We start from the raw sequence: 72,089 nt of genomic DNA, 5'->3' as shown, positions 1-72,089 counted from the left end.
GAAGACAACTTTGCGGCACCAGTGATCGGTTAAGATTAAACTTTACAAAGAAAAAAGAGATTACCGATGATAGATGGAGGAAATGAATGTGCACATAATAACAAGGGGGACCCTACATCTCCAAAGACTTGAGATGAATGTGCACCTCGGCTTCGTTTCCTCTTTTTTCTTCTTCTTCTCTCTCAATTCTCTCAATATCCTTCAATGTTGAACCTTCTAACCCTTTAAAAACCCCCCTAGGATGCCTATTTATAGGCAAAAGGCCAATTTGGGGCAGTTGCAGCTCGCCCAGGCGAGTTGAACCTTAGCCCTGAAGTAAGGGGTGGTTCCTTGCTTTGCACTGTAACTAGCATTCAATGTCATAAGTCGACTAACAAGAATCAAAAGATCAACGAATGATAGTCCCCGGACGAAATTAGGGTCTGACAATGATCATTGGGGTATTAATGTAAGGCAAAGAGCGACTTTTGACCTTGATAATAAGCTTCAGTTGATTTTGGGAATCGATAATTAATTGGGGAAGAAATTTCATTAGGACTAGGATTGAGGAAAAATTGGTACTAGTGAGTCACAACTCCTGGTCACTCTTATTATAACTCAAAACCTCTCTTTATATTTATTTGTTTGTTTTCTTATAAAAACCAAAATCATAAAAATATTTAAATCCTCTTTTTAATCATCTCTACTGTTAGCTTAATAAACTTGACTAATTGGGAATATAACTTGTCCTTTAGGTTCGATATTCGGACTTTCGAGTCTACTATTACTATTGCGTAGGGTACACTTGCCCTCGTGCAAGCCTAACATATTTTATGCATCACATAGCCTTGATCTTTGATAAGCAATCCAAAACATGTTGTTTGTGGATCAAAACATTATGGAACACACCTCTAAGGTTCTTCTTGTATCACATATGAAATTAGGTTTTCAAAAAGACATATGTGACGAGAGCTAGAGGGTGCCTATTTATAAAAATTCAAATTGTAACAAGAATAATCGATTACCAACCAAGTGTAATTGCTTATTTTGTTCTTCGTATGCATTTAATCAATTAATTCGACATATAATCGTTTAAAGCAAGAGCTTGATATCGAACAAGAAAATAGAGGTTTCCATTATAATTTATTAGCACAATGTGTAATCGGTTACACTGAGCTTATGTGTAATTGATTATTTTGTGTGTAACTGATTTCCAAGTCTTTAGATCATTTCCCAAAATTCACTCAAGAACAAATTAACTAGTTAAATATCAATGTAATCGGTTACACTAGTATTAGTTCAAAAATTTTTAACACCAAGGCACTATGCACTTTTATGAGATTTAGGCTTAAACAAAAGATATAACTATCTATACACACATGCCTAGAGTCTAAAACACTCAATACAATTGTGCCTTATCATTAATTACATTTGTGGCCCTTGAAATTAAAATAAAAAATAACAATAAAAAGAGAAAAACTTCTTTTTATTGATCCATTTTTCCGCATGTGGGCCCCATGTAACATTAGTTCTTTCCAACCTTTAAAATTTGGAACCAGATGAAGGAAAAGAAGTTGTACTACACATTTTTTTGTTCCCTTCTATCATTTTGTTTATTTTCAAGGGCACCAAACAAAGACTTAAAGTATGGTATGAAAAATAAAGGAAAAAAATATACACCTATCAATTGAAAGCATTTTACATGTCTTGAAAAATATGCATTCTAAAACATTAATTACATACATAATTTGCCATAACATTCTTTTTACATGTGTGAAAATCATCTATGATGTTTCCTAGTAAAAAATATCTATGATTGATTCACAAAGATTTTTTCAAGAATTTTCTTTAAAAAAATATATTTCTAAACAAAAAACAATACAACATTATTTTAACTCATTAAAAATACCACCAAGTGCATGGATCAACTACGTGGAGTTTTCTAGCTTAACCAATGGTCTCGGGTTCGTGTCCTGAATATGCAGTTATGTTAAATACTTAGAGGAAGAGTTTTATCGCCTATAATAGTTTCTACCCAACTCAAACATGATTGTCCTCATGTAAAAGACACCTGTAGTTTAAAAAAACTCATTAAAAATAATTTTATTTAAAGAAAAATATACAAATTATTGGAACTAAATTCCATTTTGTTTTTGAAGGTGTACACATCATCCTGTTTAGATATGTGTATTCAAGGTCGGAAGAGAAATGTATCTCACAAACAATTGGCTGGCTAGAAGACAAAAATAAGAGGAAAAAAATAAAGAAAATATATAAAGAGTTATGATAAAAAAAAATAGAATATTTGTTGTTATGTTTCAAAATTATGTATATCTTATATTATTTTGTATGTGTGGATTTACATTTATGGCATTAATATATTTTAATTTGAATATTTTGATATATGTTGTATAAACTATTTTTTTACAGTAATAAATAAATATAATAAAATTTTTAAAGTGTATATTAATATCTCTTTGTATATATGTTTAGGTATATTTATATTTTGTAATAATTAATTTTTTGGTAATATATTTTTAACATATTCAAATTTATGAGACGAATGGTAATCCCCTAGTATTATTAATGAGATTTGAGTAATTTGTACGAAGGTTAAAATCTTATTGTCGCCAATATTAAAAAAAATAGATATGTAAATAAATTAAATTATAAATATATATTATTGTTTGATAAAAATTTTAAAAAATATTATTTAAAAATAATAAAATTTGTTTGTAATATATATATAATATTTTATCTCTTAATTTCTATTCATAATTATTATTTTAAATAATTTATTATGAAACATTTTAAATATAACTATAATTTATAAAATTTTAACTTTTAATCATGCTTTATTATTAGTTTAATGATATTGAATTATTTATTTAGTAGTAGTAAATATATGTGTAATTTTTGTCATCCTTCTAAGTTTTATAAAATATAGTAGTTGTTTCATAAATATTGGAATGTTAAGTGAGGGTTTAAATCTCACTTTTAATAATGTAAATTTGTTTTGCCTTTCACATCAACATGTCAAATTAATCAATTAGTGTGATTGTGAGGAAAACGTAAAATGAAATTAAGTCTTTTTCTATTTTTTCCACCAAATTAATTGTTATATCAATAGCCATGTTAGCAATACATCATGCTAACATTTTAGCCGGTGCTATACCAACAAAAATTATTAACTATTTTACACATGACTAATGAAAGAACTTTATTGTACATTAGAGGATGCCTAAGAGACCCAATATGCTACTAATGGTTTGTCTTGAGTGTTTTCAGAGAAGCATGGAGAAAATGTGTGAAGCATTGGCCTACATCAAAGGTTTTTTTAAATCTAAAGCATGTCCAACTTCAGAAGCAAGAAACTAGATGCAGAAAGGGATCATGAGTTCTGTGTCAAAGTGCAAATATTATAAATTGTATATGACTATAAGCATGATTCTGGAGGTAGTTTAAGTCAAGGGATAGATATCAAAAGCTATACATGACTTAAGGATCAAAAGATGCAGTGCAGAAGACAACAAGTACAGACAAACATGTCCACATAGTCGAGAAGCACACACCAGAAGTTGTGAAGAGCAATGCCATGCAACTGTGTATTGATGCACTGTCATGATAGGCTCTCTTGGTATAATGAATCTATTTGGAAAAGAAAAGAGTTAAGTCCTACATTAACAAGACAACCATGTAAAAGAAAATGAGTATCTTACATTTGCAATAGTCACAAAAGGATCAACACCATTTTGCAAAAGGCTCACTTCTATGAAGAGTAGCAGAACTCATGACTATGTTGGAGAAAGAAGAAGTCACGAACAACTAAAAATGACAAGCAACAACGGTACAATTTCAAAATTCAAATGGTGTGTGAGTTCTTCCAGCTAAGAAAGAAGAATGATCCAACTATATATGTGATGGAGACAACTCACTATGGATCTCCTTGGCCTCTAAGACTCTCAAGACAAGGAGCAATGGTCATCTTCGAGGGGTCTATATAAGGATATTAAAGTGCAACTAGAGTTCTTTGCTATGAAGGAAAATAGTATAGAGAATGTATAGGTCAGAAGCCATATTATAGATTTATATCATTAGCTTTTGATACTAGACTTCCTTAGCCCAGACTCTTTAGAACTTAAGAGCCAAATCTATCTAGCCCTAGAGAGTCTGTAAACATCTTATTAAGGGGAGTTTATAGATGGGTTTTCCCTATGAAATGTATTAGGTACTTGCCTATAAATGGAATTTGTTTAGGATAGGGAACCTCAGAAGAGTAATTAGGGAATTGCTACTTCTGGGGGTTATAAGTGACCATAATAGGTTTCTGTAAGAGTTAAGTAGCAAGGGCTACTAAGGGTTCAAAGTTTGAAGAGACTTTTTGAAAGAATACTTTAGTAGATAGCTTGCAAAGGCTTATAGAATTTTGAGCTAAAGTCTAAAGAGACTTTTCGAAAGAATACTTATAAGGAGCCTGTAGAGGCTTAGAGAATATTGAGGTATAAGAGCTCAAGAAGGCTTCAATAAAGAAAGAATACAATGACTTATTCTTATGTTAGTGGAAATCCTATAGGTGTAGGCATTGAACCTAACCCAAGGATAGGTGAACCTATATAATTCATGTGTGTAATGTATCCTTCCCACTACTTTTAATTTGTTTATTTTTGCATCTTTATTTTGAGAAGCTTTGTTTTTATAAGATTATATCATTCATATAAAATAATTTGAAGCTTTCTCAATTTTCTTTTCACATTCAGAAGCAACACCTACTTTTTCGTTTAAAATAGAAAAACAGACTCTACCTACCATGACTCGGATATCTTGAGTAGCTTTTGAAGCAGTATATGATAGTATTTTGGTGTGTTTATCTCAAACAAATCATTTTACAAAAAGTATTGTCAAGGGATAAAAAATGCTCTCAATGAAGCTTATGCAAGTTACAACTATGATATATCTTTGGTATTTCAAAAGTTGGGTGTTCTTTTGCAGAGAAAATCATAGACAATTAAGTGTCACTATTCAACTTCTTCTTCTAGTGACCTTTTAATCTACTTTAGTGATAGGTGGGCTTACAATAAATGTATCTTGTTGAGAAATATGATTATCACTTTTTATAAGACATCTTTCAAATGGTATACTACATCAATTATTTTTTATTTATCAAAATACCCTTATTACTTTATAATTTTTCTATTCATTAAACAATAATTTGCTATAAAATAAGATAAATTTATTATTCTCTCTTTCATGAGTATGAGAAGAAGATGATTAAGACATGCGAATTAATTAGGTGAAAAATAATTAAGTAGAAAGAGAAATGACAAGTTTCAATAATTTTAAGGATACTTTTAAAAAAATATAAAGTATTAACAAATTTAATATCATTAATTAAATTAACTAACTTTTTCAATAAATGAAGATTATTTAAAAGAGTGATATATATATATATATATATATATATATATATATGAATAAAAGTAATAATAAACATAATTAAATAATTTTTTGTTGATTATGTAAATTCTTAAACGGGTTCTTATATATTAACAAAAGTTAATAATTTTTTAACAAGTTCTAAATATGACAATGGGATAAGATAACAAGAGTCTTACCTTTTTTCCGTATGAGTATTGTTTTCCCATTTTTCTTTATACAATAAACGCATTGTCATTGATCAATTGATACATAACAATAAATGTCAAAAACCTTAAAAAAGTAGGAAGTTTAATATATAAATTTTGTTATTTATACAAATATATAAATTCAATTTTATGATTTAATGTCAGTATAAATAAATTAAATTTTATTAAGGTGAGTATTTATATCCTTAAACCCACCCTACCATTTATGTGTTTGGGAAAACCTAACGATAAATTAAGTAAAGCTAAAATTTCCAACCACCAAATATGTAGATTAATTAGTACGAGATTGTTACAGCTTAACAAGAGATTTTGAATTCAAATTTTATGTATTGAATTGTATATTAGGGTAGGGTAAGTAGTTATAGGTATATAGATATTTTTACCATACTTAAGTAGGAACCTATTTGAAATTTTCTAAAGGTGTAAAAAGTCCATTAAAAAATTAAAATAATATAACTTGTTTGGAAATGCAATAAAGTTATAAAATGTATAAAATACTTTAACTAAAAATAAACATTAAAATTATAAAGAAATTTCTATTGTTATGGAATATCCAAATTATAAATATAAGAAATTGAAAGTTATTTTCTTGTAAATATTGTCTTCTTGTTCCAAGTCTTCTTTGGCCTGTTATATACAACGAGCAAATCAATGATCTCTTGAAGTTTTGTGTAATTATACAAGTATTTTATTTTTTTTTAACCATTACATTCACCTCCCTTGTATGGCTGTTAATGTAAGATTTGTGGGGGTATTAAGAGAATGCCAGTGTAATATTTTTAACATATAATGATGTGTTAGTGTAAAAATTTCGAACTTAAAGGAGGTTAGTGTAAAAGACATAAAAAAGATGAAATTATGTGTAATTTGATAAAAGCTCAATGATGTTGCTATGATTTGGTGTACAATTTACTATAACCTAACTTATATTTTTCTTAGAGAACCTAACATATATATAACCTATATTATTCCATTCATAGTAATAAAATCAATACAAGATGGTAAATACTAAAAATTTTGGTGACTAGCATGAAACCTAGATGTTATCGTAAAAAGAACTTGGTTGGCTTGCCTCTTGATAAAATGAACCATGGTGTTTCGACATATACTAAGAAAAGTTCTACAAATTGTCACAATAGAACCACACTCAATGTAATTAGGACTGAAATGGGATAGAGCACCAACCAATTGCTTGTAATATAATTCAATAATCACATTTTGCGACTTTATAAGATCAATCCATTTTAGAGCAAGAAGAAGTGCAGTTGCCTCCACCTCATCAATGAGATCACTAACAAGCTAAGTCCCCCATCCTTCGATTGAATTTAAAGTTAAAAGAGAATTTTTATCTCAACCAAGTTTTGTTCCAAACATTTATTTTAACACTATTTTAAAGCCACCATCTGGAGCCTTCATTGATGACAACCCGTGAAGTATAGATGCTATGCCAAATTAAACTTGGATTATCGCCTAGCTGAGCCCCCAAAAAGGTCCATTGTGAAAAATATTTGGATTTGAAAACTCTAATAACTATAGCATCATGGTCGGTCAAAAGGTTCCAATCTTGCTTCTCTAACATAGCCAAATTAAAGTTATAAAAATGGCATAATTCCATGCCTCCAACCTCCTTACGCATACAAAAAGAAAAACATGAATCAATATGAAAACATGAATAAAAACCTAGGGAGATTTTTAAACCTAAACTATAACCTATTTGCTAGAAACAAATTCTTAAGTGCTGCTAGGTGCACCCAACACTAACCATAAAAAGACAGAAATACCCCTTACAGATTAAGTTGATCCGTAAGTTAATTTTTAAGACTTACGGATCAAGTTGATCCGTAAGTCTTTTACGGATCAACTTGATCCGTAAGGGGAGAAATTAGCAGGGGCGATTTTGCCATTTTCAAAGAATGTTGGGTGCACCTAGCAACACTTCAAATTCTTTTATGCATGCCACATTTTGGGCCCAGTTAACTTATCATTGGCAAATGGGAACAACTATTGACACTACTAGATTTGCTACTAGCACTACCTATGAGTGTCTTAATTTTTTTTTTCTTTTGAAAATTCCTTTTTCATGGAAACATGAATATGTTGGAAAAATACACAAGGGTATCATGTTTTCATTGTGTAAGAGGAAGTGCAAAAAAAAAATACACAACAAAAATGTCATTCATTGTGTATTTTATCAATGAAATCATGTTTTTGTTGTGTAATTATTTTGCATCCCCTTTTAACTCAACAAAAACATATTTCCATTTGTTCAATTTTTATGAAAAAAATTATATTAATTATGAAGCTAATTGTATTAACAACAACACACATTATCATTTTCAACTGTAATCAAATTAATTGTGATATAAATCATCTTTTTATTTAAATTTTAATTAATGATAACTTATGTTACCATTTTTAATTGTAATAAACTTAATCATGATAAAAATTTATCAAATTGATTTTATTACTATTAATAAAAGTAATTCTTATAATAATTAATTTGATTATGTTTATTAATGGTAATTTCTATCTAATTAATGCAATTTTAATTAAAAAGATATTGAATACTATTAAAAATGGTAAATTATATTATAATTAATTTAATTACTTTAAAAAAGATAAATTTAATTTATAATTAATTAGAAAAATTAAAAAAAAATAGACAATGGAAACATGTTCCTTGTGTAAAACGGGTGCAAAAGAATACACGATGAAAATATGATTTTGTGGCAAAATATACAATGAAATCTTGTTTCTATTGTGTGTTTCTTGCACTCCTTATTACGCAAAGAAAACATGATTACATTATGTATTTTTCCCAACAGAATCATGTTTATGTGAAAAGGGAATTTTTGAAAGATTTTGTTTAGAGCACACATGGGTAGTGCCAATAGCAAATCACTAGGGCCAATAGTAGCTCCCTTGGAAAATTTATGAAGCCCATGGGCTTGTAGCCCAAAAATAATGATGGCTAAAAGGAGTTGGGTTGGGTGATGCTAGGTGCACCCAGCATTATTGCTGGTGCACCCAGCACTTAAATGGAAAATAACTAAATACCCTTGTCAAATTTTTTAAAATATTTGTACACCCAGCACTTTCTCTTCCTTCCACGCCTCGTCTGTTTCGCTTCTTCTTCCTTCCGCGACCTCACTTCCTCAGAAGCTGCATAATGCCCCACATCATGAACGCCTCACGTGTCTGTATCGATTTCTTATCCCTCTCCACGTACACCCTTCCTCTCTTCACCACTAACCTAAAATGTGCACTCTTCTTCGCTCTCTCCACCATCTCCCTGCTTATCCCTCTCTCTTTCCATGCCCCAACATCCTCCTGGATCCACCGGAAGTACTCCAGACACACCCCTCCCTCCTCCCTTTCAAACAACCCACTTGTCGGATAACTTGAACATCTTTGCTTCCCATTATTGCTACAGTTTAATGTCGCTTCTAATTCGAACCTTTTCCTGCTACTGGATTTTTCTTCGCTTTTCCTATCCTTTGCAGAAACAACATTTGCCACTGAGGTTTTCTTGCCAATAATTGTCGGTTTAGTGTTAGTTGTAGAAAGTGTAGACTACAAGAGACGCAATTCAATTAAATTAATCTAATCAAAATTGAACGATTCAATAAGAACATGTTATTGGTACACATACATGGGAGATATAAGATGGATCAGAGGATTAAGGGAAAATGTAAGAATTCTGCTAATAAAATTTATTGATAAAAAAAATAAAAATTATACACATACATATGGCGTTAATATTAAGCAATATATATACTAATACTCCATGCATTGCACAACATATTCAAGCACTGCAATTAAGAGTAAATGGAGAAAACGAGTGTAAAGTGTAAGCAAATTACCCAGAGGGAAGAGACGAAGGCAATGGTGAGGAGGATGAGAAGGAGGAGTAGAGGAGTGTAAGCAGATACTGGAACCTTTTTCACAAGAGTGGAATCCGTTGTTAACTGTTTCTTTGACCTTTCAGTTATGAATCTCTGCATCATCGTACTATATATTCCTGTTTAGTTTATAAAAAGAGAAACTGAGTGACTGATTCTGGTTGAGAAGGATACAAAGAAGGATGATGATGTGTAGTTTCAATGTTCATCAAGTGTGTGGGGACGAGGACTTAAGGACCATTTTCAATTACTGATAATTATGCAGCAGAATATAAGTAGTGATTAGCACAAATTACCGACAACAATTATTGATTGATATTAATTAAGCATATTGCAACAGTGGCAACCACTATGCACCAACCTTTTTAAATAAGAAAATACACCAAGGGGCATTTCTGGAATTTTCAAAAAAATGTTGGGTGCACCAGTAATAATACTGGTGCACCTAACATTAGCCAGTTGGGTTTGGTTTAGTTCTTCTACTTTGCACTCGTTCTAGGACTCAGACAGACATCGTAAGAAATCTCTGGTTTTTTCGATTTAGGACAAGGATATGGTTAAGCCGAAGCAACAGAAGAAGCTACCCCAGCAGAAGCAACAACACCCACAAGTACGTTTCAGCTTCTGTAAAAAAAATTATTATTCTTTTTACTTTTCATTCTCTCTCTGCAATCAATTTCTAGTAGTGGTTCTATAATTCGTGCATAGTAATCTTGCATTTGTGATCTCAATCTATTTCCTAATGCCTCTCTTTGTTGTCAATGCTTTACTTATTTTACTGTAGGTAAAGATCAATAGAAATCGTATAATCATTTATCAGTTTCACTATTTTATTTATTTATTTACTTGAGTGAGATTAGTATGGGCTGCATTGCATCTTTCATGGTTTCTTTCAAAGGGGGGATCTGTGCTGTGCTCTACTGAAATAATGCACTGTTGCTAGTAACAATATTAACAATATTGTGAAGCTTGTACTTTGAAAATTATGGGTAAGGGACAATTTAGAGTTTAGATCGCTGAACTGGGATCATCCATTTCTATTATCCAGTATAATTAGTTCATGAGGTTGCGGTAGAACTGGCTTACCTTGCTGTTTACATTTGAGGTTAGACAAAGACAATGACAGATAGGGGTTTTAAGGTTTGCTTGGTGTTGAAAGAAGGAAGGGGAGGAGAGGTCATGGGTTTGAATCCCCAATCAAAAAACTAACAACTAACAATTAACATTGGCGGATCAAGAAAAAAATAAAGACAATGACAGAGATTAGGATGTTAATGTGGCCGCTGTGTAGTGTCAAGTATGTCTTTCTCTGCGTATGTTTATATTTTTTGTTGTTTCAGGTTCATTTAAGGGTAAGCATAGGGTTTTTGGTGATGAGCTTTTCTCTCCCAGAATGAGGGAGATTTACTTTTTCCTGAAAGGTCAACTTGGTTTTCCTGTATTTTGACTTTGTTTTTGTGAAGGTATTAAAAAACCTTCTAAAGGCAACAAGTGATGGTACAATAATGTTACGATCCATCTCACATCTTAGGTCCAGTAGAGAATTAATAGTGCTATCTATTATTAGGCCCATTGTTAGTATTAATGTTCCTTATTTGTCTTTTTAATAATAATAGATAAATATAGATAATATCTCATCTAACGGATTCTAGAAGGAGTTTGTTATATTAGATTGAGTATTTGTCCATATATACTTGTGTAATCATGATGAAATGGCATCAATGAAGAATATCAGAATTGTTACTTTACCTCTTTTAGTTGTAGAATGCTAGGAGTAGAAGTAGAGTAAATTCCTTCTCTTATCAATGGTGCTTTCATCAGCCGCGCTCTCTGTATCTACTGCCACTATCCCTCTTGGTCACTGCACCCACCGCTGACCACAATTCTCGTAACTCAGCCACTGAACATCTGGAAGATGCGGTTCTCCGCCTCACACAGGATCTATCCACTAATCAGGAGTTAGCCGTTATGCTCGACGTCATCCTGTTCGGTTATCGGCTCTCACTACCACTCCATCATCTCCCAAATCACCGTCGCTTCCCTTCCACGTCAACCAACCAGATTCGCAACCAGCTTTGCAACCTTCCACCGCGACGTCACCAATCATGGCATCTGCACCAGTCGAGCAGCGAGTCACGAGAAGACACTCGAAATAGAGCGTGCTCTAACAAAGCAGCCACCGTAAGCAATCTCAACAGTTGTCTTCTGCGAATCTGTTTGCAACTTCATTCTCGGTCTTCCTTGCTGATGCCACCCTCTAAGTAGCTATCATTTTCTGTGTCGTCAATGTCATCCTCCATGGAGTTGTCATCTTCTGCATCTCCATGGCCCTCCAAACTATCTTCGTTCCCCACACAACCATCGTCCTCCACAACATCGCCCACAGTGTCGTCATAGTTGTAATCCATGGAATCTCTATAATCCTTTGGATGGAAGCTTGCTTGTGGGGCTTCTATGGAGGCTGAATCTTTGAGCTTCAATAGGGTCTTTTAATGGTGATTTTCCACCATGGAGATGCAGCGGAAGACAAAGGAAAAGAGGTGAGAGGAGGCGCCATCCATTAAGGAATAAACCATGGAAGAAGGAGCTTCACCACCAAGATGAGCCTTGGATAAGAAGCTTGGAGAGGATGCTTCAATGGAGGAGAAGAAAGAGGGGGAGAAAGAGAGAGGGGGGAGCACGAAATTGAAGGAAGAAAAAGGGAGAGAAGTTGAACTTTGAGTTGTGTCTCACAAGACTCTCATTCATCAAAGTTACAACAAGTGTTACACATGCTTCTATTTATAGACTAGGTAGCTTCCTTGAGAAGCTTTCTTGAGAAAACTTCCTTGAGAAGCTTCTTTGAGAAAACTTCCTTGAGAAGCTAGAGCTTAACTACACACACCCCTCTAATAACTAAGCTCACCTCCTTGAGAAGCTTCCTTGAGAAGATTCCTAAAGAAGCTAGAGCTTAGCTACACACACCTCCTATAATAGCTAAGCTCACCCCCATGCCAAAATACATGAAAATATAAAAAAAAGTCCCTATTACAAAGACTACTCAAAATGCCCTGAAATACAAGGTTAAAACCCTATACTACTAGAATGGCCAAAATACAAGGCCCAAAAGAAGGAAAAACCAATTCTAACATTTACAAAGAAGAATGGATCCAACCTTGACCCACGGGCTCAAAAATCTATCCTAAGGTTCATGAGAACCCTAGGGCCTTCTTTAGTAGCTCTAGCCCAAGCCTCTTGGAGTCTTCTATCCAATACCCTTGGGGGCGGGGGGTAGGATTGCATCATCCCCTCCACCTTGGAAAGGATTTGACCTCAAATCCCGAGGTTCTTCATACTTTAGGCTCCTTCCCTCGACACCTGTAAAAAAAAACATATGTATTAGTGGTGTTGGGTATGTTAGAGTAGGGTAAGGTCTGAAAACCCCTTTCATGGACATCTTCCCATGAGGGAACATGGTTCCTCACCAACTCAATGAGTGGTGCTACAAGTATAGAAAAATATGGGACAAACCTTTTGTAAAACTTTGTTAAGTCATGGAAGCCCCCGATTTCCCTTATACTTGGTGGAGGGGGCCAATTAGGAATGACCTTTATTCTCTTAGGGTCTGTGGGAACCCCTTGATCACTATTTAAAAAATTAAGGAAAGTAATGCAATAAAGCGTACCTTTTTCTGTATTTTTATGTTGATTATTCCTACAAAAAAAATACGACAAACCTAAGGTGTCCCATATGAGCACCTAAGTTTGTATTAAAACCAAAAATAAGAACAAACGTACCTAATGAGTTCCTATGTACATCAATCATGAAGACGTTGGGTGCATGACTAATTTTACAAAAAAGGGTTGCAACACTCAACACATTCATCATATCACTTATTGTAGGGATTTGGTGCCTAATAATACCTATTTTGGGCACCAACAAAGCACAAGGATTTAAGCTCTTACGAACCAAACCCTCATCCAACAACTCCTTCACTTGAGGAATAACCTCAAGCCCAAGAGGTGTGGCAGTGCAAACAAGTGTCGTTTTACAAAAGAGAAAATGTGGAGGTTGTCTAAGAGGGAAAGTTTCTTTAATGTTTGTCTTTATTGTAAAATGAGTTTCCTTCTTAGCTAACCTCTTGGAGGAGACACTTACCTCCTTACACTTCTCTTTAACCACTAATGGTTGTCCATCTTCTTGGGGGTAGATTTCTTCACTAGATTCTTCCCCTTTTGCTTCTTCACTTTCACAAGAGGAAGGTGAAGTAGTAGCCTCATCTTGGCTACTATAAATGTCTTGGCCCCTCATAATCATGGTTTTTGTAGTGGGGCATTGAGAAGTAATGTGTCCTCTTCCAAGACATTTAAAGCACTTTATAGAGCTAGTTTTCTCTTGCATACTAGCCTTAGAGGCTTGCTTTTTTATTGTCTTCCCCTTATCATCTTTGTGCTTAGAAGGTGTCACCCCTAAGATGCCTTGACCTTGGTCTTTCTTTGGATAAGAGTGAGAGCCATAAGATTTTGAAGTAGACTTCTTTTTAAGTTGTTGCTCTATCCTTATTTCCCAATCTAAGTTAGCCTCTACATTGTCCTTCCCATGAAAGTATGAGAGGTTAATGTTTGCCTCTTGAGGCTTTCTTTCCTTTTCTCTTCTATGGGAGTGAGGTCTAAGATGTGACCTATGCTTTCCTTTGTAATAGTCACGAATTTCTTCACTTAGGCTCTTGCAAGAGTTATGACTACTATAGGAGGCATATTTTTCTCTTTTCATTTCTTTCATTATTTTTTTCTTTCTTCCTCTCTTATTTTCTTTCTTTCACCTTGACTTATTTCTTCAACTCTTTTTTTTTTCCTTTTTCTTTTCTCTCTTGTTTTTTTTCCATAACTTGAGGGAACTCAACTCATCTAAGATTCTAGATAAAGGGTCTTTATGACTAGTACCCTTGCCATTAACACTAGATGAATGATGACTCATGTTGGTTCCTAAGTTGTGGTTCTTTCTTGTTGGAGGTTTGAAAACAAAAGGTAAAAGAAAATATGGTTGAAACTAGCCAAAATAAACACTAAAAGAGGTGTGAAAGATAAGGGAAAAAACTAATTGGTAAAATGCAAGCTATCTAGGCGGTTTGACAATGGAAGGTAAAGGAAATAAGCTATGAAAGTAAGCAAGAAAAGTAAACTAGGTGAATCCTAAGAGTGTTTGGATGACCACATTCAAGGTTCCCAACAAAACACTCACTATCCTAAGGAAAAATTACCTAAAATTATTACACACAAATGGAAGTTTGGTAACCTATTGGAGGCTCCCAACACACTTACAATGAAAGGTCTTTTTGTTACAAAACTTGAAAGCAATGAAGGTAAGTAAATTGCAAATTAAAAAATTACAAAATGTCCTCAATTTTGGTGGTTGTTCTCTCTTTGGTGATTCACTCAATTTGGAGTACTTCTTAGTCCAATAGCTCTTAAAGTGGTTGGCCCCTTGCTTCTTGACTCAAATTCTTCAAGGGATGACACCAATCCTCTTTTCCAATTCCCTATATGGCAACTCACAAACAAGGAAACAAAGAGACAAGCAATAACCAAAGACCAAAAAAAAAATGAAATGAAAGCTAAACCAATGCAGTAAAAATTTCAGCTCAAAATTCGAAGTAACCAATTCTCAGTAATTTTTACTAGTTTGTATGTCCAAGCTGCCAGCACCAGCAATTTTTTTTTAAGCATGGTATATTGATTGCCTTGGGCTTACTTTCAACCTTCCTATGTATGTTGAACTCACTAGTATTGTTTACCTCAGTTTTAGGAGTTCAATATTCACTTAGGATCAACATTTCAGCCAGCAATTCAATCACCAAAACTCAAATTCACAATAGACACAATCATAAGGAAACCTAAAAGTTCAAGAAAAGGTTCACAATCAAAGACTCTCTAAGAATTTTGCATGAACATGTTAAGGACTAATTAACATGAAAGATTTGACTCAAATCAAATAATAGGCTAAAAGAATTTCATACACTCATGAACAAATGAGTTAGACAAAGAAACAAGAAAATAAAAGTCAGCACAACATAAGAAATCATATGTGACAAGTTTCATGAGTAGACATGACTTCTATGACAAAACTACAATAGGTGAACAAGTCACTCTAGATTTTTGAGGTTTTCTTCTACTTTAATATTTTTGTAAGAATTTTATGATTTAGGTTTCAGCCACAAAAAATAACAAGACAAAAATCAAAGGAACCTAAACTCAACACAATTCATGGTTCAAGAACAAGAACAAGAAATTTGAACCATAGAAAATCAAATCTAGATTCTATAGCAAGTTTAATTAGTGGAAACTCTAAAGAATCATGTTAAAAACATTTAGCACAAGACATGTGAGGAGATACATGGAGAAAAAATGAAGAAACAACAATGGAAGAGAAGGTAAAGCAAAATATTAATGGAGGTTTAAGGAGCACCTACTTGAAGCACTTGTGCTCTGATTACCACTTGATGGAAGCTTACTTGTGGGGCTTCTGATGCAATCCAATCCCGCAAGGGCATTGGGTAGAAGACTCCAAGTAGATTGAGCTAGAGATCCAAGGGAAGGCCCTAGGGTTCTCATGAGCCTTAGGGTAGATTTTGAGCCCATGGGCTAAGTATGAGCCCGCTTATCTTTGTAAATATCATAATAGGTTTTTCCTTCGTTTGGGCCTTGTATTTTGGCCATTCTAGTAGTATAGGGCTTTAGCCTGGTATTTCGGGGCATTTTGAGTAGTCTTTGTAGTAAGGACTTTTTTTTTGTATTTTCATGTTTTTTGTCATGTGGGTGAGCTTAGCTATTATAGGGGGTGTGTAGCTAAGTTCTAGCTTCTCATCTCAAGGATGTGAGCTTAGCTATTATAGGGGTGTGTGTAGCTAAGCTCTAGCTTCTTTAGGAATCTTCTCAAGGAAGCTTCTCAAGGAGGTGAGCTTAGTTATTAGAGGGGTGTGTGTAGCTAAGCTCTAGCTTCTCAAGGAAGTTTTCTCAAAGAAGCTTCTCAAGGAAGTTTTCTCAAGAAAGCTTCTCAAGGAAGCTACCTAGTCTATAAATAGAAGCATGTGTAACACTTGTTGTAACTTTGATGAATGAGAGTCTTGTGAGACACAACTCAAAGTTCAACTTCTCTCCCTTTTTCTTCCTTCAATTTCGTGCTCCCCCCTCTCTCTTTCTCTCCTTCTTTCTTTTCCTCCATTGAAGCATCCTCTCCAAGATTCTTATCCAAGGCTCATCTTAGTGGTGAAGCTCCTCCTTCCAAGGCTTATTCCCTAGTGGATGGCGCCTCCTCTCTCCTCTTCTCCTTTGTCTTCCGCTGCATCTCCATGGTGAAAAATCACCATTAAAGGACCTCATTGAAGCTCAAAGATCCAGCCTCCATAGAAGCCCCACAAGCAAGTTTCCATCAAGTGGTAATCAGAGCACAAGAGCTTCAAGTAGGTGCTCCTTAAACCTCCATTAATTTTTTGCTTTACCTTCTCTTCCATTGTTGTTTCTTCATTTTTTCTCCATGTATCTCCTCACATGTCTTGTGATAAATGTTTTTAACATGATTCTTTAGAGTTTCCACCGATTAAACTTGCTATAGAAGCTAGATTTGATTTTCTATGGTTCAAATTTCTTATTCTTGTTCTTGAACCATGAATTGTGTTGAGTTTAGGTTCCTTTGATTTTTGTCTTGTTATTTTTTGTGGCTGAAACCTAAACCATAAAATTCTTACAAAAATATTAAAGTAGAAGAAAACCTCAAAAATCTAGAGTGACTTGTTCACCTATTGTAGTTTTGTCATAGAAGTCATGTCTAGTCATGAAACTTGTCACATAAGATTTCTTATGTTGTGCTGAATTTTATTTTTCTTGTTTCTTTGTCTAACTCATTTGTTCATGAGTGTATGGAATTCTCTTAGCCTATTATTTTATTTGAGTCAAATCTTTCATGTTAATTAGTCTTTAACATATTCATGCAAAATTCTTAGAGAGTCTTTGATTGTGAACCTTTTCTTGAACTTTTAGGTTTCCTTATGATTGTGTCTATTGTGAATTTGAGTTTTGGTGATTGAATTGCTGGCTGAAATGTTGATCCTAAGTGAATATTGAACTCCTAAAACTGTGGTAAACAATCCTAGTGAGTTCAACATACATAGGAAGGTTGAAAGTAAGCCCAAGGCAATCAATATACCATGCTTAAAGAAACAAATCGCTGGTGCTGGCAACTTGGACATACAAACTTGTAAAAATTACTGAGAATTGATTACTTCGAATTTGGAGCTGAAATTTTTACTGAATTTTCTAGACATCTAGAAAAAAGTTATAAAAAAGAAACAAGTGATTTGGATAAAAGGAAAAAATACTAAAAATCACACAAGTTGGCAGGAAAATCAGTATCCAGAAAAAAAAAAGGTGAAAAGGAAGTGTGCTTGTTGTTTTGGCTCAAAATTTATTCTATAATTGGAAATTTCAATTGAAAATTAGTGTGAAGACAAGTGCCAAAGCTAGAGGTTTGTTGAGTCTTTTTTTCTGTTTTTTTTACTCTACTCTAGAGCCATTCTAAGTTTCTCTTTGAGTCATAGCTTGCTTCTATGTCCTTTTCATTGCTTTAATTGTTGAATAATCCTTGAAAAATTGTCTTGTTAAAACTCCATTGGTTTACCTTTCATTTCATTTTTTTTTGGTCTTTGGTTATTGCTTGTCTCTTTGTTTCCTTGTTTGTGGGTTGCCATATAGGGAATTGGAAGGAGGATTGGTGCCATCCCTTGAAGAATTTGAGTCCAGAAGCAAGGGGCCAACCACCTTAAGAGCTATTGGGACTAAGAAGCACTCCAAATTGAGTGAATCACCAAAGAGAGAACAACCACCAAAATTGAGGACCGTTTTGTAATTTTGTAATTTGCAATTTACTTACCTTCATTGCTTTCAAGTTTTGTAACAAAAAGGCCTTTCATTGGAAGTGTGTTGGGAGCCTCCAATAGGTTACCAAACTTCCATTTGTGTGTAATAATTTTAGGCAATTTTTCCTTAGGATAGTGAGTGTTTTGTTGGGAACCTTGAATGTGTTCATCCAAACACTCTTAGGATTCACCTAGTTTACATTTCTTGCTTACTTTCATAGCTTATTTCCTTTACCTTCCATTGTCAAACCACCTAGATAGCTTTCCTTTTACCAATTAGTTTTTTTACCTTATCTTTCACACCTCTTTTAGTGTTTATTTGGCTAGTTTCAACCCTAGTTTCCTTTACCTTTTGTTTTCAAACCTCCAACAAGAAAGAACCACAACTTAGGAACCAACATGAGTCATCATTCATCTAGTGTTAATGGCAAGGGTACTAGTCATAAAGACCCTTTATCTAGAATCTTAGATGAGTTGAGTTCCCTCAAGTCATGGAAAGAAAAACAAGAGAGAAAAGAAAAAGGAAAAAAAAGAGTGGAAGAAATAAGTCAAGATGAAAGAAATAAAATAAGAGAGGAAGAAAGAAGAAAAATAATGAAAGAAATGAAAAGAGAAAAGTATGCCTCCTATAGTAGTCATAACTCTTGCAAGAGCCTAAGTGAAGAAATTCGTGACTATTACGAAGGAAAGCATAGGTCACATCTTAGACCTCACTCCCATAGAAGAGAAAAGGAAAGAAAGCCTCAAGAGGCTAACATTAACCTTTCATACTTTCATGGGAAGGACAATGTAGAGGCTAACTTAGATTGGGAAATAAGGATAGAGCAGCAACTTAAAAAGAAGTCTACTTCAAAATCTTATGGCTCTCACTCTTATCCAAAGAAAGACCAAGGTCAAGGCATCTTAGGGGTGATACCTTCTAAGCCCAAAGATGATAAGGGGAAGACAATAGAAAAGTAAGCCCCTAAGGCTAGTATGCAAGAGAAAACTAGCTCTATAAAGTGCTTTAAATGTCTTGGAAGAGGACACATTACTTCTCAATGCCCCACCACAAAAACCATGATTATGAGGGGCCAAGACATTTATAGTAGCCAAGATGAGGCTACTACTTCACCTTCCTCTAGTGAAAGTGAAAAAGCAAAAGGGGAAGAATCTAGTGAAGAAATCTACCCCCAAGAAGAAGGACAACCATTAGTGGTTAAAGAGAAGTGTAAGGAGGTAAGTGTCTCTTCCAAGAGTTTAGCTAAGAAGAAAACTCATTTTACAATAAAGACAAACATTAAAGAAATTTTCCCTCTTAGACAACCTCCACATTTTCTCTTTTGTAAAAAGGAACTTGCTAGCATTGCCACACCTCTTGGGCTTGAGTTTATTCCTCAAGTAAAGAAGTTGTTGGATGAGGGTTTGGTTCGCAAGAGCTTAAATCCTTGTGCTTTGTTGGTGCCCAAAATAGATATTATTAGGTACCAAGTCCCTAAAATAGGTGGTATGATGAATGTTTTGAGTGGTGCAACCCTCTTTTGTAAAATCACTCGTACACCTAACATCTTCATGGTGTGTGTACATAGGAACCCATTAGGTAGGTTTGTTCTTATTTTTAGTTTCAATACAAACTTAGGTACTCATATGGGACACCTTAGGTTTGTCATACTTTTTGGTAGGAATAATCAATATGAAAATACAGAAAAAGGTATGTTTTATTGCGTTACTTTTCTTAATTTTTCAAATAGTGATCAAGGGGTTCCCATGAACCCTAAGAGAATAAAGGTCATTCCTGAGTGGCCTACTCCACCAAGTATAAGAAAAATTTGGGGCTTCCATGACTTAACAATCTTTTACAAAAGGTTTTTCCCATATTTTTCTATACTTGTAGCACCACTCATTGAGTTGGTGAGAAACCATGTTCCTTCATGGGAAGATGCCAAGGAAATGGGTTTTCAGACCTTACCTTACTTCAACATACCAAACACCACTAATACATATGTTTTTGTTCTTTTTACAGGTGTTGAGGGAAGGAGCCCAGAGTATGAAGAACCTCGGGATTTGAGGTCAAATCCTTTCCAAGGTGTAGGGAATGATGCAATCCAATCCCGCAAGGGCATTGGGTAGAAGACTCCAAGTAGATTGGGCTAGAGATCCAAGGGAAGGCCCTAGGGTTCTCATGAGCCTTAGGGTAGATTTTGAGCCCATGGGCTAAGTATGAGCCTGCTTATCTTTGTAAATATCATAATAGGTTTTTCCTTCATTTGGGCCTTGTATTTTGGCCATTCTAGTAGTATAGGGCTTTAGCCTGGTATTTCGGGGCATTTTGAGTAGTCTTTGTAGTAAGGACTTTTTTTTTGTATTTTCATGTTTTTTGTCATGGGGGTGAGCTTAGCTATTATAGGGGGTGTGTAGCTAAGTTCTAGCTTCTCATCTCAAGGATGTGAGCTTAGCTATTATAGGGGGTGTGTGTAGCTAAGCTCTAGCTTCTTTAGGAATCTTCTCAAGGAAGCTTCTCAAGGAGGTGAGCTTAGTTATTAGAGGGGTGTGTGTAGCTAAGCTCTAGCTTCTCAAGGAAGTTTTCTCAAAGAAGCTTCTCAAGGAAGTTTTCTCAAGAAAGCATCTCAAGGAAGTTATCTAATCTATAAATAGAAGCATGTGTAACACTTGTTGTAACTTTGATGAATGAGAGTCTTGTGAGACACAACTCAAAGTTTAACTTCTCTCCCTTTTTCTTCCTTCAATTTCGTGCTCCCCCCTCTCTCTTTCTCTCCCTCTTTCTTTTCCTCCATTGAAGCATCCTCTCCAAGCTTCTTATCCAAGGCTTATCTTGGTGGTGAAGCTCCTCCTTCCAAGGCTTATTCCCTAGTGGATGGCGCCTCCTCTCTCCTCTTCTCCTTTGTCTTCCGCTGCATCTCCATGGTGGAAAATCACCATTAAAGGACCTCATTGAAGCTCAAAGATCCAGCCTCCATAGAAGCCCCACGAGCAAGTTTCCATCAGCTTCTATGGAGGCTGGATCTTTGAGCTTAAATGGGGTCCTTTAATGGTGATTTTCCACCATGGAGATGCAGCGGAAGACAAAGAAAAAGAGGTGAGAGGAGGCGCCATCCATTAAGGAATAAGCCATGGAAGAAGGAGCTTCACCACCAAGATGAGCCTTGGATAAGAAGCTTGGAGAGGATGCTTCAATGGAGGAAAAGAAAGAGGGAGAGAAAGAGAGAGGGGGGAGCACGAAATTGAAGGAAGAAAAAGGGAGAGAAGTTGAACTTTGAGTTGTGTCTCACAAGACTCTCATTCATCAAAGTTACAACAAGTGTTACACATGTTTCTATTTATAGACTAGGTAGCTTCCTTGACAAGTTTTCTTGAGAAAACTTCCTTGAGAAGCTTCTTTGAGAAAACTTCCTTGAGAAGCTAGAGCTTAGCTGTAGAAGCAAGGCTTCGTGGTGAATGTGATTCAAAGGTGTTTTGATGATAACAATGATGACAACAAAAGATGATGACAAAGGTGATGAACAAAAAGCTTAAAGATCAAAGAACAACTCAAGTGAATCAAAGAAGATCTCAAGTAAATCAAGAACAAGTCAAGAGTTCAAGAATCAAGAAGAATTCAAGACTCAAGAAGAAAGCCTAGAATCAAGAATCAAGATTCAAGATTCAAGATCTCAAGAATCAAGATCAAGATTCAAGACTCAAGATTCAAGAATGAAGAAAAGACTCAATCAAGATAAGTATTAAAATGTTTTTTCAAAACTTTGAATAGCACATGGTTTTTTGACAAAACCTTTACCAAAGAGTTTTTACTCTCTGGTAGTCGATTACCATATTGTTGTAATCGTTACCTGAGTTTACAACGTTCCAATTATTTTCAAAAGGCTGTAATCGATTACAATGTTTTGGTAATCGATTTCTAGTGCCCTTGAACGTTGAAATTCAAATTTAAAAATGAAGAGTCACATCCTTTCACTCAAAAGCTTTGTGCAATCGTTTACACTTATTTGGTAATCGATTACCAGTGACTGTTTCTGAAAAAAATCAAAAGATGTAACTCTTCAAAAAGGTTTTGACTTTTTCAAATGGGTTTTAAGTTTTTCTAAAAGTTATAACTCTTCTGAATGGTCATCTTGACTAGACATGGAGAGTCTATAAAAGCAAGGCTTTGTTTTACATTTCAACAATCTTGAACACTTTTACACTTATTCAATCAATCCTTTACAAGCCTTGAATCTCTTTGAACTTCTTCTTCTTCTTTGTACCAAAAGCTTTCTAAAGTTTTATGGTTTTCTAAACCTTGAAAACTTGTGCTATTCATCCTTTTCATTCTCTTTTCCCTTTGCCAAAAAGAATTCGCCAAGGACTACTGCCTGAATTCTTTTTGTGTCTCTCTTCTCCCTTTTCCAAAAGAACAAAGGACTAACCGCCTGAATTCTTTTGTGTCTCCCTTCTCCCTTGTCAAAGAATTCAAAACGACACAGTCTGGGAATTCTTTTGATTCTTCCGTTTCCCTAATACAAAAGTGTTCGAAGGACTAACCGCCTGAGAATTCTTTTGTATCCCCATTCACAAAGTATCAAAGGTTTAACAGCCTGAGATCTTTGTCTCGACACATTGGAGGGTACATCCTTTGTGGTACAAGTAGAGGGTACACCTACTTGGGTTTGACTGAGAACAAGAGAGGGTACATCTCTTGTGGATCAGTTCTAGTGGATGGTACATCCACTAGGTTCAAAGTGAACAAGGGAGGGTACATCCCTTGTGGATCTTTGCTTGTAAAAGGATTTTTACAAGGTTGAAAGAAATCTCAAGGACCGCAGGTCGCTTGGGGACTGGATGTAGGCACGCGTTGTTGCCAAACCCGTATAAAAACTCTTATGTGTTTGTTTCCTTCTTCCCTACTCTTTTATTTTCCGCTGTGCATTTAATTTCCGCTTTTACGTTAAGTTTCTCTTCTACTCCATATTCTCTTAACAACAAAAGTAAAAGCCTTAAAAGAGTAATTTTTTAATTAGTAAAGGTTTAGGAATAATTAATTCAACCTCCCCTTCTTAATTATTCTGAGGCCACTCGATCCAACATTAGCTACACACAACCCTCTAATAACTAAGCTCACTTCCTTGAGAATCTTCCTTGAGAAGATTCCTAAAGAAGCTAGAGCTTAGCTACACACATCCCCTATAATAGCTAAGCTTACCCCCATGCCAAAATACATGAAAATATAAAAAAAAAGTCCCTATTACAAAGACTACTCAAAATGTCCTGAAATACAAGGCTAAAACCCTATACTACTAGAATGGCCAAAATACAAGGCCCAAAAGAAGGAAAAACCAATTCTAACATTTACAAAGAAGAATGAATCCAACCTTGACCCATGGGCTCAAAAATCTACCCTAAGGTTCATGAGAACCCTAGGGCCTTCTTTAGTAGCTCTAGCCCAAGCCTCTTGGAGTCTTCTATCCAATACCCTTGGGGGGTAGGATTTCATCACCTTTGCTAGCCTTTCAACTGCGTCGACTAGATTGATTTCGCACATTCCATCATCATGCGCGTAAGAGTACCCGCCATGGTTGTGGTCGCACCGTTGTTGGCCTGCAGGGTGTGCCTTTGCCCGAACCACACTCCACCATCCTTCACCAAAATCACAGCAACCCCACGTTTCTCTTTCCTCCCGTCCCAACGGTTTATTCAAATTTTTACACCAACCATTAATCTTGTTCACGCACGTGTCACTCTATCAGTTGGCCACCCCACTTTTCTTCTATTCTTTCTCTACGTCTCTTTGTTGGTCTCACTAATACAATTGTCACCCATTCAAATTTTCCTACCCTCGTTTGAAACCCGTTGGATAATTTCCCTTTTTCTACACTTACATCTTCACCACAGAAAAGAAAGTCTAAATCACCGTGGCCCAATTTTTACACTCCTCAAAACCCAAACGTGGCAACTCCACCAAGTCACCAACTCACCTCACGTGTGAATTTTTCAACCCATTCATCATTACATATCAATTACAATCCTTTCCTTCAACCATAAAAACAAATAAAGAAAGCCAATCCTTAGCAACCATTTGCCCACTTCAGTCTTCACCTAATCAAAGCCCAGATTTTCACATAGCCCACAATGCTGCCCAAACCCATTTCACTCTCACACTTTCAATTGCCTGTCATATGTCATTTGGTATGTGCACCTAATATTGCTGGTACACCCAGTAATTGTGTGTGATACCCATTTTGTCCTTGTGTAACATTGATATGGATTGGGCAATTTGTAAGTCTTATATAGATTAGCCCAATCCGTAAGTGGCCCAAACTTTTTTTTTTCAAAAATATGTTTTACGAATTAATTTAAAATTAATGGTCCAAGTAGAATTCGAATATGTGACTTTCACTAGCACAATGTTTTAACCAGTTGAGCTATATATTAAAATTTTTAATGTATATTTAATGTGCAAGTAAATTTAAATAATAAATCTTGTGAGAATTAATTTTGATATAATAATTAATATATTTACATATATAAATTATAAATAAAAATCTTATGTTTATTAACATAAATCTACTAATGTATTTTTTGACCTTATTACATTTGATTTTGATTTAATAATGTATTATTTTACATATATAATTTTTAAATAAAAATCATAGGTTTCATAAAAATTCATATATGCAAACATATTAATTATTATATCAAAATTAATTGTCACAAAATTTATTATTTAAATTTACATGCGTATTAAATATATATTAAAAAATTTAATATTATATATAGCGACATTAATTATTTTATAACATAATTGACTTATTAAATCAGTTGGTTAAACCGTTGTGCTAATAATGCGATATTATCTATTATTAGGCCTGGCTAGTGATAATGTTCCTTATTTTTTTTTTAATAATGATAGATAAATATAGATAATATCTCATCTAGACAAATCAGTGGTGTCAAATAGCAGCTATTGCGGCACTATACACTATAGTGCAACGCGATGCCATCACATTGCGGACTCCGCAAAAATTGTGATCGCTGGCCCCTTATGCGTCGCAGAATCGTGTTGGGTCATAGTTGTTGCATTGTTAGTTTCCGATGAGGATGAATCCAAAGAGAAACTGCATCAACGGCGACGACACGTTTAGGGTTCATCATGCTGGAAGAGGAAACCGGGTCAGAATGGATGTGGATTTGGGTCAGTGCGGATTGCAGTTTTTTGAGCTTGTAGAATGCATACAAGGGCCCAACAGTAGCCTTACTTGATGAATTTGTTAAAAGTTAAAACTCATTTTATTTTATACTCTATTCTTTTTACCTTTTACTTATGGACTTGGGCCCAACAGTTCTCATTTGTCACCATGTAGCCTTCTTGGTCACCACGTAGGCTTCTTCTTCTCCTTCGTCCAACCTCTTTTTTTTACAGGGAAGGTAACAACTTTTTTTTTCTTTCTTTTGTTTAATACTCCCCCTTCTTCTTCATCCCAACCTTCTTATTATTCTGATTTTTAAAAAAATCATAGTATGGCAAATGAGGGATCATCAAATCCTACTAGCACTAATCCTGGATGGAAATATTGTACTCGAGGACAAGGAAAAAGTTGTGTATGCTTTTAGCTTTTTTTGACTATATGCTTTATTGGGACTTGTTTAGCTAATTAGATTTTAGTTTATTTTGATTATGTGCCTCACTAGGACATGTTTAGCTAATTAGCTTTCAGCTATTTATAGCATTTTTTGATCATATTGGAGAAGGGGCAGAGGAGAATGAACATATTTTGTCTTGAACAATTTAAATTTTGAGATGATATTATGTTAATGTTTGTCCAGTTTTTTTTTCATATAGCATGCTTTTTTTAATACATATTTAATTGTTATATATATTCTATTTCAATCGCCATGTGTCCTCCGTTATGTGGCTGTGACACTATCTGCTATATTCTATAGTGGATTTTCAGCTTTTTGCGATTTTCTGCTATCCACTATTGACAACACTGAAGCAGATTCTAGGAGTTTGTTATATTTCTGTTAAAGGAGATTGTGGGCAAATTTCCCAAAAGGGGCTACTTTTCAAAACTATTTTTGCAAATGATGTTGTTTTGGAACTTATTCCTGCATGGGTCTATTTTTTACATAAATTGCATGGAAATCGCCAGCCCCATTGGCGAGTTTGGGCTGGCGTCGACACGTGGCACTGGTCTCGCCAGTCTCACTAGCAATTTGACCATGCATGGGACTCGCCAGTTTGACTGGCGAGTTATGCTAGGGGGAGCTTTTTTCCAGGCTAGGGTTGCAGGCGTAATAGAAGAAAAGCAGGGTGCAGTGTAGGGTGCTGCAAGCGGAAATCGCAGGTTTGACTGGCGATTTGGTTGGAGGAAATCGTAGGCTTCAGTGGCGATTTGAGGTCCATAAATCCCTTCCCCGTAAATGAGCATTCACTTAAACGCAAGAAAGAAGCAGTTGTTGTTGGTGTTGGAGTGAAGTTTTCCCAGAAGGAGAACGTGTTCTTCCACTTCCAGTTTTCTCAAAACTTGGTAAGTTTGTTTAATTTTTTTTATTTGTTTAATTGTTTGTATTCTGATAATTAAATTAGTTATTTTAGATATTATAAAATTTGTATAGAGTTTTAGATATAGTAAATTAGTAGTGTAAGTTATTAGTTTTCTATCTTACCTTAGTTTTAGTTTTAAATGGTAAATTAGGTTTAGTTTGATAATTTAAGTTTTGTACAATAGGTTTATTTTTAGTTATAGTTTTAAATGATATTAGTTTTAGTTTTAATTTTAAATGATACTAGTTTTGTATGTTAGGTTTAGTTTTAGTTAAATATATTTAAATTTTCTATGCTAGGTTAGTTATATGATACATTGTATTAATTTTGTATATATATTGTATTAATTTTTGTCCGTAAATATATATTATGTTATTTATTTAAATTTGTGTTTACTTAGTTTTAGTTTTAAATGGTAAATTAGGTTTAGTTTGATAATTTAAGTTATTTACGGTAGGTTTAGTTTTAGTTATAGTTTTAAATGATATTAGTTTTGTACGTTAGGTTTAGTTTTAGTTAAAAATATTTAAATTTTCTATGGTAGGTTAGTTATATGATACCTTGTATTAATTTTGTATATATATATATATATATATATATATATATATATATATATATATTATATATATATATATTATGTTATTTATTTAAATTTGTGTTTGCATGTAATTTAATTTATTTATGAAATATATTTAAATAATGTTTTATATATTTAAATAATTTTTTATATTTAAATTATGTTATATATTTAAATTTTGTGCTTGGTGGGTATCTAAAATATTTTAGTTTATAGGTAGTGTAAGTTATTATTTAAATATATTTAAATAATAACTATGTTATTTAAATTTTGTATGCTAGTTATATGATACCTTAGTTTGTTGTAATTTTGTATATATATTGTTTTAATTTTTGGCCGCAAATATATAAATTATGTTATTTAATTAAATTTATGTTTGCACGTAATTTAATTTATTTATAAAATATATTTAAATTTTGTTATTTGTATAATATATTTTGTTATTCAAATATATATATTCTGTTATTTATTCAAATTTTAATTATGTGGTATATATATTTAATTAATTTTTTGTAAATGTAGTTAATTTTTTTCTTTACAAGTAATGTATAAATTTTTTTGTGAATTTATTATATTATATTTTATTTTGCAATATCAATGACATCTTCATCGTCATGTACATCAAAATACAAATTAAGTCTGACCCGATTGATGGTGACGTATTATGGATGCAAGCTAAGCATGTTTCAGAACATGTTTGGAATGAGAAAGAAGATCAGAAATTACACATCAGATGAGTTGTCCCCATGTATCAAGGGGAAGAAGAAATACCAGAGGAAATTATTCCTCTACTTCGGCAATGTGGTTTTTACTGGATAATGAAGATGGGATACTTAAAAATAAATGCGGCATTAATTAGTGCCTTGATTAAAAGATGAAGGCCTGAAACACATACGTTTCACATGAGATGCGGAGAGTGTACGATTACTCTTCAAGATGTCTCGGTATTATTAGGTCTCTATGTTGATGGAGCACCATTAATTGGTCCAACAAATCTTGAATGGGATGATTTGTGTGAAGAATTATTAGGAGTCAGACCATTGGAAGGTGAACTTCAAGGCAGTGTGGTTAAATTAAATTGGTTGGCTCAACATTTTTCACAATTAAATAACCATGACGGTGACGTACAACAACTGCAAAGGTTTACCCGTGCATGGATCCTTAGATTCATAGGAGGTGTCCTATTTGTTGATAAAAGCAGTAGCAAAGTTTCCCTAAGGTACCTGTAATTTTTACGTGACTTTGGACAGTGCAGCACGTATGCACGGGGACCTACCGTGCTTGCTTTTTTATATAGAGAGATGTGCAGCGCCATCGATTACAAAATTAAATCAATCGGAGGTATGTGCATCTTAATCCAAATGTGGGAATTAGGGTTAGCGTTTAGGGTTATGGTTCTTGGGTTAGGGTTTTGTGCATAGGGCTTAGGGTTAAACTACACAAGCCATTGAGAGACTGCTACATTCCAAAATAAGTAATGTTAAAAAAATAACTAAACTACACAAACCAAAATAAGTAAAGTTTCTAACTAACGATTTCATTGAAGACCACAAAGTAAATACATTGAAGAGAATTTAAACCAATACAAGTCACTCGTGTAACATACATAAATCAATTAAATGAACAACTCCCGCGGTCAGATTGCATTGGACATCGACGCCTGTTGTGCCCTTCTGCCCCACATCTACTACATTTTTGTCGGTGCTCAGATGGTTCGAGCCAATCCATCTCATTCCTTATCCTTATTGATTATGGCCGACCTTTCGTACGAATTGTAGTTGGGTCAGGGATAAGTGTCCATGCGTCATTAGAAAGAGAAATAGCCGCTTCATTCCCAAGAGGCCACCATTGTGCTGAGTAAGCTTTTAAGATGTGCTCATTTGTGTAAACAACATCTATATATTGGTAGTAGTTCATGCTCACGTAACCACAAGCTGCAATAATGTGTGAACATGGATAGTGAAGCACAAAATACTTTCTGCATTGACAATAATGACCATTCAAGTTAACTGTCCACTTTTGTCCGCCACGTTGTGTTATAGGATTGAAGGTCTCCTCTACTTCAAACCTTGTTGGGTGGATATCATACACGCGAACGATGTGTGAACAAGCTTGTTCTTGATTTTTTCTAAGTTCTTTAACAAGCTTAGAACAATATACTTGTCCTTCATTTAACTGTCTTTGGGCTTGGCGTCCATGATCAACAAAGTACTTTCGACACCTACTATATGTTGATTTGGCCAACGCTGTTATCAGTATGTTGCGACAATCCTTCAATACCTTATTTATACATTCTGAGAGGTTCGTTGTCATGTGTTCATATCGACGTCCTTCTCTATCATAAGCCATGATCCATTTTTCCTTTGAAATGCGATCAATCCATGTTGCTATGGTGTGACTCAGTTGACGGAATTTTTCTAAATTTTGATAAAAAAAAATATGCTTGCAAGGAGTGTAGCCTGCATGAAATTAGTTAGCAACAATAATTTGAAGTATACATGAAACTTAAATTTACGTGACCATGATAAATGAAATCTTACTTAATTTCTTCAACATTTCTTTTTGTTTGGCATTATTGAATTTGCGATTGAAATTGTTTGCTATGTGTCGAACGCAGTAAACATGATAACCGTGGGGAGGTTGCCAACCAAGTGCTTCATTAGCCACAACAGACTTTATACTCGCGTGACTATCAGATGAGACAAATACCATTTTTATCTGTGACGTGTTCACGCAAGTGTGCCAAAAACCATGATCACGCTGTTAACGTCTCACCTTCGACCACGGCGAATGCTAGAGGAAGGACACCACCATTTTCATCTTGTAATGTGGCCACTAAGAGGGTCCCCTGGTATTTTCCATACAAATGTGTGCCATCAACTTGTATGATTGGCTTACAAAACTTGAAAGCCTCCTTACATTAACCAAAAGTCCAAAACACTCTTTGAAATTGACGATGTTTGCGACTAACCGTGTTCCCAACAATAAAATCGTCATGTAGTATTTGAAAATATGATCCACGAGAATGATTTTGCATGTGTGTTAGCCACAACGAAAGTTTCGCATATGACTCTTCCCAATCGCCATATTCAAGTGCAATGGCTTTTTGCTTTGCCAACCAAGCTTTTTTGTACGACACCTTGTAGGCAAATTCACTGTTAATCCTTCCTTGAATCAAAGAAACTTTTATTGATGGATCTTCTTTGATCATGCCGGTTAATAAAATAACAAAATTAAAATGACAATTAACGCAAAAGTAGCATAATATGAACATAAAATACGTACCTACTACACAAGTGGCAATTAAATTCGAATCAAGCTTCTCGTGATCTTGTGTCATGGTCATATTGAGACATGTGTGTGGTCAACCCCATTGTGTGACTTTCCATGAATTAGTTTTTTTTAGATAAAATTGCCCTCATATAGAACGGGCAAGGACACTCTGTGCTTTTATTCAAGCAACAAACAACATACTTGTTCGATTTGCTTTCAACAACTTTGAAAGTTTGATGTACCTTCATAACATATTGTTTCAGTGCATTTTTTTACCGCATCTTTAGTATCAAAATCCATGCCAACATATAATTCTTGTCCAACATTAAAACTCGATGACATCTCCAAATCACAAATGTCTTCCTCATCAAGATGACTCCAGTCGATATTGTTATAATACAAAGCATCACTCCAAAATGGATTTTCAATTCCTTGTACACCTAATAGTTCAAAAAAAATTCAAATCATACTTATTTAACATTAAATACAATTGACATCAAATGATAAATTTATTCACCTATTTTTTATTTAATAAATTATACCTTCTGTTGGGTGAACAATTCTTACTGGTTGAATTATGTCGGTGACTTCATCGTCTGTATCAGATATACCATCAACACTATCATCTTCATCTAAAGACTCTTCAACGTATGAATTAGACACAAGATAATCATCATCATCATCTTCATCACCATGTAAGTTGCTCACATTTGTTGGCGGTTGTGCCTCATTATTAGATAAATTATTTCCGCATGATGTAAGAGAATTTGCAGAATAAAACATAGAACCACCAGTCACATCCTTTTCTATGTACAATTCCAAAACTGACATTTGATTTTGTTGTTGAAAACTTTCGAGCATGGTTTCAACATCTTTGTCATCACAAATTTGCAAAGCAACATATTTTCCAGAAACTAAAAATCTACAATTGATAGCAGAAATAATTTCATTATTTACTAACTTTACCTTATCTCCAAATTTTTTTCAAAGCATTGAAACTAATTCCACGTTTAATCTGAATCGTTTTTTTACTACCTTCAAATATTACACCATCATTCTCTTCATATACCCTTCCATTGAAATACAATACTGTTATAATTGAATTCATCATGTACAGACAAAAACACTATTGTAAATAATTAATCATAATAATAATAAATTCAAAATAAATAAATCTAATCACAAAAAACCTCTTTACTGAAACTTCACATTAAAACTTTATTCTAAATAAAAATTATTAACTTCAACTAAATATGACGAAAGAGACTTAAAACAGTTGAACGATTTGAAGGTACTAATTTTAAAAGCAAAATAATCCATCAACGAAGCAAAAGGTAGTAATTAATCTTAACAATAATAACTTAAAAATAAATAAAGGTCATTAATTAAATATGATGTCACAAACTTAAAAGTAAAAAGTAAAAATTAAAAAAGGCAGAACAAAGGAACGCTTTCAAAGTAGACATTTTAATTACATTACAAAGCATCAACCAAATTATTATTATAAAGTCACACGAACAAAACATCAACAGCAAGCTAATCTAATTAAAAAATACTACACACTTCATATTGAAAATTTTGTCTGCACTCAAAATACTTACTTCAAATAAATATGATGCCAAATAAATTTTTTATTTTAAACAGGGTTGAAGTTCAAGGCTCATAAATTTTTAACACACACAATAAAACCATGAACACCCCAACCTAATCTAATTAAAAAAATACAACAACTTCATATTTAAAAAAATTTCACACTCAAAATACTTACTTCAAATAAATATGATGCCACAAAAATTTTGGATTTTAAACACACTTCAAAGAAGGCTCATAAATTTTTAAGACAGTAACACAACATCAACACCAACCTAATGTAATTATAAAATGACTACAAACTTCATATTCAAAACAATTTTCCGACTCTAGATATTTTCTTCAAATAAATATGACGAGACAATTTTTTTTAAATAGACTTTTACTTCAACCCTCACAAATTTAATTAAAAAAAATACAACTTAATTAAAAAAATTATAATAAAAACTTCACATTCAAACTTTTTTCCGTCGTAAAAAAAAATTACTTCGTAAAATTTAATTTCATGCCACACACATTTTATTACGAACTTTATACCTTGAAGGCTGACTTGAAGAACAAAAGGTTCAGCAATTATAAAAATCGGATAGCAAACAATTTTAAAAATTGGGCAATTTTTAAAACGCACAACAAATGTGGAAGAAGAGTGCCTAATTAAAGTTGATGATCTCGCCATCGCCAATGGCTATATCAGTGCGCAACTCGCCAGTGCCACTAGCTGATGCTCACTGCACCCTACTCTTCTTCTGCTACACATGCCTGCAACCCTAGCCTGGAAAAAAGCTCCCCCTAGCGCAACTCGCCAGTCAAATTGGCGAGTCCCATGCATGGTCAAATCGCCAGTGAGACTAGCGAGACCAGTGCCACATGTTGACGCCAGCCCAAACTCGCCAATGGGGCTGGCGATTTCCATGCAATTTACGTAAAAAACAGACCCATGAAGGAATAAGTTCCAAAACAGCACCATTTGCGGAAATAGTTTTGAAAAGTAGCTCCTTTTAAGAAATTTGCCGGAGATTGTGAGTATTTGTCCATATATATACTTGTGTGATCATGATGTCATGGTATCAATGAAGAATATCATAATTGTTATTTTACCTCTTTTAGTTGTAGAATGATAGGATTAGAAGTAGAGTAAATTCCTTCACTTGTCAAATAACTCTTGTTGTATTCACTATTAATTTAACTCTTTTGAAAATTTATAATAATGATACCTCCTATATATTCTCACTTGGTGGGATAAGGTTTTTGTTGTTATTGTTATTGTTGATAGTTCTTATATATCATTATATTAAGTGACAAATCCAACAGTAAGCTTGTAGTGCTTCTAGGAATAGATGTTATTTGGATACTTTAGCTGTTGTTGACCTGCCATTTATTGGCGACAGATTAAGAAGCAGGGAAATTAGGCTGATACTTCTCAATTTCGGACTCAGTTGGATGCTCCGGGCTCATGCGTTGTTGAAGTGACTGCAGATGGTAATTGTTTCTTTAGGTCAGTTTGAATGCTTTGCATCCATTTTCACTTATTATATTATTTGTATTGTATTGTGTGTGTGTGTGCCTGTGTGTGCGCGTGTGTGTGTATAATAGAGTATTAATTTGCTTCAGCTAGTACCTAGCAGTTGTGTGTGCTTCTACATACTACTACACTAGATATATTCACTTGCACACGAAATGCCAATCTTGTTATTTTTATGCTGAAACTGACATTAGGTTAACGACCCTAAAATCTATGGAAACTGATGGTACATGGGCTGGACATATGGAATTGCAGGCAGCTTCTCCTGTAACGCGTAGTAATGTATGCATTCATCGGGTGAGCAGCATCCTTGAAGATAATTAACTCCCTCCCCTAATCTCGCATATTTTTGTATGGTTCATGTCATTGATGATTAGTTAGATATTCATTTTTCATACTTTTATACAAATTAAGATTGGGATGTGCTGTAGTGTTTACATTCTATCATCTTTGTCCCATGCAATTTTATTTTGTTTTTGAATTTGCGCAAGCTTTGTTCATTAATGTGAAGACTGAAAATAGTAAAATACACATTTTTCAGATACAGATAATTGTTTCTAAAATTTCTTTGATATACTTTGCATGTTGATACATTCTAAAGTTAATTGAAATTCCTATTCTTATTGGTGTGCTTTTGCAGAACATGTCCCTCGGTGGTACATAAGAAATTTTGGGGATCGTGGAATTCGTATGATCCATTTGTAAGTACTATGGTGTCTATGGTTATTATGTGCAATTTCACTGCTTTGTCTATTTTGTCTGAAAATTATATTTGATTAATATTGTTTATATCTTCAACTTGCTGGTAGACTCTGGGTCTTCATTTTTATGATTAGGAGACATTTGCTTTCAAACCATCCATTCAATTAGTAAAACCACCACCTTAGAATCACACGCACGCACATGAATAGAGTACTAGAATTGTAGTGCATGCTGATTATTTAGACATGAGATATGGTAAATGATAATAGAATGTGATTCAGGAATCTGGTAGCAACTGATATAATTCAGTTAGATTGTTTGAAGGAACATTGTTGAAGTCAAGGAGTGAACATCCAATCATTGTCTGTGAATGAAAAATCCTGTTACTGATTTTGCCAAGGATTTCAATCCTATTATTTATTATTTCTAACAGCTCTTATTAGTATGTGATTGGAGTATTTAGTAATTAATATTTTCTAATCTTAATCACATCATTTTATCTCTTTAGGGGTGACCATGTCATGTAATATTGTCCTGTGTGCTGTTAATCTATTTATGCATAATACATGTAATTAAGATTTAAGGTATAACAATTCCCAAGGAAACCAATGCAAAATAATTGTCTTGAGCTTGCATATGAATTTGGTTGTTTTTATGTTTACTATGTTTTTCCAGGTCTTATCATGATGGGGAGCATTATAACAGTGTGCGGTTAAAGGATGATCCTTTTGATGGACCTGCAAGGCCAATTGTAATTAAGGTTCTTATTATTTCTGTTTGCTGACTCTTGGATTAATGCTAAGTGTAAAACTGATATGATCTTTTCATATATTTCAATCATTTCTTACAAAGGGAAATAGGTTATATTTATATACACAGAAAACCCTATTTCTAATTATAACTAAATCAGGATAATTATAACCAAATCAGGGTAATTAACAATTAATAACTATATTCCTATTATAGTTCCTACAATTTTGTTGACAGCTAACGCCAACACTCCCCCTCAAGTTGGTGCATAGATATCTCGAATGCCCAACTTGTCAAGTGCGTTGTAGAAGTCTCTACTACATACAGCTTTTGTGAGTATATCTGCTAATTGATCTTCAGATTTAACAAACGGAAATTGAATTATCTTGGTCTCCAAATTTTGCTTAATAAAGTGTCGATCTACTTCCACGTGTTTTGTTCGATCATGTTGAACCGGATTATGAGCAATTTCAATTGCAGACTTGTTGTCACAAAAAATATTCATCGCACTATGCGAAGCAAAGCCAATTTCAATTAACAGTCTTCGAAGCCAAAGAAGCTCACATAGACCTTTTGCCATCCCTCGAAACTCTGCTTCAGCACTTGATAATGCTACAACCTTTTGTTTCTTACTTTTCCATGTAACCAAATTTCCTCCAACAAAGGTGAAATAGCCTGAGGTGGATTTTCTGTTGGTGATATCTCCTGCCCAGTCAGCGTCTGTATAGCCTTCAACTTGTACATGATTATTCTTTGTGAACATCAAGCCTTTTCCAGGCGAGGACTTCAAGTACCACATGATTCGAATTACCGCGTCCATGTGATCTTTACTCGGGTTGTGCATAAATTGGCTTACTACACTTACCGCATACGCTATATCAGGTCGTGTATGAGATAAGTAAATAAGTTTGCCAACCAATCTCTGGTACCTTCCTTTGTTTGTTGGCACTTGGTCTGGATATTCTCCAAGTTGGTGGTTCTGGACAATTGGAGTATCTGCAGGTTTACAGTCTAGTAGCCCAACCTCAGATAAGAGATCTAAGATATATTTTCGTTGAGATAAAAAGATGCCTTTCTTCGACCTAGCAACTTCAATACCTAGAAAATATTTGAGTCCACCTAGATTTTTCATCTCAAATTCGGTTGCCAGTTGTTTTTGAAGTTTTGCTATTTCCTCAGAGTCATCTCCTGTAATAATCATATCATTTACATACACAATCAAAGCTGTGACCTTACCTTGACGGTGTTTCAAAAACAGCGTATGATCTACGTTGCTTTGTTGGAAGCCATATTTTTTCATTGCCAGGTTCAATCTCCCAAACCACGCTCTAGGAGATTGCTTCAAGCCATACAAACTGCGTTGCAATTTACACACCACCTTAGTCTCATAATTTGGCATGTATCCCGGAGGGATATCCATATATATTTCTTCTTTCAAGTGCCCATGGAGAAAGGCGTTTTTCACGTCTAACTGATGCAATGGCCAATCAAGATTTACTGCAAGAGATAAAAGAACTCTAACAGTGCTCAACTTGGCAACAGGAGAAAAGGTTTCTTGATAGTCTACGCCATATGTTTGTGTAAAGCCTTTAGCTACTAGTCTTGCTTTGTACCTTTCAATAGACCCATCAGCTTTGTACTTGATGGAGAAAACCCACTTACACCCTACTGGTTTCTTTCCTTTTGGTAAAGGGACAAGAGTCCATGTTGCATTCTTGTTTAATGCCTCCATTTCTTCATTCATAGCATGAACCCATCTAGGGTCTTCAATGGCCTCTTCAACGTTGCTAGGTACACTGTGTGAAGATAGCTCATTTGCAAATTTCTTAAGGGGTTCAGATAAGTCCTTCATGGAGACATAATTAGCAACTGGATACCTCGATCTATGATCCTCTTCTTCAGGAGAGTAACGTTTCAGTGGTTTTCCCCGATTATGCCTGTGAGGTAATTCATAGCTAACAGAGATATCACCATTATTATTATTATCAGGAGATATAGAAGAGCTTACCTCAATGATATTCTCAGGAGATGGATCGTTGAGTACTGGAGAGGGGGGGATCCCGATACTTCAACTTCAGGACTCATATGGTCTGTTTGAGTTTGACAAGAATCACCAGAAGCTTCAGTTGATGGTATATCAATATCTTTGAACCAGTCAAATGTCGACCAATTCGACTCTTCTTCTGGTGTCTCCCCCTGAAGAGAAGAATTGGGTGATGCCGAGGAGTAGAAATGGTCAAATTCCAAGAATGTAACATCCATAGTTACATACATGCGTCGAGTAGTAGGGTCATAGCAGCGATACCCTTTCTGGTGTGCACCATATCCCAAAAACAGGCAACGAACGGCACACGGATCAAGCTTTGTACGCTGGTTTTTATGTAGGTGACAAATGCAACACACCCAAAGACACGAGGTGGCAGCATTTGTATTGTAGGCAGCGGTACAAATGTGGACAAGGTCTGCAGCGGAGTTTTAAATTCAAGAACCTTTGATGGCATCCGATTGATGAGATATACTGCTGTAGTAACAGCATCAGTCCAATGGTGGTGAGGCACATGTGCTCCATGTAAAAGAGCACGAGCAGTTTCAAGGATATGGCGATTTTTCCATTCTGCAATACCATTTTGTTGTGGAGTTTGTGGACACGTGGTTTCGTGAATAAGTCCGTGTTTTTTGAAATACTCATGGAATTGGTGATTTACAAACTCCCCACCATTATCAGAGCGAAGGATCCTAATCTTCTTTGAATATTGAGTCTGAATCATTTTATGAAATTGTTGAAATATGTGTACCACTTCATTTTTTTTGTTTCAACAAGTAAATCCAAGTCATTCGAGTGCAATCATCAACAAATATCACAAACCACCGATAACCAGAGATAGAAGATTTTGGGGATGGACCCCATACATCAGAATGGATTAAAGCAAAAGGAACATTACTTTTATTCATACTTAATGGAAAAGTGACTCGATGACTCTTGGCTAAAATACAAGCTTCACATTTGAAGTTCAACAAGGATGTATCTGAAAATAAGTTTTGGAACACATGTTTCAGGTAGCCAAACGAAGGATGGCCTAATCGACGATGCCAAAGTAAAACTTGCTCCATTTTGTTGTTTCTTGGATAATGCATGTGATGCGCTCGGCCTACACTGAAATCCTCCATATAGTAAAGTCCCCCTCTCTTAGTACCACGCCCAATGATCTCCTTCGTGAGAATATCCTGAAGAAAACAGAAAGATGGATAAATTAGCACAACACAGTTCAAGTCCTTTGTAACTTGACTCACAGACAACAACTTATGAGATAGAGAGGGAACAAGTAGTGTATTTGAGAGCAAAAGGGATGGTGATAACATCACAGTTCCAGCCCCTGTTACCGCCGATAAACCACCATTTGCGTTGGCAATACTTGAGCGCCGAGGAGTTGAACGTTCAGAAAAATCAGCAGCATCAAACGTCATATGATCGGTAGCTCCGGAATCAAGTATCCATGCATTAGAGTCATCAGCATGATTAGAGCAAATTAGAACATTACCTTCAGTGGTGTGGGAACTTGATTTCGGAATGAGGGAAAGATGTGGTTCAACAGTAGCTACTGCAGCTTTGCCCGGGTTGCTCTCAGTTGTATCGCGACACTTTCGAGCCTGAAAATCTGTCCACCAGTCTGGATAGCCATGAAGCTTAAAACATGTCTCACTAGTATGTCTCCACAATGAGAGCACTTAGTGCCATTAGATGGTTCTTTATGTTTGGATTGAGAAAATATCTTACTGCTCTGTAATTTGAGACCCTTGGATGCGAGAACTGCTCCAGATAATTCATTGGAGTTGTCTGTCATCACTGCCTGACGAAGAGCTTCCCTCCTAACATGTGCATATGCTTGCTCCACTTTGGAAACGGTTTCATTTGTAAAACATCGCTTCTGATATTATCTAAGCGGTCATCAAGTCCATCCAAAAACACATACACTCGTTCTTCTTGGACAAGTGTATTGTAGTGTTGGATATCAACTTGACATGTCATCGGATTTGGACGACGAAAATCTATCTCACGCCAAAGTCCTTGGAGATTGTTATAATATTTTTCAAGAGAACCACCGGCTTGTTTAAGACGTGTCACCCGTCGCCGAAGGTCATACACCTGGGAGGTATCACTGCCATCAAAATACGTGGTCGCAATTGCATCCCACACCAGCTTGGCAGTGGAGAATCGGATAAAGTTGCTGATTAGAGAAGAGTCCATTGAGTTGATTATCCACCCCTTAACAATCGCGTTGTCAGTCCGCCAACGTCGAGACGTAGGATCTGTTTGAGGGGGTTGCAGGAGATCTCCATTGATATATCCCAGTTTGTCTTTGCCCGAGATATACATCTCGACCACCTGGGACCAAAGGGGATAGTTGCTGCCATCTAACTTGATGCCAATCGGTGCCACCGTATGGTCAGAGCCAATTTGTGACGGGGCTGAAGCACGGTTCAGAACTTCCGTCATTTTCGTCGTCAACTCAGCAAGAATAGAAGACGAGGTAGCCTCATCGGAGTTTGAATCCGAGTCGACCATGGAAGAAGGATGGAAAGTTACCGTAGGTCTGGATTAAGACCTAGCGGTTGATACCATGTAAAACTGATATGATCTTTTCATATATTTCAATCATTTCTTACAAAGGGAAATAGGTTATATTTATATACACAGAAAACCCTATTTCTAATTGTAACTAAATCAGGATAATTATAACCAAATCAGGGTAATTAACAATTAATAACTATATTCCTATTATAGTTCCTACAATTTTGTTGACAGCTAACGCCAACGCTAAGAGTAGTAGCTATTGCCTGATTAATTCTAGTTTGTGAAAGGCTGATGCTGATCTTTCAGTACCATCACATCAAACAAAAGTTGTGGACAACAAACCCCATGGGCGAGCTGGTAGGGAAGCTTTCCAACCAGGGTCCATAAGGATGGTTATGGCAGGAACTGGATGTGAAAATGCTGAAAAAGTGGAACAGGTGAAATGAGTGCATGCCTTGTTTATGTTGTTTGCTTTGTGTTGCATGACATATTTCAGTTCAGCCAGATCTCTTGCATGTTGCAGTCTTTTCTACAAAATTTAATAACTTGACATATATTCAAAGTATGCTTCCTTGTCCCAGATTCTAGAGCAGGTAAATGGAGATGTCGATGCTGCAATAGAGTTTCTAATAGCAGAACAAAGAACAGAAGAATGCTCTGCAAACTCTGATTCCCTTCCAAGTCAGGCTAATACTCACAGTAATGTATTCTTGTATAATAAATGCATTTTGTACTTTCTACTATACTGTTAGAGGGAAAACTAGCATATTTTCATGTTATTGGCAATTTTTTCTCTCTCTATCATATTATGTCTTAGTAGGATTCATACTTGTTTATGTTTATGCATTAGCATTTATTATAAACTATTATGATTAGTAGAAAAGAATTGAATTTTTTGTTCTATTGTAACTCTTATCTCAAATTTCAAGCATTTGCTGGTGTTGATGAAAATAAGAATCATAAACAGCACAAAGAAGACATGGTAGAGGACAGCACTAATGATGAATCAAATAATAGCTCCAAGAAGACCAATAATAATATCACATTGCAATCAAATGACATGGTTTTCTATTTTCTTCTATTTTTGGTTTATTGGTGTTTACTTTAATCCCCTGGGGGGACGGGGGATGATCCAAAATAAATATGCTTTTCATAGATGGTGTTCTAATATTATGATGATATGATCTCCTTTGGCATGCTTTTGTTTGTTGTTCTAACTGCCTCTTCTTTGTGGGGTTAACCACAAGATTCCTAGAAACAAGGTCTGCCCGTGTGGTTCCAAAAAGAAATACAAAGCTTGTTGTGGATCTGCTTTGGGGAAACAATCGGCTAAGTTTGTTGTGTATGTGCCTTGGACTTTTCTATTGCTCTTTTAAAAGTTTCAACTATTGAGCTAATGTATGCAGAGTGTCCAGAAATTTTTTCCCCGGGAGCTCACATGATGTTCTTTGGATTTAAGTTTGTTGGTTTGATTTAGTGTGCTACAAGAATGTAATCGGGTAGAGTTCCACAGTAAAAGATTTTAATGTGTGGGCCAATATATTTGTTGTGTCAGTAACCAAGTAGCTGACTCAAAAAGGGGGTTTCTGCAAAAGCTGAAGTACCTTGTGAATATGACTTGGTAACACCTGACATGGGTACACTTTGTATTTGAATTGATAATACATGTAAGGCTTATACCTTTAACTACTGTCTACAGAAACTTTTAATTGCTTTGCAAAAATGATTAATGAGTTTTGTTTCTTCCAACAGAAGTTAGTTTTGTGCTTCCCCAGAGGAGATAAACTGCTGAAGGTCAGTAAGTTTTGGCTGTACATTCCAGTGATTTGCAAGTTTACTGAATGGCATATAAAGAGAACTCTACCATATTTTTTAGTCATTGCTCTTGTTATGTCAACTGGTTGATATATGACATCATAATTCGCATGTTTCAATTGAAAGTTTTTAATTCTTCCCAGATCGTTCTACCTATAATTGAGCTCTTCACAACTAAAATCCTCTATTCATACTCAAGATTTCCAAATAGAAGGTACTTTATTTTCTTTCCTTCTAAATGAGGCATAGCTTTTAGTAATCTAACATGACAACTTGGCTTCCAAGATGCTAGCTAGAGTTGTAATAATTATGCTGTTATCGTGCCTTCAATATATAGCACTTTATAGTTTATATATAGGCTATACTCAAAAGTGCATCTTGTGTCCTTGTAATATCAAATATTAGGAGATAGCACTACATGGGGTATTGTTTTCCCGATATGTGGCTTCCTTTTTGTAAACAGGTTTACTTTTGACAGAAACAATATCATGAACAAGAAAAGGATGTACAAAAGGAGAAATAGTGTTATAAGAATCATTTATAATTTTTGTTGCTTTGGGAAGAACGTGGAAGTCTTGATCACTCTTTTCATGGGAAATGTCGTGTGAGAATCAGTTTGTCTAAAATATAGGTGTTAGAAATATTATTGATGATGATTTGTAGTCAAAAAGTTCAGCTGAACAAGGGTCCTTTCTTCTCTTGACATTTTTGGCTAGAGTCAATGAACCTAATCACCCAGAATAGAGAAAAAGATATTTACATCATATCAATAGTCTAAGACTAGACTAGTTCAAAAGAGGAAGAATTAACACTCCTAGTGGTTGTCAATTACTAGTTCTTAATCTGATTGACTTGGCTTGATTTTCGAGAAATTCCACCTTCAAGATATATTCTGGTATAGTAAGTTTGTTTCTGAAGTATTTTAAGGGTATGTTTGAATTCCGGTGAGAGGGTCTAAAAGTATCTTTGAGGATAAAATTAGTTTGAAGTTACTTTTGATTATCCTTCAAAGATATGTTTGAGAGGAAAATTTTGCTTGAAAACTTATAGTTTAAGAAAAGCAAGACTTGGAATGCTTTTGCAAATTAAGTTTCCTTTAATCCAAACATTCACAAAATTTGAAACTAATGAGATATATAGTAACGAAGTAAACCTATGGGGCGTGGTGGGATATGAATGATTGCTACTTAACGTAGGATTTCGGTACAATTATTGTAGTTGAAGTTAAATTTATTCATAATTTCTTTCGCACTTGCATGTGTGATCTGACATTATGCTTCCTTTAACTGGACAAAAGTATATGTAAGGTTGCCAATTACTACACGAGCTGGGTGAATCTAATTAAGAGACAAAACTCTCTTACTCATTCACTTGGCTTAAAACTTGAGATCTTAAAATTACTTGGACCAAAAAAAATTGGCATCTGTTCCCAAGTGTTTGAATAAATCTTAATACTTTTATAATTTATTACTTCAAAGAGAATAAAAGGTTTTAGTATAATCCACATCATTTTAATCGACTTTTTTCCTTAATATCTATCTCATTATGCGTGCAAGTAGATTGTAAGAGAGTAAAAGACTAGTGATCCCTTTACGTTTCTGGATTATATGAATCAAATTTGGATCATGGTCCTATGGCTAATTTTCTATATTTAATAACAATAAATATTTCCCATATGTAGAATTCATCTATAGATAGCATGTAATTTAAAGCAATTGATGCGCGCAAGAGTGCCTAAATGTGGTTTAATATATTCATTAACGAAGAGTGCTTGCGGGACGGATGCTTACTCCTTACTTGATCTTGATTTTTTATTTGGCGAATTTTTAAATTTGTATCCGACCCTTTTTTTGGGTGAACAAATTTGTATCCGAGCTAATTCTAAAGAAACCTGATTGTGTACATGTTTAATTAACGTTGGTATAAGATAGGATCAAATTAAATGAAGTGTAATTTAAATAAAGTTTCAAAGTAATTTATATTATTCTTGCTCATCTAATTAATCAACGATTACGTATTTTAAACAAACACTTCAAAATTAGCTTCGGTGTATTGCATCATGTGTTTAAAATCCATGTATTTACCTATAGCACTTTTTTTTATAACGCCTATTGCATTCTTTTTAGAAATACATGTATGGAGGTCGAGTTATTTGAAGGTTACGAAGGTTAGCTGAAATTCCTTAGTTGAAACTAGTTTTACTCATTATATATATATATATATATATATATATATATATATATATATATATATATATATATATTTTAAGTAGTAAAATTGTGATTTGATTATGAAGTAAATTTATTTGTTGAACGTTACAATTTAGAATTTGAAATAATATATAAACTTTAAGAGTATTGCAATAATAATTTATACAAATATGTTAAATTGGGCCATGTGTCAGGATTAAAGAAAGTCTGCAAAAATCATTGCAAAACCATATAAATATGTTAAATTGGCATGTACTATTGATACAATAACCCCAACTAAACCTATAGATTAGCTTGGAAATTACATTTTCATGACTATTGCCAAGTGATACCAAGACTCTGGCAAAAAGTCGATACAGCAGCTGCTGCAAAGCAGGAAATTGCTCCAATAGCACCTCACTATCCAAATCTCTGGTCTTGCTGCACCCCTGTTTGAAAAACAAATAAGCATGAAGACTTTAAAAAACAAACACAATTCAAAATAAAGAAACTTGCTTCAAAAACACAAATAATCAAAGAATAGTGAGTCAAATAAATCCGCAACTAAGTATTTAGAAGTTTTTAACAATGTTCATCAGCAATGCAAACCAATTTAAATAATAAATATAGAAAATTCCAATAATGTAAATAATGTATTGTATTGAATTTATTCCACCGTAGTCAATTAATTTCCTTGCAATACGACAAATCATACAACTCTACAGAATTCTATCACTGAACTAACTAATTGTTCCAACCTCTCCTCCTATTTAAGCTAAATACCTATCCTTCCAAGCTCCAATCTCTGTAACTAACTATTTATAATCTCTGTAAATTATTCTTGATATTGCAGGCTAAATGGGGTGGGCCTAAACGGTTTACGGGTCTCAAATTTTAGCCCGGTCCAGCTTTTTTGGAGAACGGGCCAGGCCAGCCCACCGAGCCTGGCCCGATTTGACAATCCTACTTGTACTTGATGACATATTGGAATTGTTCAAGAAACTCTACCAACCTGGCATGTCTCTTGCTTAGTTTGTTTTGACCCTTAAGATGCTTCAAGGATTCATGGTCACTATGTATAAAAAATTGTTTGGGTAGAAGGTAATGTTGCCAATTTTGTAATGCCCTTACCAACGTATACAACTCCTTGTCATATGTAGAATAATTAAGGACAACCTCATTCAATTTTTCACTAAAGTAGGCAATGGGATGTCCCTCTTGCATTAAAACAGCCCCTATCCCAACCTCAGATGCGTCACACTCAATTTCAAAGGATTTGTCAAAATTAAGTAATGCAAGAATTGGTGCATGCATCAATTTTTCCTTAAGTGCAGTGAATGCATGTTCTTGTTTTCCCCCCATTTAAATGCTACATTTTTTTTGGAAATCTCAATAAGAGGTTTTGCCATAGTACTAAAATCCTTAACAAATCTCCTATAGAAACTTGTCAAACCATGAAAGCTTCTTACCTCACCAACACTTTTGGGGGTTGGCCATTCTTGAATGGCTTTCACCTTTTCTTGATCAACCTGTACTCCCTATGAACTAACAACAAAACCAAGGAAAACAACATGGTCCATACAGAACACACATTTATCCATGTTAGCATACAAGCTTTCACGCCTAAAAGCCTCTATAACTTGTCTCAGATGCACAAGATATCCATCATGAAATTTGTTGTAAATCAAGATATCATTAAAATAAACCACAACAAATTTTCCTAGAAATTCTCTTAACACATGGTTCATTAATCTCACGAAAGTGCTAGGAGCATTGGTCAGCCCAAAGGGCATAACCAACAATTCATACAACCCATACTTAGTTTTGAAAGTTGTTTTCCATTCATCCCCCTCTCTAATCCTAATTTGATGGTACCCACTTTTCAAATCAATTTTAGAGAAAACACAAGCTCCATGCAATTCATCCAACATATTGTCTAGCCTAGGAATGGGATGTTTATACTTTACCGTGATGTTGTTGATGGCCCTGCAGTCTGTGCACATCCTCTAAGTTTCGTCTGTCTTGGGCACTAGAATAACTGCGACGGCACACAGACTCAAGCTTTCTTGCACCCACCCTTTCTGCATGAGGTCTTGCACTTGCTTCTTAATCTCCTCGATCTCTTGGGGATTGCTTTTGTAAGTTGATCTATTAGGCAATGAAGCTCCTGGAAAGAGGTCAATTTGATGTTCTATGCCTCTTGAGGGAGGCGGTCCATGAGGAATCTCCTTGGGAAAAACATCTTTAAATTCCTGCAATAAGAGTTCAACACTAGGAGAAACAGAAATAGTTAACTCATTAGAAATATATATAGAAATTTTACTGTCTTTACAATACAGTAGATAGAGTGGCTCACGAGCAAGTAACATTTTCCTCACTTCACTCGTCTTTGCTAAAAAATGAAATTTTCTCTCATGTGTATCACTCTTTCTTTCATGTGGATCACTCTTCTTTTTCCTATTCCTCTTTAGTGCTTCACTCTTTTCTTTCTCTTGTTCTCTCTTTTCTCTCATTTTGATTTGATCATCACACACTTCTATAGGGGATAGAGGTTTAAGAATAATCTTTCGGTCATGGTGTTGGAAAGAAATCTTGGTGGTGAAGCCATCATGCATTGCTTTGGTGTTATACTGTCATGGTCTTTCCAACAGTATATGACTCGCCTCCATTGGAACCACGTCACACAACACCCTATCATTGTATCTTCCAATAGTGAGACACACCTCAACCTGCTTTGCAGCTATTGGAGCAATTTCGGTTATGGTGTTGGAAAGAAATCTTGTTGGCGAAGCCATCATGCATTGCTTTGGTGTCATACTGTCATGGTCTTCCCAACAGTATATGAGTCGCCTCCATTGGAACCACGTCACACAACACCCTATCATTGTATCTTCCAATGGTGAGACACACCTCAACCTGCTGAGTCACTTTTACCTCTTCATCTTCACTAAGCCACTGAAGTCTGTATGGCCTAGGATGGAGCTTAGTATCCAAATTCAGTTTGAACACTAACCTAGAACCTGCAACATTGGTATAGCTTCCTCCATCAACAATTAAAGAGCAAAGCTTACTATTAACTGTGCACCTAGTGTGGAAAATATTTTCTCTTTGGGTGTCGTCTAGTGGCTGCATCTGACTTCCCAAGAGCCTTCTCACCATTAGCATATCACCTTGCATAGCTTCCTCCTTAAGCTCTTCTCCCACTTCTTCTTCTTCACTAATTTCAAATTCACTGGTGATTTCTCCATCTGCCTTCACGATCATGGTCCTCCTATTGGACACTCAGAAGCAATATGTCCTCTACCTAAGCATTTGAAGCATTTTGTTTCTGGTACCAATGTTGGACGATGAGGCAAAATTATGCTTGGTTTTAGCACTTGAAACTGTTGAAATTCCACGGGGACTGAAGGAGTTGCCTCCTTCCTTCTTGGATCTATTGGTCCAGTTCTGGTTGAAATTGTTGGATGAGTTCCTTCTTGTTGCAATTTTCATCTTCAACTGTTCAACATGGACTGCCTTATGCAGCAAGTCATCCAATTCCACACACTCCTGTAATTCAACAACATCTCTAATGTCAGGATTTAGGCCACTCAAAAAACGAGCCATTGTGTCCTTAGTTTCCTCTTCAATGTTGGTCCTCACTAGTGTCATCTCCATCTCTTTGTAGTACTCCTCCATGGTCAAACTTCCCTGGGACAACCTCTAGAGTTTCTGTCACATGGTTCTGTTGTAGCTAGTTGGAACATACCTCTTTCGCACAACTTCTCATCTCAGTCCATGTATCTATTTCCCGCCCTTCCTCTCTCATCATCTCTCTTTAATTTTTATTCCACCAAACAAGGGCATAGTCTGAGAACTCAGTTGCTGCTAACTTCACCTTTTGCTCTTCAGTATAATCATTGCAGGAGAATACATGCTTAATTTTCATCTCCCAGTCAAGGTAGGCATCTGGATCACTCCTGCCCTTGAAAGGAGGTACATTGAGTTTTACTCCCTCAATTTTGTTCTGCCCCTCCATTCGGTTCGATCCATCATTGCCCCTTTTGTTCCCACCATAAGGTCTCCCAACATTCTGATTCATTTGGTGCTCAAGTCCTTCTATTTGTCCATAGAGCTCTTCATTTTTACGGTTCAGCAAACGTTGCATTTGTGTAGTCATCACGTCCAGTAACAAGTGCTGAGATCCATCCAGTTGATGATATTCACCACCACCGTCACCAGCTCCTGCCATAATTAAGGAACAAAAAATTCTGCAATAATGTAAACAAAGGTTGCAAGACCTCACCACACTCTACTCACGTGTTTCTCTCTTTGATGGTAGTTCACTTGTGTTTGATGCTCTTAATATAGGCTTTTGTGTGATGTTTTTCACTCTTGCCTTTTACCACTCACTCCCTCTTAAGTTCCTGGATGAATCAAATTGGACACACAAGGTAATATAACAGGAAAGATAACTTAATTATGGAATAGCATATTGGATAATAAAATAACAGATTGGATAACAACCAATAGATTGAATAACAAACTAACCGATGGAATAGAAAACTAATAGATTGAATAACAAACTAACAGATTGAATAAAAAATAGAAGAAACAAAGAAACTACTTAATTATAGAGAAAAAGAGAACATAATTAATGAAGATGACATGTAAACTTCAAATAGTTGTAACTTTTTCTACAGTTGTCCGTTTGAGGCCCACTTTATGTCAAAATGCTCAGAATTGAGAGGAGAATCTCTAGGAAAATCCCTAGTCTGTGATTTTTGCCAAAAAAAATGTCTCTAACTGCCTCAAATTTGCATTCAAAGATCAAACACCCACCTTTTTTTTTCAAATCTGCAACCTTTTTTATATAATGCTTTCTTTTTCAAAATTCGTCTAGGATAATGGATTGTTCTTCAACCAATCTCACTGGTAAATTCAATAGGCAATTAAGCTTCGTTCAACAAGCCAATAGGCAAATAGATTCAAGAGCCTACTAAACCCTAAACCCCTAAATTCTTCCAGTAAGCCAAATTGTCCCCAAATAGAATTTGTAACAGACTTTGTAATAGAATTTGAAACAAAATTCAAAACAGAATTTTTGACACAGAATTTGAAAGAAACAAGAACAAGAACATAACAAGAACAAGAACGCAACAAGATGCAACAAGATGCAAACAAGATTGGAAAAAGGAACACAAATAACAAAACAAAACACGAACCTGAGACAAATTACAAAGAGAAAAAAAATAAAAATTAGATAGGATAGAACCTATAACAAGAGCTGAAACTCTGATACCAGATGATGTGATCCTTACTAGGAGCGGATCGCTTGATATATGTTATAGAGTTTTGGATGATGTCACTTCAAGAGAGGGAAGATAAGTCGGGGTAGATGCCACAAGGATTACCTTGATAAGTCCGAGATTGGTTCAACGAGGAACCCAGAGAGAGAAGTTCTCACAAAATTTTATCAAATGCCCAAAAGTCCTTCTATTGAAAACGAAATTCATACATATAGCGTATCTGAACGAAAAAATAAACATGGGCCTTCAAAATAGTTTGGGCCAAAATTACAACAAAAAATTATAAATATATAAAAATGAACATATTTGACATGGGCTTTCAAATTAGTCTGAGCCTTCAACAACAATTGATATTCTTAGTAGTGTTTCTTCCTTTAGGCATTCATCCTTCTCTACTTGGACCTTGTTAAGTATGTCTACTATCATTTGTTAGAGAGTATCCACTGACTGTTTGGTCCTACTCCTGATCATAAGACCATGTATTTAGACAATTTTAGGATTCTCATCACATAGATACTAATGAATATTTGTAAATTTCGTGAATATTTGCCTGGCAATATCCATGTAGACATGGGGTGGATTTTGGTACAATAGGAAGGGTGACAAGAACCTATTATATGTATCCACCCCACTCTATTGTCATCCCTAACATATACCAAAAAAATCAATTAATTTTAAACTAAATTTTGAATATAAGAAATATGAGCATATTTTAATGGTCAAAATTACAAGTACGATAATGTGAAAGTATATTTTGTCGTAAAAAAAAAATATAGTTGCAATATTTTTGCAAAAAAGCCCCTGAATGAGCTTGAGGTTTGGGCCAAGCTTGGTATTCAGTATAGGTTAAATTTGCATTATTTACCATCTGCTCTGCACAACTTAATTTGGGCTTCTGCTCTATGCAGCATTAAAAACCATAGGTAACCCTATATTTAGGCTAGTAATTCGTTCTTCAAACATGCAACAAAAAGGTCATAAAATCAAACCCCTTACACAATTTTCAGTCGTCCATAGAGGCAAGTCCTAAAGGCATACAACATGACTAAACCCTAACCATCATCATGCTGAGCATATAAAGAAGAAAATGGCAGACATCAAAGGTTGGTAAAGAGTTTGCGTTGAGCACTAGACTTGCTCCAATGTGCCCCCCAAAGTCCATCACGTTACCCAAATAAGAAAGGACCTTGTTCAACACATTCAACCACTCCAATACTTTACTTTCTTTGGAAAAGTAGGTTCTAGTTTCTCCACTAGCTTTTTGTGCGCTCACCACGATTAAGTGCAAGACAAGACAACAAACAAATCACCATTCACACCCCCACCCCCCCCCCCAAATTTTGTTGAGAACATTCAGTTAGAAAACTGAGCGAAATTCATGCATTCCCCATAGTAGAAATTCGTAAGCCTCTTGATTGGCATTGACCCAAATGGAAACATGGCAGTTTCCTATTGAAATCAAGCAACTTCGACAAACATAGCCACAAACAGTGTTGTTCCTGTTTAGGGGTCTCTGTTACATTGCCCTTTTTTAATTTCCTCACATTTTTTCTAGCTACATTCATGGTTTCCCAATTGTCAACCATCAACAAGTGATTGCGAAAATCCATTCACATTCAAAGACATTTTCGGTTTTCCATTATTCACATAGACACTAATTTTTTCTTTTTTCCATTCTAGGGAAAGAACTTGCGTAACCACTCCTCTAGTTCACATGGATTGCGATGTGAAATAATAATAATAATAATAATAATAATAATAATAATAATAATAATAATAATAATAATAATAATAATAATAATAATAACGTAATCATTTTGACCAATGGAGCCTTAACGGTTGTAAAAGGAAAAACTAAAATCGATTGAAACCAACCGAATTGACTTCCCATGGAGAAATCATAAATAAAACTTTCGATGTTAGCCAAATTTGATTGTGATCCACAATTTAAACTTGCCTTGGGTTTTATAGGAATATTAGTATACAACATAAAAGTATACGATTTCTTTAATTTTCTCTTTCTGAATAATGAATGAGTAACGCCTAACACGGCACATTCCTCTTCCAGGTGCTTACTTGTTAATCCTTAATGTTATTCAGGTAAGCAAGAGATATACAATCTTGGAAACTGGGGCTAAAAGATTTGCACTTCGTCACCAATCATATTTAGATTAATTCATAAGTATACTACTTGTTCTTTCTATTTTAGATTTTTTATACGAAACTCCTTCCATCTCAAAACATAGGCAAAATTCTTCTTATTTTGTAAATATATATATATATATATATATAATATTATGTTTGTGTAAAATATTTACCAACTTTTATGATTAATCATGACTAAGAAACTTTGATTGATTGTTTTTAGTGAAAGTTTTTTCCAGCTATATTTTTTATATTTACTTAATTCAAACGTAAAACTTAACTTCAGGACTTCAGACCAACAACTTATTATTTTATTTTATAAATATCATATGTCTAAACTCTCAAAAGCTTTATTTTTGAATAAAATTGATAAAAAAAACCTTTAATTTTTTACAAATTTTGACTAATACCGTAAAATCCCACCTTTCTCTTAAGCATTATAGAAACTTTCTTCTTTTTATATGCTTTACAATCAGATAGCCCTATAATCGTAAAAAAAAATAAATTATTAATATTTAAATGATATATAAAGAAAGTTGTTATAATTTATTTTTAATCTCTCTCTCATTGTATAAATTAGAAGAACTAGATTGAACGAAGGTGCTTTAAGTCGCCATTCTTCAATGAAAGTGTTTTTAGAAAATTTTCTTAACTTTTTATCTCTTATAATCTATTATCTTTAATGTCTTTAGTTCTAACTTGGTTTTTAATATTTTAAATTTTTTATCAATAATTAAAAATAATATTACATCGCAATAAAAATTATTTATCATAAATTTACAAGTTGAAAAATATTTATTTATTATAAATTTTAATTATAGTACAATTTATATATTTAAAAATATTTATTTAATATAAACTTTAGTTATAAAACATTTATTTTGTACAGGCTAAAATTCTAGTGTAAATATTTTTTTTTTATTTTTAATTATAAATATATTTTCAAAATTATTTATTTAATATAAATATATATTTCATAATTTTTTTTTATTTTCACTATTTTAAAAATTATATTTTAATAATTATCTATGAGTACCTCCAAATATTAATGAAATTCATAAATACCTACAACTACAAATATCATCTAATAGAGTGGTGGCTGAAAGTTATTACCTGTACATAACCCGCCTTTTATATGTTATAATTTCCTCATCTTTAATAAATGCTGTATTAAATCTCAAATACATATGATATTATTAAGATTACAATATATAATTTTATGAAACTTTGAGAGAGGGAAACCATACATAGTATCGTATCATATGCATCTTGATTATTACTTTCACATTCAGACCCCTGAATGAACCGCAAATTATTCATCTTTCATTTCAAACGTATTAAAGTGGAAAAAGATATATGAAAAATAATAACAAATGATAAATATTACAAGTGAAGTGATAAAAGAAGTTAAAGAAAAAGAAAGAGAAAATAAGTTTATATTTATAGTAGGAGTTGGTTCTTTAACTATGACCACCCTTAAGATTTGGGAGTAAATAAAGTTCTTCATTGTCTTAAAAAAAAAAAATGTATATTTATAGTTAGGAGTTGGTTCTTATACTGTGATCACCTTAAGATTTGAAGTAAATAAAGTTGTTCATTGACTTTAAAAAAAATAAGAAATGATTTATTTGGTTTTTTTAGTTTGAATTTTTATCTTTTAAAAAGTTTAATTTAGTTATTTATATTTTTGTTTTGTTAAAAATTTATATTGGTCATTTATTTTATTTTTTTGTTCTGTCATTCAATCCATTTAGGATTAACGTCATTTAAAAGTAAACTCTTTTTATTAAAAATAAAGTGGAAAAAGAGGAGGAAAATGAAGCAAAAAAAATCATTTTTAAATAATTAATAACGTTAATCTATTAGATTGAAGAATTAAATTAAAAAAAAAATATAAGGATCAAATTGAAAAAAAGAAAAAAGAAAATAAAAGACCAAATAATTTTTTTAAGAAGAGAAAGGATAAAATTGAACCAAAAAAGTAAGATAAAAGGATCAAATTAATCTTTTCAAAAGATAAATTATTAAACTAAATCAAAAATAAGATAAATAAGATAAATGATCAAATAAATAATTTATTCTTAAAAAAAAGGTCAATAATGTTTTTGGAAAAGTTAAAATTATGATTCTTTAGTAATTTGTGTGTATGAGTTATTTAGAACATATTTAGCTTTGATTGTTTATCGAGTTGCTTATATGTATATGTTAGACACAACGGTTTAATATCTTTTTTTTTTTTTTTAATCATTGAAGGCGATATATGTGTCATGTAGGATTGTTTATAAAATTAAGCTTCGGTTATTTCTATCGGTAATGATTGTTAGTAAGTAAAAAAATATTTTATTGTCATTTAAGAATTATTTAAAATTATACTATTAAAAAAATATATTTAAATTATTTAACTGTAATGAAAGATTGCGGAGACAATTAACATAACATAAAAAATTTTAAATGAATTACTTAAATACGCTCATAAAGATGTTCTTAGCGGTGTAATTAAGACTTCATAGTGATTGTAGCTAGAATTGCGTTCATCTTGGTCAGACCAATTTTGATTTAAATTTGAGATGATGATTGTCAAAATAAAATATCATTCAGCTTAAAATGACGTAGGGGATGAAGAATTTCAGATAACTTTTTCCTTGTCCAAAGGATTTATTAAAAAAAATTAAAACCATATTTATATTTTTTCTAAAATAATCATTTACTAGATATACTGTTAACTTATAATTTTTTATTTACAAAACTTATAGAAACCTAGTTATCATTTTGTATATATTGTCCCCTATTTTTATTCATCAATTTCAGTGTGTGTTCCTCAAAAACATTCAGTGTGTGGGGGTTTTTTTTAGACATCTTAAATGATGCATTAAAAGATTTGATAAATTCAGTTGAATAATTTCTTGACATCAACGTTCTTCTTTTATATATATATATATATAAATCAACGTTCTTATATGCGGCTAAATTATTTGAATAAAGGATTAATGGATTTAACATTCTTTATTTGAATTACGAAAATCATATTAAACAGAAATCCTTCCTAATTCTATCAAGTAAATTATTTATTGGTAGAAACACAATTTGCATATGTTATAATATACGCCTAGGCTATGGGCTGGCTGACTACAAAGGAAGACTTAAAAAGATTCTGAAACAACCAACTTATTCAAAGGCGATTCTGAATTCTGGCCGGAACTCATTCCTAAGTTCCACCTCAAATCACCGGCATCGGAGAACTTATCACCGCCGCATGGGAGCTCAGATTCCGTTATACTTGAGTTCATATCACTTCAACATATTTAATTTCTAAAAAAAATGTAAAATATAATTCAAATGCAATATTTTCAGCATAAAACAAAAAATATGATATATATTCTCTATTTTACTTCAAATATATTCTTATATATAAGAAATAAATAAAAACATTTTTTCCTAAATATAAGAAACTCATGATCACTTTTAAATACATTAATGACTAATTTTGTAAAAATTATTAATGAGACAAATCATAGTCATTAGTAGAAAACTATCTCTTGAAAAATAAATAGGATTATTAAATATAATCATCACTTAAATCAATTAATTTAATAAATACTTTATAATAAAATTTAAAATTATAATATTATTAATTAAAAATAATTATCTTAATTATTTTTATTAATCTGAATAAATTAATTATTTGTTTCTTATAAATAAGAATAAAAGTAGCATACGATAAAAGTGACATACAATACATTTATCTGACATCTGAGTGACTTTCATACCAATAAAATTCAGTATAGTTAATAAATGATTGAGCTAAAATCTAGTATAACGATAGTGAGTATGGATGATTTTCGACTTAGAAATATCTTACTTTCTAGAGAGAGAAAAAAATCAATGTGACTTTGATGGTTATTCAATCCACTAAGTTGCTTTGAAGGCATGGCAGATGAGGACAAGTAAGACGTGTCCTTGGAGCAGTGGTTGATTAGTAATAATGAGGTGACATTCTAAACTTGTTGAATGTTCAAGAATTAAGATACGGTAGGTCAGAAAAATGAAAGTGTGCCGACACTTTAACCTTAACCCATAGCTTTACGAATATATATTAAGTGATGCAATCCTACCCCCCAAGGATATTGGATAGAAGACTCCAAGAGGCTTGGGCTAGAGCTACTAAAGAAGGCCCTAGGGTTCTCATGAACCTTAGGGTAGATTTTTGAGCCCATGGGTCAAGGTTGGATCCACTCTTCTTTGTAAATATTAGAATAGGTTTTTCCTTCTTTTAGGCCTTGTATTTTAGTCATTCTAGTAGTATAGGATTTTAGCCTTGTATTTCAGGACATTTTGAGTAGTCTTTGTAGTAGGGACTTTTTTTTTTGTATTTTCATGTTTTTGTCAAGGAGGTGAGCTTAGTTTTTAGATGGGTGTGTGTAGCTAAGCTCTAGCTTCTCAAGAAAGTTTTTTCAAAGAAGCTTCTGAAGGAAGTTTTCTTAAGAAAGCTTCTCAAGGAAGCTACCTAGTCTATAAATAGAAGCATGTGTAACACTTGTTGTAACTTTGATGAATGAGAGTCTTGTGAGACACAACTCAAAGTTCAACTTCTCTCCCTTTTTCTTCCTTCAATTTCGTGCTCCCCCCTCTCTCTTTCTCTCCCTCTTTCTTTTCCTCCATTGAAGCATCCTCTCCAAGCTTCTTATCCAAGGCTCATCTTGGTGGTGAAGCTCCTTCTTCCATGGCTTATTTCCTAGTGGATGGCGTCTCCTCTCACCTCTTCTCCTTTGTCTTCCGCTGCATCTCCATGATGGAAAATCACCATTAAAGGACCTCATTGAAGTTCAAAGATCCAGCCTCCATAGAAGCCCCACAAGCAAGCTTCCATCATTAATTTTTTCTTTTTCAAATGGTGTAGTTGGCTTTTAAGTTGTATTTTTTATTTGACATGCGGCTTTTAGTAGTTAAGTAGTGTTGTTTTAACAAAATTCTCTAATATGTAAGTCAATATTTTAAAAATCGATTTTGATTTTATGAAATCAATATTTAGATATTTTAGTGTTAAAAAATTTGTGACATTCTTTTTTATTGTATTATCGTAATTAGAATATTTAGTTATCCAGTAGAACTATAAGATATTTTTACAAATTTTGATCCTTTGGGTTAATTATAAAATTAATATTTAATCGAGGGCTTACTTAAAACTTATTCATTCCTAAGAATATATTATATAAAAATCAAACTTAGGTCATCCATACAATCTTAACATGTATTGTTAATTAAGGTACACCTTATAGTGTCCACGGATTGGATTGGATTGAATCAATTGTAAAGAAAGCAATCATCCGATCCAATCATTTTGGTTTTCTTAATTTATCATCTAATCGTTTAGACTCAAGATTTTAATCCAATTCAATCTAATGCAATTTAAAATAATTTGTAATTTAGTCTTTCATTTTTTTCTAGAAAATCTATATCCTATATAATAAAAGAGATGTATAGGAAAATTACTATTGTGTCCCTACTTAGAAAATTGCCACGTGTCCCTTTTCTTGGGTTTATGGTCATTTTGCTTTTTTCCTCAACAACAACATGTGTTTTGCTTTACGTGTTGTTTTTTTCCCAACAACAACTGTTGTGCCATGTGTCTGATGGTTAAGCCAACTTCCACTCTTTGGTTGGACACGTGGTTTGGGTGTTTTGTAGAATCCCGTTGGTCGTTGATGTGTCATTTTGGTTTGCTTCATTTTCCAGTTCAAAACCAAAACTGTTTCTTTTCTCTTTGCTTGCTTCTGGATTTCAAGGTGTAAGCTTTTTAGTATACTGAGTATGGTTGTGTTATGTTTTTTTACTGAATGTCTTTGCCTTCGATTTGTTTTCAGTTTTCTTTTTGGGTGTTTTTCTGACTTTCGTGCTTTGTTTTCTAACTTTTATGTTGTGCTTTTCTTCGGTTGTTCGGTTTGGCTGTGAGAAGTTTGTTTTCCAGTTTGGTTATGCTCCGTTGCTCAGCTTGGCTGTGAGAAGAAAAGGTAATGTTTATGTTATGCATGCCTTCGGTTGTGTTTCAATTTGTTTTCAATTTGCATGTGTGTTACTTTCTAACTTTCATGCTTTGTTTTCTAACTTTTATGTTGTGCATGGCTGTGATTTTACAGCTTTTCTTCGGTTGAGAAGTTTGTTTTCCAATTTGGTTTTGTTCCGTTGCTCGGCTTGGCTGTGAGAAGAAAAGGTAATGTTTATGTTGTGCATGCCTGTGTTACCTTTTCCCCCTGATTTTAGAAATTTTTTCCGGTGTTTTTCTAACTTTCGTGTTTTGTTTTTTTAATGAGTTACGTTTGTTTTACAGTTTTCCTTTGCTCGGTTGTTCATTTTGGGTGCGAGAAATCAAAGTTATACTTTTGTACCCATGTTGTTGGCTATTTATGTTGTGCATGTGTGTCTTACCTTTTTTTTTTGTTATTTTACAGTTTAATAAACTAGGTTTGTTTTCCAGTTTGGCTTTGCTCCTTTGTTCGGTTTGGCTGGGAGAAGTTGAGGCTTAACTTTTGTACCGATGTTGTTGTGTGTTTATGTTGTGGATGACTATTTTTTGTATGCTTTGGTAAGTTTCATGGTTTCTTTAGACCTATAGTTAATGCATTCTTATATGTTTGCCGGCTCTTTTGTTAACTCTGTTTACTCACATGGTCAGGTGTTTATTTTTACTAATTCATATGCATGATTGCCTTTACAAAGTTTGTTGCGGTTCTATGTGTGTTTCTGAGTTTTCTTCTTTGTTTTTTTTGTCATAGATTGTTAGCTTTGGTTTCTTGTGGTTGAGGTGGTAATTTAATTTTTTTCCGTTCGGCTATATGCTTGGTTTTTAACTGATGTTCTGTTTTTTCTTTGTGTTGTTGTTCAGGGTTTGCGATTGCCTACATCATAGATTTATGAGCAACCAATTTTATATAAAGTTATGGCACATGTTCCTGATAAGATTAAGTCGATAGATGGATCAAGGGAAACTCTTAAGCTTTCTGTAAGGATCACTGATCTTTGGTTCATTGGGATCCCTGAAAAGTCTGAACAAGCCGAAATGGTTATTGTTGATTCTGATGTATGTTTTTCCCCCTTTTTTTTATTATATACTATATTATTGACCATTCAATCAGTTATTTATATACTTTGTATATTATAGGGAGATGAAATCCATGTTGTTTGCAAACAAGATCAGTTAAAGTCTTGGAAGGCTGATTTGATGGAAAATTTGACTTATGTGATGCATAATTTTAAAGTTATGAAAAATGATGGTCATTTTAGAATTTGTGATCATGAATATAAATTATCTTTTACTAGAGTTATTGTTGTTAGGCAATCTGATATGGAACACCTACCTTTTAAAAATTCAGATTTGTTGATTTTTCCATTGTCATTGCTAGTCATTTTCAAACTAGACTCTTGGTTGGTAAGATTGTTTGCAATTTGTGCATTGATTTTGATTGAGATACTTATGGCTTTTCAAATAACATGCCTTTATCTTGTGGTTGCTTTAGACGTTATTGGCGTGATTGATGAAGTGGTATTCTGATATGTCTCATAAAAAAATACAAGGGTTGTTTTCAAATTAAAGGATTTGAGGTTATGTTTTAGAATTTAAGTTTTGAGTGTGTGTAATTGTTATTTGTATCTGATGATTATTAGATACTGATATACTGATACATTTATTGTTGTTTGCTTCTGATAGTAGGCAGGTGCTATCCTGCACACTCTGGAAAAATTGCTTACAATTTTTATCTTACTTGAATGAGGTTGAAGATGAAAGGCTCATCGTTATTCTTTTGACACATGCCAGGATCAAGGAAGGCCTGGGTTAGTATACTGTCAAATTTGTCAATTGTCATGCTCACTAGATAATATATTTTTTTGGTCTGATCTACAGGATCATATCCGCCGTCAGTCAATAATTCTTTGAAGGCGTCTAAACTAATGATCAACGAGCTTGTGTTGGAAATTCAAGAATTCAAAGAGAGGTATTTTGACAATGTGTTAGTTTTGTGTTTGTAATTTCAAATAGTTAAATATGTAACTAATCTTTGCTGTGTTTTTGCATTAATTTGTTCTATTCTTATAGGCTTTTAGATTTAGGGATTGAGGTCAGATCAATTTTGATGCCTATTGGACAAGGGAGTTCACAGGTTTCAAGGTCATTTCAATTATCATCAAAAGATGTGTTTCTGTCAAAGGCTGAAGCAAAAAATATCTGTCAAATTAATGCTATTTCCGAGGTGATGTTCTTATTCCTTTCTAGCTTCTCTTTGTACAAAATCTAATGCCAGTTTTTTCAAACAGGAAATTGTTTGTGTTACTGTCGCCACGATTACAACTATAGTGATGGACAACCATTCATAGTGCTATCCGGCTTGCAGTCAATGTCAAAAAAAAAAAAAACTGACATTGAAACTATGCCATTCACATGTCCATGTGGCAAAGACAACGATCAACCTGTACTAAGGTAATTGATTCACTGCTTAATTGGTATGACCTTCATTAACTACTTTTTCTTATACTGGTATGTACATTGGCAGGTATAGCGTTGAAGTGATGGTTAATCACAAGGGCGAATACACCAAATTTTTGCTCTGGGACCGTGAATGTGTAGAGTTAATTGGTCAATCAGCGGATGAAGTCAACAGGCTTAAAATAGTAGTATGTTATTGTATTATCATGCAGTGTTTTTTAATTTACAATCAAAATTTGCTAGGTTGCTATCCATTTTCATTGTTCATATTAAGTCATTGATTTTTTTCCTCAAGGATGGCGATGTTGATTTAAATGTCTCTTCTCAAGCACTAGATAGGTTATTGGGTTGTTTCCTTGCATTCAAAGTCAAGGTACAACCAAGGTTCAGGAATATTGTTGTTCTTAAATATTCAGATGAATCAGACTTGATCAATGTTGTGCTGGATATGCTTCCCGATACTGAGGTGGTCTTTTGTCAAGTGTGTTTTAGTTATTGTGACAGTATCCATATATTCCATTTGTTTCTTTACTCTCAATTCATATATCATGCAGCCATGTTGCAAGATCGAGAGTTCAATACTTGACTCGACCGACCCTACAGAGCTTGAATTTGTAAGCTAACATTGTCCTTCTGTGTTTTTCCTGGTGTATCTTGCGATGATGGTAACACAATTTAGCTGACTGATCAGTTAATATTTTATGCAGCAATTTGTGTTTGTTACCATGGATGATGATCGTTCAATGCTTGACTCGACTGACCCTACAGAGCTTGAATCTGTAAGCTAGCATTGTCCTTGTGTGTTTTTCCTGGTGTATCTTGCGATGATGGCAACAAAATTTAGCTTTCTGATCAGTTAATATTTTATGCAGCAATTTGTGTCTGTTACCGCCGATCATGACCCTCTTCTCAGGATTCCATTAACACCAACTAAGCGCATATCCTCTGATGAATTGGACGATGAACCCAAAAAATTTGAGATTTCACCTGCGCAAGTTTCCTCAAATAAATTACGCAAGCATTGTCAGGCTGAATGAATTAAGCTATTCACAGGTTGTCTTGGATGTTTTTTTATCATGGTATGAGAAAATTGTAATATTTGACCCGTGGCACTTTTTGTGGTTTTTTCACTCTTTGGTTGGGCCACGTGGTTGGAACATTAAGTGTTGGGTGTTTTGTAGAATTTCATTCCTGTGTCATTTTGGTTAAGTTCATTTTGCAGTTCGAAATCAAAACTACTTCTTTTCTCTTTGGTTGCTTCTCTATTTCAAGCTGTGAGCATTTTATGTGCTACTCAGATTAAATGAAACAATCATTTTTTTTGTTTCCATTACTCTATTTGTTAATACTGTTATGAAATTGCAATCTGTTCTATTGTATTCTGTTCTATTATGAAATACTATTACGAAATTGCAATCTGTTCAATTGTTGTCAAAATCCTGATCAATGTAAACAACTCAAGTTAACTGATGAATTAAGTTTTTTTTTCCGAAGGAATTACACAGAAACTAAAACATAAGTTGACATTTACCAATTAAACTCAATTTTTTGCCTACTTAAACATTAATTATGAGTCATTAAAATCAGCAAAATAGATTGGTATATTAAGTAATTTTAAAAACTATTTAATCCTATCTTTATTGGTAATGTATAGCTAAACCAGTTTTCATTTAAAGTTGCCTTCAAGTTTTGCGTTGAAATTTAATATAATTAGTACTAACTAAAGCTGTCTATATTAGCTTTGATATCAAAGTTTTCTGCACTGGCAGCAACCCCTGTCTCTAAATGGAAATGCAATGATTCCTATATACCAAATTTTTCTACCCGTGGATCTTTAGTTGTAGTTTTGCCTTCTAATTTCAATTTCATCCTTAGCTTTCTTTTTTATTGCAACAACTCTAGATTTGATACTTACCATCTCTTTCTATGTGCCAAAACAAATTTGTTTATTAATTATCAAATTCATTATATAAAAAATTTTAATCACATTTAATCCACCAAACTCTGATTTGATATTTGTCATCTCTTGCTTCATGTCAATTAAAATTTGTTTATTAATTTACCCGTGAATCTTTAGCTGTAGTTTTGGTTGCTAATTTCAAGATTTGATACTTACCATATCTTGCTCTGTGCCAAAAGAAATTTGTTCATTAATTATGAAATCCATTATATAAAAACATCTAATCACACTTAATCCACCAAATGCAGATTTGATATTTTCCATCTCTTGCTTGATGTCAATTAGCATTTGTTTATTAATTTACAAAATATTCCATCTTTTGTTCCAAGCTGAGTTCCAAATTCTTCATCTTTAAACGTGCAGATCAATCACATAGCTGACTCTACATCACGAACTTACTCCTCTATATATAATATCTTTACATGTGAGTCTCATCATTGTTACATGGGTCATTTTCAAACCTACTTAAATTCAACTTTCATCTTTAACTGCACATTTGCAATTCCTTTGATGTTTAATTTTCTCTTTGTGCATTTCAAAAGTGTGTGGTGGTGAATTTATATATCAAACAACTTCATCGATATCAATTGACAACATGCAAAACCATGCACATGCAAATCCATCTACCTCAGCTAAAGCCAGGATGAATAGGAAAGCTATCCTACAAAAAAAAAAAAAAAGACTCAGCCTCAGACACCACCACATGAGGCAACTATAAATTCCACTTTGGAAGATATACAATGTCATGGTGAGAAATTATAAATAACACATTTTCTTTAAAAAAAACATTAGTATATTCAATCTTACTTAATTTGTCTCTATTTTTAAGTCATAACAGCTGATTCATTAGAGGATATAAATTCTGAATCCACACAAGGTACGATGATAGAAAATCCTTGCTCCATTTTTTTTCCCAAATTTTAATTATGGCTATGATATCTAACTCAAATTGTTACAACATATAATTCTAATTTTTTGTCTGAGAATGAAAATTGTCAATCCAGTACTAATGAACCTGTAATCAACAGTGAAGGTAATAATTATAGCTTTGACATAAGGTTAACGATATCAACTCATATGCTTTAAATTATGTTGTACTATCTCATTAAACAATTTCAGGCTATTCTGACTTGGGTGATCAAGCCATGCAATGTAGACATTGTAATGCAAAAATGTGGTATAATGAAAGAATTTCAAAAGATAAAAATATAGCAAGTCCAAAGTTCAGCTTATGTTGTGGAGATGGCAAAGTTGAACTTCCATTATTACAAAATCCACCAAAACATCTTGAACGACTTCTGTTTGATGATAATGCAACTGATAGTAAAAATTATCAACATAACATACGGACATATAACATGATGTTTGCCTTTACCTCTGCTGGTATTAAGCTAGACAAATCAATTAATGAAACCAGAGGACCTCCTACAATTTCAATTCAGGGCCAACCATGCCATCGAATAGGCAGCCTATTACCAATGCCTGGAAAACAACCGAAATTTGCACAATTATATATCTTTGATACACAGAATGAAGTTGAAAATAGAATTGATACCGTGAGGTAGTAGTTCTTTTGTTTATTTCATTATCAAATATGAAGAATTCTGATTGGCAAAACATGTTTTCTAACAACAATGGATGTATTTTCATATTGTTTTTTGCAACCAACATGCTGCAATTCAGTCACACATTGTTTCAACTTTAAGTCAAATGCTGGATGACCACAATGTCCATGCAAAAAGTTTTAGAATGGTCATGGATAGATTGTCAGATAGTCAACTAGATAATTTGAAATTGAGATTGATAGCTGGACGTGAAAAGGATGGTCGTACATACAATCTCCCAAATGTTTATGAAGTTGTTGCCCTGATTGTTGGTGATTTAGATGCAGACTCAATAAGGGATATTATTGTTAAAACTCAAAATGGAGAATTACAAAGAATCCATGAATTACACTCTAGCTATCTAGGACTGCAGTACCCTTTACTCTTCCCTTATGGTGAAGATGGATATAGACCTGACATACTTCACCGTTCTACATCTGGCAGCAAAAAAAGGAAGAGAAATCGTCTAACGATGAGAGACTGGTTTGCTTATAGACTTCAATCCAGGTCAAATGAAGCACAAACTTTGTTGCATTCTAGAAAACTATTCCAATAATTCATTGTTGAAGCATATACCATGGTTGAGTCTAAAAGACTTAGCTACATCAGGAATAACCAAAAAAAAACTTAGAGTTGACAAGTATTGCAGTTTACAAACATCATTGGATGCTGGAACCAGTAAAGGCTCATCTAAAGGAAAAAGAGTGATTTTGCCTTCAACGTTTGTTGGCAGTCCATGTTATATGGATCAACTTTACTTTGATGGTTTGGCAATATGAAGCCATGTTGGTTTTCCAAATCTTTTTATTACTTTAACCTGTAATCCAAATTGGCCTGAAATCTGTAGAGTACTTGCATCTTTGAATCTGAAAGCAATAGATAGACCAAATCTTGTCTCCCGTGTTTTCATATTGAAGTATGAACATACGCTTTTTGACTTAACAAAAAAACACCTGCTTGGAAAAGTAGTCGTGTGTGAGTTTGCTATTAATGTGGTTGTTAAACTTATACATTCTTTTATTACTTTCCATTTTTTCCTCATATGATACAACTGTACATAATTTCTATATTACTGTTGCACTATTAATACCATCAGCTAACAATTGCAGATATGCACACAATTGAATTTCAAAAAAGAGGACTTCCCCACGTGCATCTATTGCTATTTTTACACCCAGACAATAAATATCCATCTTCAGATGAAATTGACTAGATAATATCAGCAGAAATACCTTCACATGAAAATGACCCTGAACTGTATACATTGGTGCAAAATCATATGGTACATGGCCCATGCGGAATTCTACAATCTAAGTCTCCATGTATGAAAGAAGGCAAGTGTAGCCGTTTTTACCCTAAAATGTTTCAGCCTCAGACTATTTTAGATTCAAATGGCTATCCAGTCTATCGTAGAAGAAATGATGGTCGTACAATCTCAAAGAATGGTGTTATTATTGATAATATATATATAGTACCTTACAATGCAAAATTATTGAGGAAATACCAAGCACATATAAATATTGAATGGTGTGATCAAAATAATTCTATTAAATATCTATTTAAATACATAAATAAAGGTTATGACAGAGTCGCTGCTATTGTTGTTTATGATGCTAATGGTACACTTGAGAATCCTATCACTTAAAAATGATGAGATTAAAGAATATGTAGATTGCAGGTAATATTAATCTAACATGCATACTTCATTTGCTCATTGTTTCTATAATTAACTTCTTTAATTATGCAATTTTTATGGTAGATATATTTCTCCCTGTGAAGCTACTTGGAGAATTTTTGGTTTTCCAATACATGCTAGAAAGCCTATTGTCAAGAGATTACATTTTCATTTGTTAGGCCAACACAGTGTTATTTATGAAGATGATGATGATATAGATGATATCCTATCAAAGCCAAGCATTTCAGATTCAAAATTCTTAGCTTGGATGAATAACAACAAATGCTTTTCAGAAGGTAGAAATCTTATTCACAATTTGTTTCCAAATTCGTGTACAACCAAAAGGCTAGATCATGGAACCTCAGAAAGAAAGGCAATACAATTGGGAGGCTAATATGGGTTCCACCAACCACTGGAGAATTATTTTATTTAAGAATGATGCTTACTACATGCAAATGACCTACTTCATTTGAGGATATTAGAACAGTTGAAAATGTTCTATACCCTACATATAGAGAAGCATGCTTCACAATAGGTTTTTTGCAAGATGACAAAGAATTTGTGGAAGCAATCAAAGAAGCTAAGGACTGGGGCACAACTAATTATTTGAGAAAATTATTTGTGTTAATGCTATTAACAGGTGTCATTACTAAACCTAAAGAACTTTGGAATCAGACATGGAATTGGTTAGCTGAAGACATTGCATATCATTATTTGTATGCTGAATAACATCAGAGATAGGCATTGTTTAACTATTTTCGTTATCATTTGTTAGAATAACACGTTGATGATGAGCAACTTAAAAATTTAACATTACTGGAAATTGAAAAACTTCTACATGCAAATCAAAAATCACTTAAAGACTATCCTACAATGCCATATCTTGAGGGTGCAAATCTTGCATGGTGTCTAGAGAATAGCTTGATATTATCATAACTTAATTACAACAATGAAGGGGTTAGATCAGAATTCGAAAATCTTTTTTCATCCATGACAAGTAATCTACCAATTCATATATTATAAATTGCATTTAAGAAAGTTAAATTTCAACTATATCTTCCAATTTTGCATCTACTTATTCTTCATTTCTATCTAATCTCAACTAATTCTTGATTCTAGATGAACAAAAGCAAATTGTGCAAGTTGTCAACAACAATGAAGGTGACATGTTTTTCCTATATGGATACGGAGGTACAAGAAAAACATACATATGGAGAACATTAGCAAGTTCATTGAGGGCAAAAAATCAAATTATGATTATGGTTGCTTCTAGCGGCATAGCTTCTCTGTTGTTGTCAGGAGGCAGGACTGCCTATTCCAAATTTAAGATACCTGTGCCAATTTTTGAAGACTCAACATGCAACATACTTCAAGGAAGTCAACTAGCAGAATTGCTAAATCAAACAAATCTGATAATTTGGGATGAAGCACCCATGGCTCACAAATTTTGCTTTCAAGCACTTGATCAAAGTTTAACAGACATTACTGAAGAAAAAAAAATCCCGATCAAATCTTTGGAGGCAAAGTTATTGTATTTGATGGAGATTTCCGAAAAATACTGCCAGTCATTCCAAGAGGAAGCCGTTTAGACATTATAAATGCAACAATCAATTCATCATATCTCTGGCCTTCCTGTGAAGTCTTAACACCCACAAAAAACATGCATTTACAAGCCAATGCCCAATCAATTGATGATCAAGAAACTGCTAAATTTGCAAAGTGGATTCCAGATATTGGAGATGGAGTTATTGGAAATGAAAATGATGGATATGCTACAGTTGAAATTCTTGAGTACCTACTGATTACTGAATATAATGACCCCATTGATGCTATAGTCAGATCAACATTTCCAAATTTATATCAACACCACAGTAATGCTGAATTCTTCAAATGTAGAGCAATGTTAGCTTCCACCAATGAAACAGTTGAAGAGGTAAATGATTATATACTTTCTTTGATTCTAGGTATTTATACATATCTGAAACTTACAAAAACTAGCATCTATTTAATATTTGTGCTCTATATGATAATTGTTATTATTAAGTTTGCATGCTAACTAAAATAAATATAATAGGTGAACACATGGAATACTTAAGCTCTGATTGTATGGACAAATCATAAAGCATTGAGAGTTGACATTTCCAATCAATTACCACTGAATTTCTCAATTCACTAAACACATCTGGTCTACCAAATCATTGTATAAAGCTAAAAATCAGTAGTCCTATAATGTTGCTAAGAAACTTAGACCAAACACAAGGCTCGTGTAATGGTACTAGATTAGTAGATACAAGACTAGCCAAACATGTAATTGCAGCTGAAATTATTTCTGGCAAAAATCCTGGCCATAATGTATACATCCCAAGAATGTCAATGTCGCCTTCACAATCACCATGGCCTTTTAAACTTTTGAGAAGGTAATTTCCAATCATGCTATCTTATGCAATGACAATTAACAAGTCTCAGGACCAATCACTTTCTATGGTTGGACTTTATTTGTGAAAACCCGTCTTTAGCCATGGACAATTGTACGTTGCATTATCAAGGGTCAATTCAAGGCAAGGATTAAAAGTTCTTATTCATGAAAAAGACAAAAAAATATGACTTCGACTACCAATGTAGTTTTTAAAGAGGTTTTCAAAAATCTTACAAGGTAAATCTAAATTTTGCAAGAACAAATTCTACTATTTATTGGTAACAATTCTAAATTGATATCTTACTCATGTCCATTCTAATATACAACTAAGGATGACATCATATATCACAATCTTAAATTTTACATTATTAGGTATGTAATCCTAGTTACTACATTAAAATCTGGCAGCTTAAGTTTATAATTCTATCTTTCATTTATACTTTCATTTACTTAACTTACTTCTAATAATGTTATATTATTAACCGGTTTACAAAGATATCCATAACCTCTGAATATTTAGCACTTTATCACAGCTTAGCATAGTGCTATCGCAGTTTTAAAAATGTCTTTTACTTAATTAAACAATGATGCTGATATTCAATTGCATTGTTTTATAGGGAAATCATAGAATGACCTCCTTTCATCCACAAATAATAGCTACTGCAAGTGAACTACGATCAAATGACTTTAATATATTTGACCCATGAATAATATTATGAAAATAGGATACAAATTTTTGGCAGACATATTCAATTTCTGCTATGTAAGAATTGTGTTTATTTTTCTCCAAAACATAAAAATTTAAACAAGAACTAAGTTGGAAATTCTTGCTTTGACATTTATCTGTAAAAATTCTGTTTGTTTCATCTGCTACTCCTTATATGATAATTATTTTTTAAAGAATATTTATCAAATTTTCCTTGCACTTTTCTGTGACTATGAAAAATATTCACTTATACCAATCCTGCAAATATATCAAATTATGTTGCATATCCTCCATTGGTTGAAAACAACATCATTCTTATTTTATAAAAAAGACCACATTCAAAAAATCCAGTTATGCAGCATGACATAATTATTTTTAAAAAATTGTGTATATATGCTTCAGACATCATATGATTAAAAAATATCATATGATATTCACTAGGCACACAAAACACAATATGTGTTCAAATTTGGCCACTCTGCAATATATTTTTTTTCTACTATTATTAAATTGATCTTCCAATCATTATTATATTCTACCATTATCCTCTGTTGTCTATGTATTAAAAACAATGCTAACAAGGAATTCTAGAAATTGCGCCAATCCTCATATCCAGCGTGAAAATAACCTGGGCCGTTAATGCCCCACGATATCAATGGTGTCAACCTTCTGCTTTTAACAAAAACTCTTCAGTTACTTGGCACCTATTCACTTCACAATTATTCACACCTCTTGACAATCGTGTTAAACTTAAAAGCAATGATCAAATCAACCGTCAGTTATAGCATTGGGAACAAACATACATTAAATATTACACTCTAGAAAACGCTATAACCTACCTTCTCCTACAAATCCTATTTCACTTTCTTGTGCAAACTCCACTTTTACGCCATCCACAAAATGAAGAGCACATCTTCAACAACATCAAGTGAAGTAAGTCATTCCCATTCTGCTCTTCACCGCAGATTTTTTTCTTCTCCTTTTCTTCAAAATCAACACTTAAACTATTAAAATTACGATATCTCTATCATTGCAGATGAAAAATCCCATGATCGGACCGCTGTTGATCATCCAATTTATCGCTGTCCTCAACAACGACAAAGTCATCTTTGATTATTCTCTTATTTTGCAATTCTTTCATTAGTATTATCGTTCCATATACATGCATTTACATTTCTCAGTTTTTTTGCAGAACATCATACAACTTCTAGCGTTCTACCATACACAATGGGCACCACAGTATCCGGAGTTTGTTCACTTGAGATATGATGGAGCCATCTACGAAATACGGGTCAGACGACACAAAGAAAGAGTGTATTTGGCAGATGGACTCGAAAACTTCAGGAAAGAATTGAAAATCTACGAGTCAACCACCATTAACTTTTTTGCCTGTGACCATCACTGCATATTTGACATAGATTTCATACAACCACTGGAGCGGTAAACTTGTGGCAGGCAGAGGCATTCATTCAGAAAGCATATTTGGACTGTTCGGTTTACTCAGAAAATGATGGATGCTCCTGGTAAGTTGACCTTTCATACATTAATCTCTTTTAACATATTCTTAGCAGTTTATCAATTTTACTTTTTTCTATCTACAGAAACTCCCGCGTTGTACATAAGTTCCTCTTAAAGCTTGTGGTCACCACATGACAGTCTTAAGGCGATCTAGTCCTCCATTGCAATGGAAAGTTGAAACCCTGAATCCTACTATTGGTGGAAAAGATGTTGTTCAACCATGGTATGATTTTCTTGAAGAAATGAACTTTGATGATGGAGATGAAATCTCTATTTACTATAGATATTATGAAAAAATTTGGGATATTGTAATTAGAAGGCAGGAGGATTGGGATGATAGCGACACCGATTAAACTGCCTTTCGTAGTCTGGGATTTTGAACAAAAAAAATCTTGCTGATGTAGTTCCAACAAACTCTATTCTATTTTGTTGTTCATCAATGTTTCCTAAGTCTATTTTTGCTATTAATCAACATTGTTGTTCATCAATATTTCTTAAGTTTATTTTCTGTTAATCAACATTTGTATTTTGCTCTCCATCAACATTTGCAAATCGCTTACCAAACAACCCGTGCATGTGCACGGGTTGCAGACTAGTATTTATATAAATCTTAAGATAATATGTAATAAAAATAATTTAAATATCAAATATTTTGTTTATATATCATTTTTTGGCTAAATTGTTAATTTAGTCCTGCTATAAATTCAAATTTGTGATTTTGGTATTTCTATTCCTAAATCAAGACATTTTGCCTTCTTATTTTTCAGAATAAACAATTTTGCTCTTTGTGACCGTTCAAAGTTAAATGCTGACTTTGATATGATGTATTGGTGCTGACTTAATATTTATATAGACTGTTAACATGACACTCATGTGACCAAAGATCAAATAAAGTGAAAACTAAAAAAAATTAAGTAGGAGTTGAACTCATAATCTTTTATTATTCAAAGATAATATAATCAACCATTAAGACATTAATTTTTTATTTTGTTAACTTTATAAACACTATTTTATATGTACCATTAGTCAATAATTATTAATCTTTTCCGACTTATAAAAATTTATAAAATAAAAAATACTTAATATATAAATCTTTTTAACTTTATTTTATATCATTTTATATATTTTATTTTCTTTTTAACAATTTACATTTAAATTTCATAAATTAATATATAAATTATTTTGTAAATTGACTTATTTTTATTCTAATTATATAAATCAATATAATTATACCAATTAATATGTAAATTCTACAAATTAGGTAAATTTATTTTAATATGTATTTTTTTAAAATTCTATGGATTAATAAAATTTTGATAATTAATATTTTAGGAAACTTACATCTTAATACTTTCGTTTTAACTATAAAATATTGTTTAATAAATAAGTTTATTAATACCAATTAATAAACAAAAAAATTACATAAATGTAAATTATTTATATAAATCATTTTATGTAATTTATAAAAATTATGTACTTTTTTATATAAAATAATACAAATTTTTACTTTAATTATAAAAAATAATAATTTTTTAATTTTATAAATTACATAAATTAATTTTTAAAATAATCTTTATATTAGTTTATGTAAATTTTTAAAATTATAATGAAATAAGAAAAATTTTTTTATATAATAATTTATTAATTTATATTAAAATAAAATTTTATAATAAAAGTAAATACTTGCAAAATTAATGAGGAAATATATTTAAATATTAAATATTTTTTTAATTTATAAATTTTTATAATTCGAAAAAAATAATAATTCTTGACTAATGATACATGTAAAATAGTGTTTACAAAATTAATTAAACAAAAAAAAGTGTCGTAGTATTTTATTGTTTTGTATTTAAATAAAAGGTCATGAGTTCAATTCTATCAATTACTTTTTTCACTTTATTTAATCCTTTATCACATAAGGTCAACTGACGAAAGAATCAAAATTGTTTACTCTGAAAAACATAGAGACTAAATGTCTTGATTTAAAAATAGGGGATCAAAATTACAGATTTGAAATTATATGGAGACAAAATTTCAATTTAGCCTAATTTTTTGAGAGATTTATATATCATTATATAACCAATGATAGTATAATCTTTTAAATATACAATATATAAAAAATAAATTGATACAACTTGATAATTAAATTTTTGAATCGTAACTCAAATAGTTTGTAAAAGTTATCTATAATTAAATATTTTTATAAATAGATGAAAGTTATCTCATAATTTTATAAATATATAAGAAATACAAATATAAACATGAGTGATAATTCTGTAAAAAAAAATGCAAGTGATAATATTTATTTATGAATAAAAATATTTACATATGTACAATTTTGGAATGGATTGATTTTGAATCGATCCAATTAAAAAATTT

General features: G+C 33.4%; 2 protein-coding genes across 2 annotated transcripts; one reads left to right on the top strand and one right to left on the bottom strand.

Annotated features, from left to right (window-relative positions):
• Positions 1-8,613: 8,613 nt before the first annotated feature.
• On the bottom strand, positions 8,614-9,628 carry LOC114411212. Its single transcript, XM_028374963.1, has 2 exons — positions 9,485-9,628; positions 8,614-9,194 (listed from the first exon to the last, which is right to left on the bottom strand). The coding sequence occupies exons 1-2, from the start codon at positions 9,626-9,628 to the stop codon at positions 8,769-8,771; spliced, it is 570 nt and encodes a 189-aa protein (XP_028230764.1). The 3' UTR covers positions 8,614-8,768.
• Positions 9,629-25,478: 15,850 nt separating this feature from the next.
• On the top strand, positions 25,479-42,514 carry LOC114411211 (OTU domain-containing protein 3-like). Its single transcript, XM_028374962.1, has 9 exons — positions 25,479-25,578; positions 26,766-26,914; positions 33,808-33,866; positions 34,088-34,198; positions 34,541-34,594; positions 35,271-35,355; positions 40,206-40,355; positions 40,500-41,585; positions 41,671-42,514. The coding sequence occupies exons 1-8, from the start codon at positions 25,479-25,481 to the stop codon at positions 40,668-40,670; spliced, it is 879 nt and encodes a 292-aa protein (XP_028230763.1). The 3' UTR covers positions 40,671-41,585; positions 41,671-42,514.
• The last annotated feature ends 29,575 nt before the right edge of the window (positions 42,515-72,089 follow it).

The sequence above is a fragment of the Glycine soja genome, chromosome 5, assembly GCF_004193775.1.
Source record: "Glycine soja cultivar W05 chromosome 5, ASM419377v2, whole genome shotgun sequence".
Taxonomy (NCBI): Eukaryota; Viridiplantae; Streptophyta; class Magnoliopsida; order Fabales; family Fabaceae; genus Glycine; species Glycine soja.
This window is presented reverse-complemented; position numbering and strand designations above follow the sequence as displayed.

Coding starts and splice junctions, on each gene's coding strand:
- LOC114411211 (XM_028374962.1), top strand. CDS start 25,479: ATGAGGATGAATCCAAAGAGAAACTGCATCAACGGCGACGACACGTTT. Junction 34,199..34,540: donor TGCATTCATCGGGTGAGCAG/CATCCTTGAAGA, acceptor TGCAGAACATGT/CCCTCGGTGGTACATAAGAA. Junction 40,356..40,499: donor ATGCTGAAAAAGTGGAACAG/GTGAAATGAGTG, acceptor TCCTTGTCCCAG/ATTCTAGAGCAGGTAAATGG.
- LOC114411212 (XM_028374963.1), bottom strand. CDS start 9,628: ATGATGCAGAGATTCATAACTGAAAGGTCAAAGAAACAGTTAACAACG. Junction 9,195..9,484: donor CCTTCGTCTCTTCCCTCTGG/GTAATTTGCTTA, acceptor CGTCTCTTGTAG/TCTACACTTTCTACAACTAA.